The 72,089-nt window shown below is 46.9% G+C and overlaps 1 protein-coding gene across 1 annotated transcript; it reads left to right on the top strand.

Annotated features, from left to right (window-relative positions):
* The first annotated feature begins 46,330 nt into the window (after positions 1 to 46,330).
* LOC119397530 (uncharacterized) lies at positions 46,331 to 47,383 on the top strand. Its single transcript, XM_037664955.1, has one exon. It carries the CDS (start codon positions 46,331 to 46,333, stop codon positions 47,381 to 47,383), a length of 1,053 nt encoding a protein of 350 aa, XP_037520883.1.
* Positions 47,384 to 72,089: the final 24,706 nt, after the last annotated feature.

Here is a 72,089-nt window from a genome sequence, read left to right as displayed (position 1 = left end):
CGCGTAGGTTCGTGTAACCAAAACCTGATGGCACAACCGTCATCGAGGAAGGAGAGACGAGGCACAAACGCTGGTCTCACCAAGGTCCTTGATGGTGGACAAGCCTTCCGAGTGGAGCGCGAAGACCACTGGTCGAAACAGCCTTCCAAGGCTGCTGGTCGAAGAGGAGGCACCGACGCCGTGGCCGCGTCCCGGCCGGACACCTACGCCAGAGCTCGCGCCCGATGCCCGACAGCTCCGCGTGTCCATGGGCACAGGACGCCTCGCAGCAACAGCACGTCAGAGACGCGCCGCCATGGCCGGCTCGTACGTGGCAGCTCCCTCCGGGCTCAGCTGGTCACCAAGGTTCGGGTCCGGAACCCGACTGCCGAGAGCATGGCCCGTCTTCTTCGCTGCACCTCTCGGCCGCCCCCTCTCGCCACCAACGCTTCGCTCTTTCTTCCTCGCGCATCCCGTGGCCTTTCACTATTGGAGATTTCCTGTCTTCAGGTATTCTTATTTTTGCTTTCCACGGTCTCTGTGGCTGGTTGGTTGGTTGGTTGATCCTAGAGGAATGGCACAACCCACCACGGGGGATCGGCCACGAATCGTGCGGCAGTAGGATGTGTGAGTGAAAAAAAAAAGGGGGGGGGGGGAGAAAAAAAAAATAAAGGATAATTCTCAAGAGATAATTTTAGGTAAGCGAAAATGTTATTTGTGTTCGCGGTTTCCCAATTGAATGCTAAAGAGATAGAAAAAAAAATGGAAGAGAAAGAGTTAGTTAAATAAAAGCATTAAATAAATAATGAACGATAAATGAAATAAATAAATCACCGGTGTGTACTAGAAATATTAGCATGGCAGTCTTTTTGATTCGTTTATATAGTTAATTACTGCCTCACATATGTCCCTGTTGCAGTGACCCAGTGCCGACGCCCCCAGGGAGAGTAATGCCGTTACGGAAAGCTCAAGCCCAAGTTTTCGGAAAGGAGGTTCAAGAAATTGGGTCTTTCTCTTCTTTGTCATTTTATTTTCCAGCGCTCGTGCCGTTTTCGTCGTCCTCTACTTCTACTCGACCCTGTGACGGCGCGCACTTTGAACACCCGCGCACGTCACTCATCACAGTCACCTAATAAAACATACAGTATACGCTCGCTATCAGTGCAGAGACGGCCAGGCTAGAGGGAAGACACGACGCGCGTAGCGTTCCTCTTCGCGTTCCACGACGCGAGGTCGGTGGCATGCCCAACGAACGCCAACGGAACACGCTCGTGCAAGTGCTCCGGCTTCGCATCGCCTCATTGTTTCCTTTAGCGGGAGATGGTGTAATTTTTTATGCTTATCCGTGAAGGCACTGCCGCAATCGCGCGGAAGTCGTAATCGTCGATTGACCGGTCTCTGCCGTAACCGGAAAGACGGAAGACCTTTTGCAGCCCATTTCGTGGCGTCGACGAGTTGAGGGCCGCAGTGAACTTTCACGCGACGAAACGTTTTCCTGGTTATCGCTTGTTGCATTTATGGCATTTTGCGTTCCACGGCATTGTTTGTTTTATCGTAGGTGGTCGTAGCTGCAGAGAACGACGTCAGGAAAGGTTGCTGTGCGCAAGCTGACCTGAAGGCTTCATGCTGCCTTTTATTTCGTTTGATTGCGATAGCAATTATATGGACACTATCGGCTGATTTTTGCCGTCGCAGTTGCCATCATGCCCCGGATATGTATATGTATGTATATATAAATAAAACCAACAAACAAAAATACATCCGAAGAGAAAACTTTCCGCTGGTTGTGCGGAATAATAACGGTGACCTTGCAGATCTCGGAGGTGCTTCCGCGTAAGCAGTATCGCCCGCGAGATTGTACGCAGGGTGCGCTTTATAGCAATGACAGATTTTGCGCGTTTGAAAACTGCCCTTGAGACGCGCACTAAAAAGTGGCCCATTTCTGTACCCACACTATAGTGCCCACACGCGATGTGGCACGCCGGGTAAACAACGCGTAGAACGCCACCGCGCTGCAGGAGACGCGGAGGGCCCACTCCACGCGCCTCACTTTTCACGAAAACAAAAAATATCTATAAGAGCGTTGGGTTGTACCGCGCCGCTCAAACACGAATAAGTAACTGGGACAGTTGTTAGTTCGCGCTCGTCCTGCGTATACCTTTGCGTTCTTTTCGAGAGACCTTCGTTGTGTTTGAGCAGCGCAGCGCGCTGCAAGTGTCGAGCTGTTACCGTTATTAGTTCGTGGTCATCCTGTGCGTGTTCTTTTCGTGGGTTGTTTGCGGTTGATAGGCGTGCTACAAGTATCGAGCTGCTTGGTGTTCTTCTTGCGACTTTGTAATTTGTTGCTATCGCACTCATTGCTTCGGCTTTACGGCCAGACTGACTTTTTTCCTCAATACCACACTGGCACCGAAGAAACACCCGGAAAGTGAGCGACCTCGCTCGGAGCATCCGAAATCTGCGTGCAATGCTCGCCGATTCAGGATATCTTGGTCGCGAGTAAGCCGGAGCGGGGCACGCACGCGCGAGCGTGTGCCTCTCTCATGCTTTAGAAAGCCTGTATTAACTTTTATTTCGCTTCGTATGTGCCATATTTTTACGGTGACCGTGTCTGAAGTGTTCAATGTAAAAGTAGGAGGCTCTGAAAAATGTTCGCTATATGTGGACACAATTTCAATGAGTAGCATAAGAAAATCGTAAGTGCACTGAAATTTGGTCTTTACTATAACCGATAGATTCTTATTTCTGGGATCGTTATAAGCGGGCTCGACTCACTTGTAATAGAGGATGTTGCCAACATACATTTTGCGCGAAGTAGTCAGGGTAAGTAAAGTGACACTGTGTGTAGCACTAGCTTGGAGCTGTATTACAGAGCAGCATTATATAGGGTAACTATTCGACCGTATGGTGTCCACATGCTTAACCTGTCGGGGCGAAGAAGAAACATCCAAGCACGAAACGCAAGCACCTCTGCGTCTATATTTGTTGGTTACTTGCCAAATGACGGCGAGAAAATAAACAATAAAACTTGGTTGATCCCTCCGTCATATAGGAATCGACAACCGGTAGTCCGCGTGAACGAAACTTTTTCTTCTAGGTTTGCTTTGTAATCTATTCGTGTGCACTTTACCTACGTCATGTTTGTGACGGAAATGACGTCAGTGAAGTCTTGGTGGACCCCGACATAAAACGCTTTCGTGTTAGAATACGTATAACGAAACGCACATGGAGTACAACACTATACAATTAGCTCGATTATATAGTGCCATTGATCGATATTGCACTTGCTAGTTTATGGTCACGGATGCCTGTCGGCACGTGGAAGTCGTAACCAGTTATTTAGCGCTGCCAGAGTAGACTCTGCCGCCTGTCTTCCCTAATGATACACAGGCAGACGATTGGAGTGGCTACACAACGCTTCGTTATGTGCATTCTATCGTGTGGGGCGAGCTTCGATATATGTGCTTGTGAAATACGCACATGATCCAACTTGGCTAATGGAGCCCAAACGGTAGTCCCCCCCCCCCCCTTTCTTTTTTGCGTCGGCGTTCCTGTGCAGTAACAGTGAGCAGATATTTCTTGTGGTGGAACAAATACGCTTCGTCATCTCAAGGCTAAAACGTGTCCAGTTCTGTGGACATGGCGCCACAGTTACTGGTGTACTTTATAACATCAGAAAAGTATCGTTATACTGAATTATAACTAATTCACATTAAAAAAAGTAAATTCACTTACTGGAGCTCTAGTCTGCCAGGCGGGCAGCTGGCCATAAGCTGCACAGAAAATCATACAACACAGTCAATGAAATCTGAGTGGAGTTTCCACCGGAAAGCAACTGACTTTTGAGGAATCACGCACTTTCGGATGGAGTGAGATGGGACAATCAGCGATTTGCTGGATCATTTACCACAAATTAAGGGCACATCTCCACGCCACGGCTCTGGTGTCGTAACATGATCGTAAAACTACATTGCGTTTGAATGTAACTGTATGGAGAACTGGATAAACTATGGTTGCAGCTAGGTGATTATGAGATAACGGATCATTCCAGGAGAAACGCGAAGCGTTTCAAGGCAGCGACATGAGCCCACGCTAGAGTCTTCTAGATAGCAATGATACTTTCTCCATAAACAAACAATTACAGGTTCACTTTTAAAGAATACGCTAGATCTTGTCTTAGAGGTCTGTTTGCACCACCAAAACTACTGTAAAAAGTACAAGCCCCTCTGAAAGAGCTTCTAAGGATGAGAGAGTTGAGTTTAGTCAGGTAATGGCAAAGCGTTGTTCTCTGTACTATGAGATATCAAATCAAATCAAACTGTATTTCATCTCATCAAGGGGAAAGGGGGTGGCGGGAAAAGGCTGCATTACTGCAGCTTGACTAAGCCCGGTCCCCTGTGTTACAGATCGACAGTGGGCAGCGTTGACTATAGGTACATGACATGTTAACGTAAGTCAAGGCCCTTTGCAAAAGTATGGAAATAAAGGAAAGTGTGTAGTACAGTCCGTCGGCAAAATAAGTCGGGACGCGCGAGCGACTACCGCAATCAGAAAAAACTAGTTACTGTATATGCAGGAACATTACGACATCCCGTATCGTTTTGACACTTCATCGCAAGCCTGTCGAGGCATCGAAGAATGCCTGGGTGCTGCGCTTTTGGATGCAGCAACCGGCGGGAAACGGGCAAAGCCCTCTTTGCTATTCCCAGCGAGAAAAAGGATGCCAAGCGACAGGCTGTGTGGCTTCACAGAATACGGCGGAAAAAATTTGTTCCCAGGGCTGATACCCGCCTTTGTGAGGCAAGCGTTTCATTGAGAACTCGCATATGTTGTTTCGGGAAATGTTTGCGTCTCCCCTGCACTAGTGCAGCTTGTTTCGCGTGGTTGCCGCAGAAGGTTCATGCAGAATAACATTGCCGGGCAGCTCTTAATTATGTTTGGTGCAAAATTGATGCCTTTGAACTCACATATAACGATCAGTGCCCCATGAAAACTGACTGCTACAGATTGGTATTGCGTGATGTAACTGTATGCCACGCCCACTTCTTGTTTTATTTTGGTGTATTCGGGTTTGACCAGCAAAGACGGTTATCAACGATCGACACTGTCCGCGAAGCAGTGTTCGAGAAGCTTCGCGATTGTAGTAAATGGTTTTGCTAAGATTGCGCGCCCCACGCGAAGGTTCCAGCTTCGTCTAGAGATAACGCCGCCACCAGCGATATCGCTGGAAAGTTCGATAGCGCCTGTATAAAAGCCGACGCGCTTGACCGCTTGTCAGTTGATCGACGGTCGACGCTCTGTTCGCCATTATCAGTGTATTACTGTAGTTTGAATTTCAGTTTCCCGGCCACAAGTTCGGCCAAATAAACAGTTTCATCTCGGACGTGCTGACTGCTGTCTTCGTCGACGTCACGACCACGTGACAGTATGATCAGTATGATGAACATAAATAAGAGGTGGTACCATGAAAATAACGGTACGCATGTCATGTAAGGCATGATTTACATGCCATGGTCATGGTGCACTCGCGGCAGTACGTTGGCTTGATATACACCAAGATTGGTAGCGCGTGACGTGATTGTGTAATTGCGCCTTTTGTGTCAATCCGGCAGATCCCACGCGTTGTGGGAATCAATCTAATGCGAAGCAGCCAGCAAAGAGATGCATATATTGCCTTGTTCATCTTTGAAGCAGATTAGGTCATTCAGGTCATGACATCTAGTTCACTATATATCGCATGTTTGTCATGCATGTAGAATCTGGTATATACAACGCATGACCCGTAATTTATGTTCGTCACGCGCCCATGTCATGCCATACCAAATTTGGCATACATCCAGTTAACAAAACGGCCGGAAGCGCACCAAGACAGTGTAATGTAAATCATGCCGTACTTGTCATGCATGTCATGATTTTCACGTTACCACCTGTCATTCATGTTCGTCATACAATCACCTCGCGCTATATCAATTTTGGTGTATATCAGTGTAGCGAGCCGGTCGCGAGCGCACCATGAATGCTGTACATGACATAAGTCATGATTTCCATGTTACCTCCTGTCACTAACGTTCCTCATCCAGAAATATCTCGTCACATAAATTTTGGTATACATGCATTTCATTAAACGACCGCGAGCGCCCCGAGACCATGTCATGTAAGTCATGTTTACCTGACATGGCTGCCATGATTTGCACGTCATGACTAGTAACTTATGTTCGTAATACACTCTTGTCACGCCATTTGGTGTGTATCAACCTAGCGAAGCGGCCGCGAGCGCACCATCAACGTGGCACATAAATCGTGCGTTACATGGCGTACATGTCATTATTTTCATGTTACCACCTGTAATTTATATTTGTCATACAATCGTGTTATTCCATACCAAATGTGGTATACATCCCGTTAACAAGACTGCCAATAGAAAGATAGATACGCTCAAAATCGCAGAAGTTCGCTAAGAAATGCTTCGCACTTAAAATATCTTGTGCGAGTCATATCTTTCCGTTAAAATGTCCTTACTGAATGGGAACCACTGGTAACTCGTATATGAAGATACGAGATCAAACGGTGCCAAGCAGAGCACCGATTACGCGAGATATTGGTGTTAAATAGCATTGACACCATGGTCGAAAAAGCTAATTATACGCTAACGGACTCATGAGTCGACTCACTCAGAGATCGAGCCGTGAGTCTGAGTGAGTAATATTTTAGCGAGTTTCAGTCCGAGTGAGTCCAATGGTGAAAAATTTTAGTGAGTGAGTCCGAGTGAGTACGGTTGCGAAAAATTTTGGTGAGTCTTTAGTCTGAGTGAGTCCGATGGGCAAAATACATTTCATGAGTGAGTCCGAGTGAGCTCAACATTTTTTGCCGACCTATGCTTGCAGTAGCAAAACAGTAACCCTGCAATTTTTTATGTGCAACCAGGAAATGCTGCTCAAATGTAAACATGAAGACCAGCAGGGGCGTCGACAGAGATTTTTTTGCGGGGTGGGGCAAGGGGGGGGGGGGGAATGTTCAACCATGCGTTTGTATGTATGTGCATGCAAAATTCCAACTGGGGGGGGGGGGTGCCAAGAGTCATGACCAAGAGTCAATGCCAAGAGTCAATGGCCAAGAGTCAATGGGCAAGAGTCATAGAGAGCAGCCATCAATCAGGCTTTGCGCACGAAATTTCACAGTTGAGTAAAGGAGAGCGAATTGGCTCTCCTGGACCAAGCTCAGCGGGCCGCAAGACAGCGGAGCCTTGTCCTGACGACCGCGCCAAGGCCTGCCGTAACATAATTAACTGTTGAACAAATTTATTCCTACTACTCCTCCTCATACATGACTCGGACCCCGGCATTTCTCCGCGTGCGTGAACATAAAACTTGGGCCGACTCCTAAGGTCGCGCCGTCTGGCAGTGCATCATACGTGTAGCGCAAGTATGTGGATTCCGCGATTTCTTCATCCCCGTCGATAGAAAGTGGTGGCCGATACCGAAAGCAGTGCAGCTGCTTACTGGATTTACTAGTATACTACCAGCACATATTAGCATTTACCAGTGTTAGCGATTGGATACCTGCCGTTATTACACATTGTCTTCACTAAATATCAATCGGATTATTCGATTTTCCACCAAATGAAAAAAAAAAGACAAGTATCAAAGCAACACGACAGATGTTAAGGCGCTTTCGAACAATGCTGGGAAGCGGCAACTAACATAAGGTGCAGGGAGTGTCATCACGACACCTTCACATGTAAAAGAACTCACCTAGCGATACGCTACAGATGTATCGTCACATAGCAGCAACGCGTGTTTTTCCAGATTTTTGCTACCTAAAGTCGACCCTCGCGTTACAACCGAATACCGAAATTCTATTTTAGATGGGAAGCATTTCGTAGCGAACCTTGGGCACTTTGAGCGTGTCTGTCTGTCTGTCTGTCTATCTATCTATCTATCTATCTATCTATCTATCTATCTATCTATCTATCTATCTATCTATCTATCTATCTATCTATCTATCTATCTATCCGCCTACGTCTGTGAGCTCTCGTGATCGCCTCCTTAACTTGGTGTAGACCAAAACTGGCATGTGACGGTAAGAGGATTTGACGAATATGACTGTCTGCTCATGACATTAATAACGTTAAATTCCTGTCGCGTATGTCGTCAAACCCTTTCCACTAGACACGTGTGGCACATACCCGTTTACCACGGGCCACGGTGTACGGGTATGCGCCACAGGTGATTGACAGTTTAATATCTACACAGGAACGGCGAGAACTGACATTGGTAAATAAATTCGAGAGCGTAATGACAAACTGACATCGGCACCCTTGACTCAACGAATGCAAAGATTAAGAATTAGGTTTCCAGCAGGAACCGAATCCAAGCATTATGCGTGATAGTCAGCCATTCTACCACAGAGCCACGCCAGGTCATTACACTGCATTGGAAAAACACCCTATGCAGGCGTAATGTCGACGTAATGTCGTGGTGCTGGCTATCTAATTTTATAACAAAGCAATAAACACTGCACATGTACTCCTGTGATACAGGCGTCATGTCAGGTTAACGTCTGTGGTTACAGTGTTGGCTCAACTTTTGCAGCAGTCTAACAAACATTACATTTGTATTCCTGTGAATCAGCAAGTTAACTTCAAGCGTCGCTCGACCCCGGGTGAATACGCTAACGAAAGTTACGTATGATATTCACATCATCGCACCATAAAGTGCACTTCGTTTCGATAATACTGACTTATGTGCTCTAACGTGAGTGCTGGCGTTACGTCAGACCATAAGTTATTCTTTAAACGCCGGTGTTGTCGGCGTGCCTGGTAAACCAAAAACACGTCGATCCACCTCGTAACGCTTGGCTCAAAGCAAAATAATGCATCATAAAATTACTCGCTAACTGCTTCGCATGCTACCGATTCCCACAAGGCGTGGGATCTGCCGACTTTTTTTCTTCCTGGACACAATCAAAAGTCACCCCTCGCATTACAATCGAGTAAATACGGTAATTGTGTTGCTGTCAATCACTGCTCAATACTTCAAGGCTACGTCACATTGTTCTGTTTGGTCAGGCGATACCACAGCTTCGCTGGCCAACCACACCTAAACATCTAGGATTGGAGACACCTCACCTTCATTTTCTTTTTATTACTCTGAGTACTCTACTTCCACTTAAGCAATTTCGCTGCCTGAATCCTACCATAACAAACGCGCCCTGCATTCTGCTGTCCGGAGCCGATTTTTACATGCTATGACCGCAAATTGTGTGAAAATTAACCCCTCCTTTCGAACTCTTTCTGAAGTAATGACGCGTAGACGCGTCTGAAATACCATGCGCGAAATACAAGGTCGCCTTTTCTGATGCTGACACGATTTCTTCGCCTCATCATTGGTCATAGATGCGGTGAGCCCACGTCATTAACACAATCAGACAACCATGAATGGCGCATGACAACGCTAGCATAGAATCCGGAATAAGGCATTGCTGCGAAATAGCGGCAGAGGCGATAATTGTCGAAGAAGGTGCGGAACATTCGACTTACCCTTTCGGTGCCTGCGGCTGGATTGATATCACGAGACTAGGCACGCGGTCAGGCGGTCAAGCTTTGGCGCCTGACCGCCTGACCCCTTTGGCGCGAAATTAAAAAAAAAAAACCCTAACCAGCCATAAAAACGCATACTTCAGACTCATATACAAAATTTTGCTAATTTTCAACATCAGTAGCTTCGAAATGTTAGCATTAGGTTCTGTCATTTTCACTGCGGCTGTTAGGCAGCGGAGCTTTCGCGGTGTTCTGCTGCTTACGTGGGAAGAACAATACAGCTCGGCTACACTCTAGCTCGGCTGCTGGGTACGAAAGTGTTGTCAAACAACTTTTAAAAAATACCCTACGTCGTAGTCAAAATTGCCCTACATTTTACTCTATGCCTAAAATAGCACAGTGTCATAATAATCAGGTATAGTAATTCAGAGTACGGCGTGACGTGCAGTGGCGCTAAAGTTGGTAGCAACAGTCATCGAAATAACTAGCCAAAAATTAAGGCGATCGCACTAGTGGTGCCAAGCCTGAAAAGAAGCAGCAAAGTTGGGCGGCCTTCCTTTTATTGCGATGACAATTATATGGACACTCTCGGCGGGTTTTTGCCGTCGCCGTCATGTTCCGGATATATATAAAAGCCACAAAGAATAAATAAATCAGGAAATTCTGAAGCGCGCGCGCCACCGGCATTCGAACATGCGACCCCGCGCTCCGCTTTAAACAACTCGGCTACACGTCAGCGGTTGTTTAGAATAAGAACGGCGAGCTATTTACATACACCATTTAAAGGAAGTGACATAAAATTTCAAGCTCGAGATGTGGCCTTCACTGGATAGCTTGGTATGCGTAAGCTTTTTGACCTAAGTATGAATTGTGTCCGTGACGTAGAAGTTATTTTATTTCGAGGGAAAACAGCGTGCGAAGGCTGGACGGAGCATTCAGCACCCTGCAACATCGACAGTACTATGACGTGTCAGCGGGCCCCCAGGCCACGCCTAGATGTTCTCTGGCCACTCCTCAGGTGCTGAGTAACGATGGACGATGCCCTCGACGATCTCAGTGTTGTCATCGTGATGCCGACTGGCGGCCTGGCAGCGACGCCTGGCAGCGGCTTCAGTTCGATTGTCTGTGTTGGTTCGTCTCAAATCCTGCGTCACCGCCGCGCCGCTTCGAATGGTTTGTCGTGTGCTCGTCGGCATTCGATAATTCGGAGCGACGGTCTCAACAGCATTATGTGCCAGCATGTCGTGAAAACTTTGAGTATGCTTACATCAGTGGCATTTTAAGTACCACAAGAAGGAACGTCTTCGTCACTGAGAGCTTTAACAGTCGTTTATAAAAGCTTCCAGGTAGGACTGCGCAAGCGATTTACATCTCTCGACGCGTCTCTGCAATGCATTGAACGTTGGCCTTACACCTAGAGAATGTGCCGTTCTTGGGAGTTTCCAGCGCTGCAAAGTGGCGCGGACTTAGCATCCGTTTCGAACCGCACTCGTTACTAGTCATACTAATCAATATCGCACCGTAGAAAGCCTTTCTACGATACTACTCTTGAATGCGAAGCTCAAGCGTCCTCCAAGTATTTTGTCCACTCTTGGGGAAACTACTACAAGTACGCTTGTACCCACTATGCAAAAAAATAATTTTTGTCAAGTAGGGAAGCACCCACTATGCCATTATTCGTTATTCTGCAGAGAAGCGAGGCACCCGCTACACATCTGTAAGGCATTATGTGCACTTTGTTTATGCGGTGTCTGACGACAATGAATTGTAGCTGAACCTTTCGTACTTAGTTGGAAGCATTCAACGACACACTCGTTACACAGTTCGCATTTTGTGACACCCGGTCGTTATTTTACTCTCCCACTACGCTATATTACAGCTAATGTTAACGTGATTCCTGGCGAGGTACAGAGCACTGCACGGGCCGCGATTCTCGGTCCGGGCCCGGCACTCGTTCAAGTTTACCCGCCCGGGCCCGGGCCTCGCTTTGAGTCACCGGGCCGGGTGGGTAAACTTGAAAGAGTGCCGGGCCCGGCCCGCGACTCGAAGCGAGGTCCGGGCCCGAACCCGAGAAAAAAATTCACCTACCCGGCCCGGCTCGACCGTAGATCGGGCCCGAGCCAATAATCTAGGTGGTGTTGCCCGAACATGGAATCGACAACCAGACGTTTTAAGTAGCAAATATCTGGGCTTTGTTGGCAGATGCTTGGCTAACAGTTATTCTTTAACCTACGGTAATTCCTTGTACAAAAGGGCCTCACAGTAGACATGGTGGAGCGGACATACTGGGTATATGATGAACACTTCTTCGGCCGTGGTATACTGTAGCTGTTTTTTCTGCGAATACAATGGGAATCACCAAGAGAGTTTTGTAGCAAAGAAAGTGATTTGCAGCATGAGTTCAGTCTCAGTAGGGAGCGCGATATAAACATAGAAAACAGTCGCTTCACTTTTTTATTGCGCTCACTATTGAAACTTAAAGCATGCTCTACCAACAACGCCAATCGTGCACCCTCCCGATATGTAGCGCCGGTCTTCAGCGTAGGAGCACCTTGCCACAGCAAGTGAAATAGAGGGGGGAAATCCAATTATATTACCTTTGTTGATCCAACTTACCTTATGCAACTTTATTAGCTAGATAAAAAATTAGAACGAAGCACGCGCAACACGTGCACTTTTCCAAATACATATAAACAGCCGAAAGGAAGAAAAAGAAAAACTATTTGTCATAGCATTCTGTTCATATATCACACCACTGCTAGATATACAATCCATAAGTTTTTTTGTGGCATAATTTAGTTGTTTTTTTTTTATTTCGCGCGATAGCGGTTACGGACACCGGCGGCGGACAACTACGGCGCCAAAATGTTGTGATCTCGTAACAGCGTTCGCTGTAGAAAATTTCTTGTGTGTGTGGGGGGGGGGGCATGGGCCCGGCGTGTCACCCTGGCGCCGCGATTGTCCAGATTTTTAGCGGCGTCAGCGTACGTTCCGTTGCTGCTGCGCGATGAAGACGCGCGCAAAACTAGTGCCGCTCGATCGCGCTTCGGTCGAAAAGCGCACGCTTCGGCTTTCTTGTGCTCGCTGCTCCCTTTTTCATTCGTGCGAATGCAGTCGAAAGCCTCAGAATCAATGGAGACGAGCAAGAACAGGACGTCAGCTTATTTTATCTGACAATGGCAGTGCGAGCAGACGTGAGTTCTGTGTGGCGATGGTTAGGCAATAGTACTTAGAATTTTACGTGCCAAAATGGCCATATGACTATGAGGCACACCGTAGCGGAGGGCTCCGGAAATTTCGACAATCTGGTGTTTTTTTACACCGTACACGGGCCTCTATACCATTTCACCTTCACCGAAATACGACCGCCGCGGCCGGGAGCGAACCCGCGACCTTCGGGTCAGCAGCCGAGCACCGTAAGTGAAGTGTGGGATTGGGCTTGTTGGTATTTTATTATTAAACTGCTCAACGCAAAAATTTGACACGGCACACATAGAAAAGACGAGGACCAGCGCAGGCTTCCAAATGATTTTTATTACAAGGACGCCCAAATATATAAGCTACAGACAAAGATAAGATCACATGCTCATCCAAGAACTCAAAAACAAAAACAAAAAATATCGTCCTCGTCTTTTCTACGTGTACCGTGTCAAATTTTTGCGCTGAGCAGTTTAATAAGAGCACCGTAAGCACTGATCCACAGCGACGGACGTGAACATCGGTAGTGAATCGCTCCTACGTCGCCGGTCGCGCGACCATGTGGTCGCAAAGTCTATAGTCGCGAGCAAGTTACCTCTTAAAGGCACACTAAAGCGAAACAATGAATCAGTTTAGATCGACAAATTTTACTTCGAAAACTCCAATGTCTTTAATCTCATCATTTAATAGAGGGGAAACTCAAGGTCGAAGTCGATTTTTAAAATTTCCTGCCGACAACTCCGAACGTGATGTCACGGATTTCAAAGCGTATTTTTCATATGTTGGCGACATTGGCTAAAGGAAATTTGCTGAAACTTGGCATGTCAATATACGGCCCCCCTGAGAAGGCAATGTACTTCACTTTAACGTGATAGCGTTAAAGAGCTCGTTTCGCAGAAATTCCGCTGTCGGCGCTGTTGGATGAGCGAAAAATCTTGTCCGTGACCGAAAGATCCAGAAAGCTGCAAATAAAATAAATAAAAATCTCGGTCTGACTGAAAATCTAACCCAGGCCGTCTGCGTGGCAAGCAGGTGTTCTACCACATAGCCACGCCCCTGCTTGGAACTGCACTGAAACTAACTTTCATGCTTCACAAACATACGCGTCCTGAATACAGGTGTCACAGTACGAGATGTAATATCGCAGTAATATTGCGTGGGTACAAGCGTACATTGTCACTGCGGGCGTCACGCCATGTGAATATCACAACGACTTGGTGGTTTAAAGCAATTAAGCCACCCATTAGAAAAGGCTCACGCATTACGGCGCGTATTCGCTTAAGACCCCGTAGTGGGTGCATCACAACTTCGAAAAAGTTTCTCGCGCATAACTGCTCCTGGTTTAAAGCATACTACCCATTACATAAGGCACACACCTTAGTGCGCACATTCTGTTACACACACGTAGTGGTCGAAGTACGCAGCAGGATATCGCTAGCGCGTCCAACTCTTAAAGGCGAAGCTTAAGCGTCCACAAATTTTTTACCGATTAGGAACGACGAAGATCCTAGTAGACGCCGTCAGAATCTATGACGTCATGGCGATGGTGCGGGAACGTCAAGGTGGCGTCGCCACACGTATTTTCTTTTTGCACGTTTTCTCGCTTACTAAGAGTTTTTTCGCGGCAAGATTGGCGATTTTGGCATTATGAAAGAGTAATATCAAATGCGAAAGAAATGTTTTCTCTTCCGTGTCCCTTTAAAGGGCATACCGGCTAAACGCAGTTGGCAAGCGCAAGTGAAGAGGACCGCTCAAGCGGTACCTCTGGCAATTCGACAAGTCATATCAGTACATTGCAAGTAATCTGAATACACATGGATTCGGTGTTGCAGCTCATAATAACTCACGATAATACATGCGTGAGCGTCCAGGGCTCAATCGGACTCTGCGTTTTTGTAAATCCCAACTGCTCCAACCGTGGGGCCCGACCAATATTCATTTTTGTAATATGCATATTGCATAATTTATTCCCGAAATATTATGAGCGAAAAAAAAAAAGCAGGCTCTCAGGACAGTTAATAAAGTTTGACCAACCAACCAACCAACCAACCAACCAACCAACCAACCAACCAACCAAACCAACCAACCAACCAGGAGAATTTGTTTCTGGGCCTGTTGGTACATACTTGAAGAAACGAAAAACCAGCTTACGGACGCGTACACAAGAGAAGACGGAGTTCCAGCGTGTGTCTGTCGTCTTGTGTACGCGTCCGTAAGCTGGTATTTCGTTTCTTCAACCAACCAACTTGGGGGCGATTTGATTTACTTGAAACGTGTTTGTTTCATTTATGTGGTTAAACGTCCCAAAGAGAACGTGCACTAACATGGCACATTTCACGAACGGGTGCCTAGGATTTCACCTCCGTCGAAATGAGACTTGCGCGGCCGTGATCGAAACCGCGTCTTTCGGGTTCCCAGCCTAACACCACTGGGCCGCCGACGTGGCTGTAATTTTCTCGAAAACTATGTGCAAAAACGAAAATTCGGCAGATCCCACACCTTGTGGGAATCGGTTTCATGCGAAGCAGTCAGCGAGTATTTCTATGCTGTATTTTATTTCTTTGAGCCAAGCGTTACGAGGTCGATCGACGTGCTTTTGTAAGTGCAGTAGCTGTGTGCACATCGTGGGGTTACGAGGCACGTCGACTACACTGGCGTTTAAAGGGTAACTATGGTGCGACTTAACGTCAGCCCATGCAATCATGTGAATATCATATGTAACTTTCGTCAATGTATTCCTCCGGGGTCGGGCAATGCTTCAATATAGCTTTCTGAATCATGGAAATACAAATGTAATCTTTGTTAGACTTATATGAAAGCGGAGCCAACACTGGAACCACAGACGTTAATCTGATATGACGCCTGTATCGCAGGAGTATGTATGTACAAATGGACATTTTTTTTTCCTAAAAAGTTAGATTTTATTTGAGAACAGGGCCAGAAAAAAATGTACTTTTATTCAATGACATAGCTTTAGACGGAGGCTCGAAATGGTGAAAACATCCTTGTGGAATATCGCTGGAGCAAATGCTTCGACAAGTGGACTTTACGTCAGGGCAGCAAGCCTTCCGTGGGGTTGAGGTTGAAGGCCAGGAAAAGACGCTACTTCTGCAGCCCCAGGTGAGCGCCGTTCAGCGTCTGTAGGGAGATGGGAGGGAGACGGAGAAGTATGAGACGTGGGAATCAAGAGAAGAGTGGCGTTGAGGCCTTTACAGCCAGATGTGGGGATGAATTCAACACTCCTGCGGAATACGTACGCATCACGTAAGTGCTTTGCATATGCGGCGTCGCGTGCCCCCGCCTTCTAGGGCCGCCGTCAGAACCGGGCGCACGGTTGTGGTTTTTATTTACTTTGTGCGGTAAACTTGGGAGGCTACGCCGGTCGTGGTGCTGCGTTCACGCCGGTGCGCGGCGCGACTTTGGCGGCATTCGGTCAAAGCAGGTGCGACCGGATGGGCCCTGACCGCAGGCTCCGAAGTAACTGCGCGTCGCCCCGCGAAGTCCTTGGGCGCCGGAGATGGCGGAGCGCATCTGGTTTCTTGTTGCGCCCAGAACAAAGGAACCCGCCCCCACGCTGGCGACCGTAGGAAGGGATGGGAACGGCGTCGTGATGACCCCCCTGATTGCCAAGCGGTGCCTCCCGCGTGCGCATGAATGGGCCTCTTCCAGGCCCCGGCGCGGCGAGATTTCGCATCGGTTCGGCCCCGCTGTTAGCTGTTTGCGCGCTTCGCGGTCGCCACCCAAGGAGAAATAAGGCAAGGCGACCTGCTTTTAAGGACGATAGTCTTTCTTGGGGAACTTAAACGCAGAAATTTTGGTCTGTCTGTCTGTCACCCGATCCAGCCACCCGGCGGAAGTTTAACCACTTTATGAACGCCCAGCCATCTTGAACTGGTGCGGCCGTTCATACTTATGAACGCTGTCGATCAAAAAGCAAATATTACGCATACCTGCCAAGTTTGGAGAAACGGAATCCGGGAGATCTACTCAACGGGGGGGGGGGGGGGGGGTACAGCGATAGCAATTATATGTACACTGTCAGCGGGATTTGTCGCCGCTGATCTGTATAGAGTGCAAACCGATAACATTGCTTACGCATCGTCTATTTCACGTGCGAGTAAAAGCGCGCTAGTGCTAGGGACGAACGCGGTTGAAGCAGAGATGAAACGACCCGACCATCACCGTCGCGCGACGGGCACATGCGATAACATCGCTCCGCGTGCGAGGCCTGTCGTCGCTTGCTTACCAGTTATTTCGTCGGGCAAGGGACCATAAGGGGCGCCATTGAGACGGGGACGGTCGTGAGCGCTGGCGAACGCGCTATCTCGACAGACATCGGTAACGGCTACCCTATTAAGTGCTGGGCTCTCCACTTAAAGCAGTAGCGACACAAAATTTTGAAGGCGAGATAACTTGTAGGATAGATTTGTGTGTACACAAACGCATCATCTGTGTGTGCGTGTATACAAACGCATCATCGATGCCGGCGACAGTCCGGCATCAGTGTGCCGGACTGTCGCCAAGCTAACCGGAGTGAGCGAGTGAACAGTTAAGCGTATCAAGGCTGAAGCTCTGCGGGCCCCACTTGCCGCCCCGAAGCGCAAGAAATTCAATTCCTCGGGCCAAACTGAGAAGCGCATCACCGCCAAGACGCGGCTGCAGCGCTATGACACGTTTGTGTTGGCAGCACTGCGGCGCAAAGTGCACAGCTACTTCATGCGCAATGAAACTGAGTTGAACCTTTCTACCATCGTTAAAAAAAAAAAAGAATCCCTTCTACTACGTGGCCAGACAACTTTGCTCATGTGGCCAGACGCGCGGGGCAAAACTGGATTTCCGGGAGATTTTCCTATGACCCGTACAACCGGGAGAAACGTTCAAAATCCGGGAGTCTCCCGGGTAATCCGGGAAACTTGGCAGGTATGATTACGCATATCTGAGGCATATCAATACATCAGTATTAGGTGCATGGTGTGTTCCTTTGCTAGAAAGTACATAGATAAGTAATTCTAAAGACCCTAATGTTTCTTTTCTTAGGCTGCGCTGAAAATGCGCCGCTATGAGCCAGATGCGGCGGTTGAACATAGAGGAGGAGGGCTCGTGTAGTACGGCCGACATAATACCATCGTCTTTCGACGACATTAGAGGATTTTAGCCTGTCCGGTATTCCGGTAACGCCCTAATACCGGATAGCGTGTGCCGTAGCTGCCGCCACGTCAAGTGGCGCCAGCTATGGAGGATAAAAACAACTAACAAACACATAATGTATGTCCTTCGAGATTATGGGATTGTCACTCGCTAAGCCTACACATTGATTATTTGAGTATGGCTCTCCAAAACGGTGCCGTATCGGCGCGAATACTTTGCTGTCGAAGCTTACAAACGTGAATATAAAGCAAATAAAAGCATCAGTTCGGAAATAACGAGCGACAGAGCGCGCGACGGCTCCTTGATAGATTCGAAGTGGACGGCAATCGCTTTCGGCGGCGCGGCCATGTTTGCCGGGCGTGCGCATGCGCTGTTCACACCCGGTATTCCGGTACACGCAAAGCATTTTGCGTATAGCGGTGTGCCGGACAGACTAAAATCCTCTACTTACAGCGAAGCACGCAGATATTTGGCACCGTGCGGTCGCCGGAGGCGTTCGTCACTGTGGCGTGCATCAGGTGGCTCAGACGGCGGGCGGGCCCTTGACACTAGAATGCTTGGACGACGAGGAGCGGGCCCTCGTCGCGGGGCAACGGGCGCCCGGTCGGCACCGCTTTCGAGCTGGCATTCTTGCAGCGTGGTAACCATTTCCACGCTTTTCTTTCCAGTCAGATTCGGCGCAATCGCTACAGCGGCGACGGCGCATTCGGCATAACTTGCAGAGATGAAGCGCAAAGAACGCCGCCACAACGCCGCTCGCGTCTCGGGGGCTCGGGCTGGTTCGATCACGTCATGCGCTCGTGACATTGTGTGCGCATGACGTGTTCATGCGTATGCGTCAGGTGATACTTCCACTCGCGGGCCGATGAGGGCAGGGAAGGTATTTGGCTTGCGAAGGCTACACGGGGCGAGCGGCAAGGGTTTCAAGCTCGCCTCCTCGCATCATGGTTTCGCGCCGCCTCAAAATATTGGTTTTCTCAGCTTCTAATGGAACGATTAGAAAAATTCTTGTGGCATAATGCTCTTTATTGGGCTCGCAACAACTTCCAGTGTCTAACTAAAATTCGTTATGTCACCTGGTGAGGGGCCGTTTAACACTTTCGTGACCGCACCTATTCCCATCGATAGTATGTTATCGATGACTTCAAGATCAAGTTTTGGCACTCTCTGAGCGGTTCTGGACAGCTAACGCATAGAAAGCATAAAATAACATGTTTTTTTATCAGTTTTGTTTGCGAGTTTGTTTTTTCCACCGCGGGGAGATTTTTAAAGCTCGTTCGCAGTCGGGTAGGTGAGCGCTCGTTGTTTCAGGCTTCGCGTCGACGCCGCTCGCAGATGCTCCACAGAAACGGCGAATTTCGACAAATTCCGATTAATATGATTATTATGATTAATATGATTAATATGAGCGGAAAAGGTTCAAGGCTTCTTGAGTGTCTCTGATCTGAAGACGACGACCGTCGCATCCCACGAAAATCTTCGCCACGTGTCTTCTCTATTGCAACACATGAACGATTTTTCTACGCTATCTTTTAACCCCGTCGGAACCTTTCAGTGGATGAGAAAATGGTGAAATATGAAGGTCGGTATGGTATTCGGCAGTATATGAGCGAGAAAGAGGTCAAATGAGGGTACAATTATGGATTTTTGGAGATTTGGAACAGGCTGCACTGTTCATTTCAACAAATACGCAGGAAAATTGAAAAATACCAGAACTGCAAAATATGCTAGGCAAGTTGAACAGAAAAAAAATTTTTTTTCCCGAAACATGCGCAGCCAGCCTTTGTTTCACCGCGTCGAGAACCTGCATCGCGTGGTGGCATAATAGGCACTAGTGCCTATATTCTTGTATTTATGTAAATAATCTTTGTACTTACAGAGCTTATATTTCCACTATTATTCTACGAGGGCTTTGCGTTCAAAACGTATATTTCGATTTTTTTTTAATGTTTGAAGGGGTCATGAAGCACCCCTTGGGCTTGTTGAAAAAACACATCCTGCGGAAAGCTGACACGGCTATGAACTGCTCTGCCAAATATTACAGTCGTGCGCGCCGCGTAATGGCCACAAGCGGAGCGCGAAGTTGCCGTTTCCCCAGGCACCCTCTTTTCAAACAGAGGCCGGTTCTCACTCTCGCCGGTGGGCGGGGCGTCTGTCCGTTTACGTCGCGGATCTGTCAGTTTACGTCGCAAGAGACATAGCATGCTTATTGGCCGATAGCCGACGTAAATCGAGAGCGGCGTTCGGATCAGATGCGCTTCTTGCCGCGGGGTGCCGCCACTTGCCGGCGCCGCACTCCTCAGTACACGGTAGCCGCACTCGCGCAAGCGAATCACAGCGGGAGAGCGATCGCGTTTCATGACACGCGCTGACGTAACTTCTTTCCCCCATGCCATCCCTCCCTGTCTAGCTTCCAGTGCGCTCGTCGGCTCAAAAAAAGAGAAAGCGCTGGGAGCGTGCGCCAAACCCCCGTAACTCCGCTGATTCTTGACGGATTCGAGAAATTTTTGCGGCAATCGATTCGGGAGGCAGTACACTCCGATACTGAGGTCATTAGATCATTACTTGGAAAAGTGGTTCATGACCCCTTTAACATTCGCAGAGTAGCATTGATGTTTTTATGAATCTTTCTTTCTTTTTGATGCATTTTTCTTTGTTTGATAATTTTTTTATTATATTCAAAATAAATTCGTTGCTTGAAATTAAAACTGTTAGAAGGACCAATTCTTCCTCTATCGTTTGATACCCTACACTTTAGCATCAAGTATATTCTGTGGCAGGAATATTTCCAGTGGACCATTAGGGTCGAAGATTCGCGAAAGCCAAGGCCATCCTTCAAAAGATCAATCAACAGAAACTAGAGGCCCTCTTTGTCGATGCTGCCAGATATGACGGTGGAGATAAGTTTGCTATTTCGGTCGTTGACGCGGGAGGCAATATGCTTAATGGTGCATGTGCCAGGCTCGTAACGAGGTCGACATCCATAATGATACACTATGTACGTTTCACGAAATTATTTCCCACTACCGCCTGGCCAGGAAAAAATTTCCACTACCCCACCCAAAACTGAACAAGCCTCAGGCTACCACATTCAGACTTCTGCAAACCCGTACGTATCCCACTCCTCGGTCCCTTAATAGGATAGACCCCGACCACTTACAGTCGAGCCCCAAATGCGGCCATGACTCATGCTCTTTCGACCACATGCTCTGGCTGTGCCCAACCCTTACTGCCTCTCCACCCTTCTCGAAGGATCAATGGGAGGAATCCATGAAGAGTAGTGATCTCCACACCCAACTCCAGGCCGTCCAGAGGGCCCACGACATCGCGACGGAACTTGGACTTCCAGTCCCATCGTGGGCGGAGCCACCAACTTGATCTGGGGGCCTCCGGCTCCCCAGATTCGAGTTCCTCAGGTCTCCAATAAAGTTCTTGTCATGTCCTGGACTAGCCAAAAACAACCGATTTTTCCGCGGTCACGAAAGTGTTAAGAAGCGGCCCCAGTGTTCCGTCTCGTGTTCTGAACTAGGCTTAATACGTCAGGCACCGTCGGCTCCGCCGAACCCCGTAGGGTCGCCCTACAGACGGTTCATTTTCGAAGTGTTTGTTTTCTTTTTCTTTTTTATAACATTTATGCCTGTAATTCTGCTGCAGAAGTCGGTAAATACAAGTTGTCTCAATGTTACTCTAAATTTCTCCAGCGTCTATTACTCTTCAGGCGACCAGCGAATCCGTCGCCGCTATTCGCATAGCGGCAGTTCTCACTTAGTTCCTCCTACTTCGTTTATATCACCGTGGGTGGTGCGTCTCGGGCGCCGAGTGTGTTTTCTACCATCAAAAGAATCTGCATTTTACTAGCCCTAACCACACGTACGCGTTACGTGTCAGCGCGTGGCGTGTAGACTCGGCGCCGAGTCTACACGCCACGAGCTGAAGCGTTTTAACACGTACGTGTGGTTAGGGCTTTAGTGCAGGCGAGTGCCCACGTACGAACTTTACGGACGCTATGTACCAGTAACAAAGGCAGAATTTTTTTTCGGGGGAGGAGGAGGGAGGGTTCTACCATACTTTTGTATGTTCGTGCGTGCAAATGCGGAATCGAAAATTTCACCCTCCCCCCCCGAACCTCCACGGGGGGGGGGGTTAGGTTGAACTCCCAACCCCCCTCCCCTTCGCCTGGCTACGCCCCTGCTACGTACTAACGAGTTTTAGTATCGCGTAAAACGCTTACGTTAGCGTCAGCGTGCGTCTCAGCGCTAGTGCCGAGACAAGGTGCACTGGGCAACACAAACTGGTCTTCTGCACAGCATAAATGAGTAAAACGCCCGAGAAGATGGGATTAGGATAAACTATTCAAGTGATTTAATCATTTGTGGCGACTACACAAGGTTGTATATATATGCAAGGTTTTGTCATTTTCCTATCTTTGAACTCTTGCGTTATCTCTTTCAAAATTTCGACCAGTTAGTCTTACTGCTTGATTGTTCCGTCGTTTTATTATTCGATATTTGATCTTAATTTAAATTTCCTGTCCCGCTTAACTTAAACAAGCCCTGAATATGACTCCAGTCATAAGACTGTTGGCCCTTAGGCACCGTGCGGTGGAGTTTTCCAACGCATTTGCAGCGCAGAAACGCGCGGCCTAGGGTACAAGAACGCGACGCGCGTCCACGCAATGAGCGGGTGGACCGTGGCTGGTCTCAAACGTTCGGACGCGTGCGCGCGTTTATTTTCTTCAAACCCCTAGCGGCCAAAGGAAGCGACAATGGACATCCATCTTTAAGTTAGTGGAGTGGACGGCATGGATGGTGGACGGTGTCTATCCGCCTTGGAGGTCAGCAGCCGCGCGTTCGGGCGTAACCGTGACGCCTGACCGTGTGCTACCACGGCTACGCTCGGACGTAAGGTTCACAAGGTGAAATCTGTGAAGGCTCAAATGGTAAGTCGGACGTTCTGCACCTTCTTTCAATATTGTCGCCGGGGCTGCTGTTTTCAGCGATGCCTTCTTCTCGACTCTTACGCTACAGCTCAGTCATCCATTGATTACGGACGCGTGTGATCGCGTCGATAAAATAGGGCGACAGTCTCGTTGACCGCTTACGAAGCGAAGGCGTTAACATAAGAAAAGACAATTTTCCACCATGACGTGTAGAATAACCGTATGCATATATATATATATATATATATATATATATATATATATATATATATATATATATATATATATATATATATAACCAGATTTCTTCGAAGGCCTAATTATTATTGCATTTGCCTCCAAGCTTGTGGAGATAGGCGTTGAACAGCAGCGTCGAGGGTGCGTTCATATATTTCGTTGAGACACGCGTAGCTTGATTGTTTTGATGCGAAGATAATATGTACTGTAAATATGTAAATATGCCCAGGGGTTGCGTGCAATCGCGGCGAGGTCGAGGACGCGATCGTGCGTGGCCGTTCTTTTCGAACGCGAACACCGTCATTTTGCGTCCGCATGGAAACTGATGCTGGTGCAACCGTTCAGTGTTTGTTCTCGTAATTCATGCGAGGATTTCATGGAATAGACGTCTTGCATGTACCTGGATACAATAAGTAGTTGCATGCGCCCGCGGCGATGTGGACGACGCTGTCTAGCGTTTCGTTCCTCGCAGTTCGAACGCGAGCACTGTGACGCTGCACTGCGTCCGCTGCGTTACTCGTGCGATGCCACTTCAGTAACTTTTTTCGCGTTATTTATGGGGCCCTGCAACACCAATTAAGCGTGTCGTTTTCAACGCTTGTTCTGGTACTGTGGAATGCGCCGACGTCGTTGCGCAAGTGGCATCGCCGAAGCCGTTATAATTTTATTTCACCGGATAAGCTACGTTGATTTCGGACCACAGCGACACACATCGGCCATTTTGTTATGAGATGCGACGTTTCGTCATGTGGCAGTGACGACAAATGCCGTGCGTTTTGATTGGCTTGATGCGGCAAGTACCATGTAACGTTCATATGGTGGTAGCTAGGCCATGTAACTGAGCCTTAAACAGAATAAAAACCCTTTTTTTAGGCTTTCTCAGAAACAAATCACTTCTGTTCTAACTGATGTATTTTCAAAACAACGTACACCCGACGCTAGGCTGGTGGAAATGGTAATCAAACGATACTCTTCCGCGTTTTGCTTTCTGCGGCAGCGGACCACATCGGCCACAATGGCAGCTGCGAAACACGCAACGCTCAGTTCAGCACAATGCTGTCAACGAAAACAGAAAAATTCTAAACGCTTACCAACCGACGCATTCCGCGTCATAAGGCGGTAACGTTTTGTCGAGGAGCTCGGAGCCATCCTCGCGTTGCGCGGGGCTCAGCGACGCACACACACTCTCCGGATACTGCACTTTAATGCAGGGCATTGCTACGTCGCAAGATCTAGCGCTCAAGGTTTGTTAGATCATCCAGACTCATTGTGTGCGCCACACGACAAACCATGGGACCGTCTGTTCGGCGACGCACGTGGTTCATCGTAGCGATGGTTGCAACGCCGTTAAAAAGAGCGGTGGCAGTGCACTTTGTGAAGGCCACCATATGGCGAGAGGCGCGCGATGCGACGAGCCTGCGTTTCGTGAGGAAGAAGCGAGAGCGTCACCGCGAATGTATCGATGCCCTCTTCGAATGAGACTTCCCGATCGGATAAGCTCGCCGATAAAAAAGAAAATGCGGCGACACAAACGAGATCGGCTCGCTTCGCTTTTTTTTTCTTCCTCGGTGTCGAGGAGGCTAATGCATATCTCGTCAATTGCCACGAAGGATCATGTACCTTCGTGGCAATTGACGAGATATGCATTTGACGAGATAATCATATGCATTTGACGAGATATGCATATGTCAGAAAAAAGAAATTAAGCTGCAGCTTAATTTCTTTTTTCCGGTCGATCGTAATGGGCACGTGACTTGAGAGATTACAGCGCGGCCGTTGGCCGAATGACTGCGCTAACGTTTCTGCAGAGACGGTCCCCTAGGATGCCCTTATACATTTTTGTATCACACATTTGTAGACATAGTGTCGCGCTGTGATGTTTGAAAGCTTGTTTCCTCGCTATGCGTCGCAGGATTTTGTACTCTTTAATACAAAAACCATCCTTCGATGTTTATGGTGTTTTATGTGAGGTACTACTTCGGCATTACTAACACTAGGCGCATAGCAGCGTCACGGGTATTGACTGTTAACCAGCTACTGCCGAATAAATACTACCTGTAACAGTATTTAAACGGCAGGAGCAGCGAGACAAAAGGACGACAAGTTTGACCCAACCAATAGACATATTTAGAACGAGACCTGGAAACGCCTGTGAAGGTGAACATGGCAACACCTGTAGAGAGGAAATGTCTCACCTTTTTCATTTTTCAAGAGTAAAGAAAGCTAATGAAGGCACAAGGACTGCTATTAGGCGAGAAAATATATGCGGGTACGTATGAGAAATACGATACGCTGGATCAAACCGCGATGCATTCACTTTTCTTTGTCAATTTCAGCACTATATATATACACCCTCAGAAATAGTTATCTCTCGTTCATTCTCAGTTCAATCAAAAAAAATTTTAGCGCTTTCTACAACCATGAGAAGAAGGACAAACAAGGCGCTTGTCCGTCCTTTTCATTGTCCTCGTCTCAGTAGTTGCCCTGTGGTTCATCATGCATCCCCAACTAGCCCAAGTTTTCACGTTGCTATTTACAATTTCACAGTATAACTTCTGATCCCACGTAATGCATATTAATGCGACGATTTTTAAGGACTTATACACGAACGGCGATTTTTTTTTTTATTCGGAAGGGGTTCAACTGCACTTTATGCATGTTTGCGTGCCCGTTTGTATGTGTGCGTGTATGTATGTATGTATGTATGTGTGTGTATATATATATATACATATATATATATATATATATATATATATATATATATATATACACACACACACACAGATACACACACACAAACTGAAAAATAGGGGTATTTACACCACCATCCTCTCCCCTCCAGGCTACGCCAGTGCAAGCCAGCACTGTATGCATGCAGGTGATGACCTCACCATGGGACCTCACTCACCTTACAATCGCCTTGGCTCTGTACATCGCAGAGAAAGAGGGCACCTACGTGTCGAGACCGAGCCGTCCGCAATCTTCATGCTGCCATTGGACTTCACGGGCAAGTGCCTCGTGAAGCTTTGTGTGGTCTGTGGCGAGTTACTGACTGAATGATTAGTACAACACACCCACCTCCCTCCTCCGACACACACACAAACACGACTGCTATATCGTGGTCAGCGTAATGTATGTTGACTGCTTGCTTACCCAGGTGAAAATGTGTAAATGGGAATCCAACTGGTTTCAACTGGTGTTAACTGGGATCAAATGGTCCCAGTTGCAGGCCAACTGGCCCCAGTTGGAAACCAACTGGTCCCAGTTGATTCCAGTTGCAACTGGTTCCAGTTAGCAGCTGGTCCCAGTTACAACTCAACTGGTTCCAGTTGATTCCAATTGCAACTGGTTCCGTTAGCAGCTGGTCCCAGTTACAACTCAACTGGCCACCAACGGGAACCATGACCAGTTGAACTGGAGGCAGCTGGTCCCAGTTGGAAACTATATCCAGTTATATTGGAAGCAAATGGTCCCAATTGTACGCTAACTCGAAGTGCTACCAGTTACTCTGGTTGTACGATTCTTCACAGTGAACGAAAAAAAAAAAATGAACTCGAATGTATACGACGTAGCATTGCTGGACTTAAGCGAATGAGTTTTATCCAAGAGTTTTTGTGTCATACTCACAGAAGGGTACCTGATCACTGGCCTAGTATTGCAAGGGGTCGTTATGAACACAGATGATAGGACGATGAGAGAATAAGAAAATAGCGTCTCATGGTTTGCGAATGAATTATCTTTTCTTGTTTAGACGCCATCCTCCTCTTCGCGTTGTTTTAACACGATTACAATAATATAAACAATCTTACCTGACCTGATATGTATTTTTTAAAATCGTGTATTATCGTCGATTATTCCGTTGCGCAAATGCGCAACACAGTGCACTCAAACGTACGCTTGCTTTAGCATCAGTACTGCTGTCATCAGCTGTTGTCAATCTTTTTACGTCCATCGCGGATACCCGCAGGCGAAGCGGGCCCGATTGACGTCGGGGTGTTAATACTGCCGTTGTCTCACTGAGAGCATGCCTGCTCGATTGGCTTGTGTGCAGCACAGCGATTACTTCCGTACGTACGACAAAGAAAAATCGAGCAGAGCCGAGAGCTATCACTTGCGAACATGGAGGCGAGACTGCCGCCGACATGCTGCCGACACAAACGCACGCGCGCGCCACACTCTCTCTGCTCTCTCCCCAACAGCCTCGACAGCCGTCACATCAGTTTCGTATCTCATACGCTCAAACAAATGAAGCAGTAAAGTAATGAAACATAAAGATTACACATAAAATAATCTGAAAAGAATTATTTCATGCCAATTCCGCACTATTTATTGGAAGAAAGAAGCTCTATAATAAAGGCAGAAAATTTAGAAACACAGCCATACTAGTTTCGTACACCACATGTGTACGAGGGCTAGCTGCCGAGTGGTGGAAGTGTTCTGTGGTGGTGTTCCGTGGAAGCGTGCTTAGTTGTGCTGTTTTTCAAAAGGAACGTGCAGTCATGGCGTGCGTAATTTAGATTTTGTCGAATTAGTGTCCGACAGTTTCATCTCTGGAAGTCTTTATGGGTGAACGCCGAACAAGTGTTTTTTCCTGTGACAACACGGATATGTGGATCCATTGTGTGCGGAATGCTGTGCAAGCCTGCGCCTTGTCGGCGATGCAGCCGTTTGGAGGTAACTATATATCACTTATACTTCGAGTGCTAGTTGTTGAATATCCTAGAGAACATCTTGATATAATGCAATGCAAAGTGTTTTGAGTGTTCAGACGATGGAACGCCGCATTGTAAACAAGTTCTTTCGGCACTGCTCTGTAATATTACAGAGCAGTTTGCTTAGAGGTTTGTGCGGAATGCTTGCTAATTTTCTGCCATTTGTTTTAGCATCACAAAAAACGAGTGTCGTGCAATAGTATTTTTAACGGCATGCTAAATAACTATAAAGTATACTCGTGCAAATTTGTAGCTCCGTCCGCGACTTTTAAAGAAGGTAGTGTCTATATTGCCGGCTGCCGGTCAATTATATCGGTCGACGGGTTACCGGCAGTTCTTTCCTATTGGCCACCCGCGACCACGTGACCTCTGCGGGACGGCCCCTTTCGAGCTTTTGTTCGTGTGTCTGATCGTACGCCATCGGCTGTCCGCACGTGTAGTCGGTAACGGCGCTCCGCGTGAACGTGGCTCTTTTTCTGGTCGCTGCCACTTGGTAACACAAGAAGTGCACGTTTGCTGCAGTCACAGTCAAATTGACGATGGATTGGCGGCCTCGCGATACCGGAGATGCCAGCCTCGGGCGTCCATTGACCCCTCTAGTTGACCAGCCCGTACGCCTGCCCCGAAGGGGCAGGCGCGCGGGCTAAACAGCGCGTGGCCGCGACAGCGGCCAGTAGCGCGTGACCGTGACCCTGCCAACCGGCCATTGAGCGTCAGCGAAATGGCCGCACTCGCGAAGCGAGGGCGAAGCCACGATTAGTTTTCCGCGCCCGAAGGGCGCAGAGGGCCTTCACTGAGCAACAGGAAAATAATGTACTCTCGTTTGTGGAAAACCATCGATGTCTATAGCGTTGAAACGTCTCTCGAAGCCAGGCAAAGTGCCGCAGTGACACAGGCATCATGCACAATCATGCACATGTATTGCCGGCACGACAGGCTCACCGGAAATGTGCCGGCAGATAAGTCACATGGTAATGGGCATCCAATAGGGAAAAACTGCCGGCAACTTTTTTTCCGGGATAATATGCCGGCTGCCGGCACTATAGGCGCGGCCTTTAAAGAAAGCGCAAAGGGGCCCGTATTTTGCACTGCAAATGGATATTCCCGAACCTGTTGCATCTGTAGGTACATACATTCGAGTGGAAACAAAGATGCTTTCGATCGCCTTACTGCCCGTAGTTCTTATGTTTTTGGCGCTGAGGTAAGCGACTTAAAAAAAATCGGATTACATCCGGCATGATCTCTGGAATAGTGTTCGTAGTGTGATATTTTAGAAGGCTGGTCTGCTGTGTATAATAAATTGATATGGCTATTCTGAGACATGCATGTAAATATGTTACCTCTTATTTTGCAGCAACGCTCTCCCATTGGTCACGGGCACGTGAATTTCACGGAAAAAATTCAGGATTGCCGCCAAACACACACAAAAAAAAATTTGAGTGCTGTGTGATGTTTGTAAAATAAACATTTGATGAGTATCCAAGGTTGTTTTTTTTTTATCTTGCACTGGAGCCCCAGGAATTAAATAGCCACATCAGGTTTAATTTTTAATGGGACCAGCTTCAGACAGTAGTTCCTAATGGGACACCATTTGCAACGGGCAACTGGCTCTTATTGAGATCTCAGTAAGAGCCACTGGCCTTCGCTGGGACCCACTGCCAACTGGAAATAACTGGGACCAGATCAAGTGGTTTATGGCAGGATTCCCAGTGGGGACCAGTTCTCAGTGGGTGCCAACTGGGACCGGGTCAAGTGGTTTATGGTCAAATTCCCAGTTGGGACCAGTTGCCAGTGGGTCCCAGTTGGGAATTCGACCATAAACCAGTTGAACTGGTCCGAGTTGGGGCCAGTTGTTTCCAGTTGCAATATTTTCACCTGGGTAGTGAAAATCCGAGCCATCAATCATCACTAAAAGCTTGTTACCTAGCTGGCCTCTCCTCCTCCTCCTCGCTTACCTCTCCCATCCTCTTGCTAAACTATACACAAGGCTATGCCATGCTTTACCCTTTCCCCTCCTCCTTAACTTCACATCACTCTTCACAATCACTTCCCTTTCCCACCTCCATGCTATGCTATACTGTACATGACTATGCTATGCTAGGAGCTGCTTGGCACATATCCACTGTCACTGTGGCACAAACTTTACTATACAAGGCTATGCCATGCTTTACTCTCTCCTCTCCCTTTCCTTCTTCCTCAAACCCATTTCCCTTTCCCAACCCCATGCTATAGTACACTATAGCATGACTATTCTGTGCAAGGAGCTGCTTGACACATACCCGCTTTCTGTGGCACATAGCTGACGAGTTTTCTGTCCACAACACTGGCCTAACCACCGAGATTAATCAGCTCCGCTGTTTAAGAATTACAGGAGTCGGAGTCACAACTCCATTCAGTGGGACAAAAGACACCAATCTACCTGGCTGGTCAGATATTTTCGTCAACTGAATACAGACCTCCTATGCTAACTTTCCCCTTGGCACCCCGTTCTCACTTTAATACTAATTTTTTTGCTATGAGCATTAAATGACGAAAGTCTCGAGCACATGGAATAAATTACAGGTGCTGGAGTTGCACACTCCACTCAGTTGCACAAGTTTACGGCAGCCCTTTATCCAACTAGCCAGCCAGATATTTTCGTTTGTAGCCACGTTGCGCTAACTTTCTCTTTGGCACCCAACTCTTACTTCAATACCGTTCATTTGCTACGGGAATTAAATGACTGAATTCTGGAGCACACCAAACAAGCAGGCATCGAAGAAAATAAACTTGTCGGACCTCCCATAAATAATTATGTACACATTATTAGAAAAAGTCATCATTAAACATGAAATAATAACTTGGCCATAACGTACAACATGACCCTTATTAATATATAAAATTCATTACGAGTCAGTGCTGCAGTGCACCCCATATTTTTCTGGCATCCATTTCATCAATGCGCTGTGTTCAAGATGTTCAAGTTCTTTTACTCTTGTTGCAATTATCAAAACTGTCTCTGCTCCGACACTGATATCTCATTGTGCTGTAGAGGCTGTATGAACATGAATAAAGTGCCTCAAAATGGCTGGTCGAGGTTCGATATGTCAGCCAGCCCCTCGGTGACACTTTACTCTTGTTCACACAGCCTCTATAGCACATTAGACAAAACTTTAATGAAAACCAACAAACAATGAGGCCAAGGAAGGTATAGGGGCCGCCCCCCCCCCCACACCTTCCTTGGCTTCATTGTTTGTTACTATTCATTGAGGTTGTGTTTAACAAAGAAAAACGAGCCCTTGAATCCTACCTTCTGCCATGGCAACACTTCAAACGCTGCAACAAGATGTCGCATCAACATCTTCCTACTGCAAAACAAACAAGCTGAAATCTGCAGTATTGCTGGACGCGATATGTGCACAAATTGAGTTTCCTGGAATGCTTGCCTCACATTAATGATGTTCAGCTGCGTGTTTAAAAATGAGAACACGGTTAGGCATCTCTCTTAACGAGGAGTACAACAGGCGATGACGTGCAGTGAACTGCAGATGGTTTACTTTTGAGCACTTGCAATTTCTGGGTACGAAACGCTGACCTACACAGGAGGCCATTGTGCATCTTCGATGGCACTGTAAGTAATGCCATTGTTAATGCTGTCATGCATCACTGTCATTATGTCAGATGTGTGGATGCTAATGAGGAACATTAAAGGACCCCTGACAGCGAAATTTTTGTTGGTGACTTTTTTGCTGTAATTTGTAGCTTTGTGTTTGGTAATCTCTAAATTAAATCGTAAATGCTCTAGCGTATCGTACAACTAATTCTAGCGTAGTTAATTGTGACCATTTTAGCATCACTTCAAAACGCCCGCCTAAAAACCACAAGAAACTGGCGCCCCATGCGGGGGAGCGTCAAAGACCACGTGCACTCAAGCTGTGGTGACGTTGACAGCGCTGTTTTCAAATCAGGGCCCCGCGCGCGGTAGAGATTGAAAGTATGTGGGTGCCTCTGTATGGGTTAAACCTGTTAAGCGCGTGTCCCCTCACGAAAACTACCTCGAGAGCAGCCCGACAACAGAGCCAGAGGGGTGAGGAACAATAGGCCTCGCCGTATTGTGCACGTGACGTCCACAATACTTGCTTTACTCGTGGAGCGTCACACGGGGCCTCTATCTACGTCATACCAGGATGTCGCAAGGTGAAGCCAACTCAAGTGAGCACTCACGCTTACTTTTAAAACCAAATTAAGATATCTTAAAGGCAACGTTCGTCACTAATAATCGGTCAGATGTGCCCCCGTATACAGGAAAGTAAAACAACACAAAGATCTCGAGGTTTCAATTTTGGTGTCAGGGGTCCTTTAAGAGCTTATGTGGCAGAATGCCGACCAAGGAAAAGGTCGGGCTAAAAAAAAACATTAGTGCAGCTTGGACTAATTAATTAAGTCATGCGAGGCTGCGTTACAGCAGAGCTGGTAGGCACCAAGCTGGTTCCTAGTTGGCGAGGCTTTTACCTCTTTCTTTCCTACCCCTTGTTGTACTGTAATATAACATGGCTATGCTTGCCATCTTTTTTTTTGGTCTGTTTATTTCGATGTATTTCTTCCCTTTCTTTCTCTCTTTCTCCACTTTCTACTTTTCTTTTTCTTTCTAGTCAATGCAATACTTTCTCCCCTCCTCCTTTCCATCCTCCACACCCTCACTTCCCTTTCCCACTTCCTTGCTGTACTATAATAAACAAGGCTATGCTCTGCTAAAGTGCATGGATAGTCGAATGGTTATGACACTCGCCTTGGGATCGTGGGTACGCGGACGAAGATGAAAAAGAGGCTGAAGACAGCGCTACGCCGCTTCAGGAGCGTAGGCAGAAAATTTTTTTCGGGGGGGGGGGGGGCACCTTCTTGATCTGAAGTGGGAGCCGGGCAGGTCAAGTGTCATTTTTGTGCTCTATATGTTATGGCAAAAAAAAAATCGAGAGGGAGGGGGGGGCATGGGCAGACATCAAGCATAAAAGCTCTCCTATAAAAGAGACAACACAATATCCTCATCGTAATGTTTTGCGTGGTACTACTGAGCATGCAATGTCCTTGCCTGAATTAAACCGATTCTTGAAAGGAGTGAGAATGAGGATCAACGGCCAATACTTTAACAGCACTGGAAGCAACTCTCAACGAAATGTGAAGGACTATGCACAATATGTAATGGTACTGTAAAGAGAACAAGAACTTCTCATTGACAGTGAGCCTCTAGAATCCGAGCAAAAGAGATCATGAAAAAGCCGGTTTAGGAAAATAGAATTGATCCTTGGCTTTTAGTAAATAATAGCACAACCAGGTTGGAAACTAACGAAAACCTAACCTAAGCTGAAACTTTTAGCTTTCTAAGGTTCATACTAATTACAGTAAATCATCTTCAAACATCTGTGCAATCTTATTATGTAGTAATTTATCCACATCACTAAAATGTAAAGTTTCCTTAATATCATTCAAGAATTCATTAAGAGAGTGTTAAATTTCTGATCTGCCTCTTTCTTCAGTTGTACTAAATTTATGTTTCTATGTACTGTATTTACTTATCAGATTATTTGTTTTTGGTTTCATGCATTTTTGTTTTTTATTCTCATCTGTGTATTACTTTGTGTCTACGTTTTCCTGTTTAAACTGCTGCTAATCCTTGTAATATTTATATGTAACGTTCACCGAGTGTCCTGTTGCAGTGTGTTACTTTGGGACCCCAGTCTGTATACTTTTGACATTGTGGTTATCCCATATATATAATAATAATAAAATTGATTGATTGATTATTAATTAATGCACCGTACTGGCAATAAAATGCAAAGTAAAACCTGGAAGGGCAAGTTGATTTGATGAGGTGTCAATGGCAACAGGAATTTTATGCCATTAAAGAAAAATGTCTCTCAGTCAGAGAAAGGACGCGTCGTGGTTAAATCCATTATCTGCCCGGTATGTGTGTGTGTCTAGCGCGCGATTACGTCATTACATGCACCCATCCTCAGCCTAAGCTCTTTTTTTTGTTTTGTTTACTCTGCAGGGCACATCAACGACTTCACAGTAATATGTGGCGCACCTGTAAAAGTCCTCAAATTCCAATTTGAGGGCCTGGACGTCGACATAACGGTTGGTGCCGTGCATGCACTGCACGCAGCCCGACTGCTGCGCCTGTACACCGCTACGACGGAGAAGTTCAGAGTCATCTGTAGTGCCATCAAGACATGGGCTGCAAGGGCCGTGATTAAGGGCGCTGCCAACGGCGGCATCTCCAGCTACGGCCTGGAGCTGATGACGGTGGCCGCGCTCCAGGGTGAGTAGCCGCGTCTCACTGTGACATGCGCATGCATATTTTTTAAATAAATGCTAATGAGCTAGGGTTTCCATTTGGTGGTCGAAAGTATATTCAAAATAGTGTTTTAAGCGCAGAAACCACGATTTGATTACGAGGCACGCCGCGCGATGGTGGCTTCGGAATTATTTTTGCTCACCTTTGACGATCGTGTAATTAGAAGAGTGATTTTTCTGCACTGTGCCTACGTCGTAATTCGATGGCCAATGTAGAAAATAGAACCCACATCCTTGAGCTGAGCACCTTATATATATATATATTGATTAATAATTAATGCATCGTACTGGCAATAAAATGCAAAGTAAAACCTGGAAGGGCAAGTTGATTTGATGAGGTGTCAATGGCGACAGCAATTTTATGCCATTAAACAATGTCTCTCAGTCAGAGAAAGGACGCGTCGAGGTTAAATCCATTATCTGCCCGGTACGTGTGTGTGCCTATTGTGCGCCATTACATCATTACATGCACCCGTCCTCAGCCTAAGCTCTCTTTTTGTTTTATTTACTCTGCAGGCGTAACAAATGCGTTCACTCTGATCTGCGGGGCACCAGTCAAGGTGCTCAAGTTCAAGGTCGACACTTTAGATGTCGACGTGACTCTGGGCGCTGTGCACGCACTGCACAGTGCCAGACTACTACGTTTGTACACACGTACAAGCGAGAAGTTCGGCTTGCTGTGCAGCGCAATGAAGTGCTGGGCAGCAGGCGCAGGGATCAAGGGCGCTGCCGCTGGGGATCTCCAGCTACGCCCTGGAGCTGATGACAGTGGCAGCACTCCAGGGTGAGTAGCCGCTTCTCACTGTGACATGCGCATGCATATTTTTTAAATAAATGCTAATGAGCTAGGGTTTCCATTTGGTGGTAGAAAGTATATTCAAAATAGTGTTTTAAGCGCAGAAACCACGGTTTGATTACGAGGCACGCTGCGCAGTGGTGGCTTAGGAATTATTTTTCATCACCTTTGACTATCGTGTAATTAGAAGAGTTCTTTTACTGCACTACCTTAAGCTGTCACTTCGGCTTTCATGATTTATTGCTTAAAATGTTGGAAGGCATTATTGGGGGAATTGTGGGACCTAAGTCAATGGCATTTTGATATTTTTACCTCTGTTTGTTGTAACCTTGATGTTTAATAAACAATATAAAGTACTAACAAAAGGAACTGAACACAATGTGCTATGAATAAACTACCTCTTTTTTATGCAGCAAATTCATTTGGTTTGTATTGCCCCCACAGCAAAAAAATGCAATGGTGGGACAGCAAATTCATTTGGTTTGTATTGCCCCCACAGCAAAAAAATGCAATGGTGGGACTAAACTTCAAAAATGTTTTTCTCAACCAAAACAAAAAGTACTTTGATTAACCTTTGTCCGGACGAAGTTCTTATGATTCTCAATGGTATGCGCTTTTCAGCTTATTTTTTCTTGGATCACCTACGGGTGCTACAGACGCTTCAGCATAGGCCAATGTAGCATTTTGCCAAGTTTAGAATTTTATTATAGAACCTATGCGCCGTACACAGGCAAAACAAAATTTTAGGTGATAGTAAGTTTTATGGAGAGTTTTATAAAAATAATTTCTGGATTTGATCGATAATTGTCTTTTGTAAAAAAATTCCTGAAAACACGACAACTTACTAAACTTCACCTATGCGCTAAAGAGTAAAAAATATAAAGCTACGATGAGGAGCTGTCCTATAGTGAAATCACGATGCTCTAAAACGCAAAAAAGCAAGTGTTGCAAGAATGCCTGGAATGAATGAATGAATGAAAAAAAATCACAGCATATCCACGGGGTGAATGATGATGAGTGGGGCGAAGCTACGGAGGGAATCATCTGTAAACCGTGAAACTCTTCCGTGAAATGCGCCCAGTACATAATATAAAGAGTGTGAAACATCGTGTATATATTAAACATCAAACTTTTATTGTACTGTTGGTTTACGTGGTCCCTTCATTATCACTTGTGATCGGTGAAATGCAAGGAAGAAGTCCGCTCCCGAGCGAAAGAGCGCCAAGAGCGACCGCATTCCCCGCTCGCCCTGTGCGAATTAAAGGCAAGGCTAGAGGGAAGACAGGACGCGCGTTCCATGACGCGAGGTCGGTAGCATGCCCAACGAAAGCCAACGGAACGCGATCGTGCAAGTGCTCCGGCTTCGCATCGCCTCATGGTTCCATTTAGCGTCCCAAAACCAAACATATTGCTCAAGGTGTGCCTTGCGTTTTTCGTAGAAATAATTTCTTTATCATGTACATTAAGACGAAAAGTTGAAAGCTCACTAGAGTGTATCGCCCGCAAAGTATGTCTTTTAGTGTGATTTAACTCTCGTACGGCAGGGTCCTCGCGCCGTTGCCGGTCCACCTCGCCCGTTGACGTTCGGGCGAGGTGGCTAAATACAACTACTACTACTACACTTTAAGGGGGGACGTGGGTCCAGAGGCTACCCTCATCTATTTTTTAACCAAATTTGATAAAAGTTGGCATGCTTGCTTAGTTTGTTCTCCTGATTCTAAAAATGCAGTTATTTTTTTTGCAGCTTCATTAGTTCATTATATAATTAGGAGAACATTCTCTATTGTTCTTCCTACAATAGAAAAATAACCACCACCCAAAAATTTACAAATGACATATGGATCAATAGAAGAAAGCACAAGACACACAACAAAGGAAGCACTTTTATGATTGGGTCATTATTTTTTATTTTACAGTACACTAAACTCCATAGTTCTGAATGTGGCCATGGAGTGGTCACACCTAAGACAAATTTTCAAAACTTAGAACAAAACAAAACTAAGATCTACTTGCTATGTTGTCTGCTCCAAACATCTAGCTACATGCTGCAACAAGAATTATTCTTCTATCTTTAATAGTTTCTGATATATTGCAGGAAATGTCATGCTGGGTGTACAAAATTGGCATTTTGAGAAAATCGAGAAAACAAACAAATGTAACATTTGACTGCACAGAATCACAAATTTTACACACATACACTCATAAAACATTAGTAGGCTCCTGGGGCATAGTCAGTTTGGGCACTGGCACCTTTGTGGCGCTTTCTTAGCACGCACTGCACATTTTCTGCTGATGTACGCTTGCGCTCAGATGCAGCTGCACGGCGCTTGTCTTTCTCCTCCATGCGCTGCATGCACTTTTCGCCGGCGTTCATGCAAAGTTCATGCAAGATGCTTGCCGAGGTTCTCTTGCAGCCAGCATTGAACTTCATCACTGCTTCTGCAACAGCAGCCTCAATACTAAAAAGTGATGCGTGCCGCTCCTTTGGCGCGAGTGCCCATATCAGCGAGTGCAAGCTCTCGTTGTTGTTCTGCGTTTTTCCTCGCTGGCACCGTTCAAGCAGCTGCTTGTCAGAGAGCCGTTCGTAAATTGGCAGCAATGCCTTGCTTACATGAGGAGGCAAATTATAATGGTGCTTTGGCACGGGCTGGCCCTTGGCCTTTGCGGCATTTTGCCGGCACCAAGAGTCAGGACCGTCTGGACATAGGCTGTGGTTCGACTCATCATCATTTGATGTTATGTGGTAGTAACTTGCCATCACAGCCTTTTCCATAGCTTCTGTGTCACCAACGTGGGACTTCAAAGCCCAGCCATAATAAGAGCTGAGTTTGGTTACTAAGTCTCCTGTCAGCCTCCCTCGTCCACCAAGAGGCTCCAAGCCAGGCCCTTTGTGCTTTGACAGCACATTACGAAGTGCTGTCCCCATCCTTTTGTGGACGTGATTGATGCAGTCCTCTTTCTCAACCTCGATGAACCCATATACTTTGGCCTCTTTTAGGGCCAAGAAAGTACGGCTGTCACCATCTGACAGCACAGTGGTGTATCGAAGGCTGTGTTTTACGAGAGACCTCTTGAATAAAATGAGGCCAGCCTCCACCTCCATTTCACCTGCCTTCTTATCGGTATTCTTCTGGCACTCGTGGTTGGCTTTCCATTCCTCGTATGATGCGTCATCCACTTTCGGTCCCCGCTCACATCCAGCACAAAAGTTGCTGAGCACAACGTAGTCCAGCACTAGTCCCGTGAAAAGTTCGATGACTGTGCCGACACCGATGTGGGAACTGTGCCCGCGAGTCATCCAAGACCCGTCGTAGGAAACAGCGATGTTTCCCGGGTTGCTGAAGTTTAATTTGCTGTACAGCTGCCGGACCGAATTCGCGCACTCAGTAGCGAGCGTCTCAGCTGCCCGAGTCGCGGCAGGTGTCAACTTCGTTTTGAGGTATGTCTGCCACGTTTTAGTATGCAGCGCGCGGTGCGAGATATTCATAGCTGCAAAAATATCATTGAACGCCGCTTGTCGATTGCCGGTGCTTTGCATCGCTCGCGTAGCCAGAACGTTTATTGCAAACGGATTCTGCTTCCCAGTCCCAACCACACGCGGTGAGCTCCATGCAGACGCTTTGTCACCGCAGTTCGAGCATGTGAGCACCAGACCTACTGCAAGGCCGTACTCTCGCTTCTGCCGGCTTATTTTCCCGCTGCCACCGCAAGTCTTACACTTCATGTGCTCCAGAAGAAGCGCGTTCACCGAATCCAGGCACAAGACGGTGAAAACCGTATCGTCAAGCGGGCCGTTGACGACATCGCTAGCGGGCAGGATGTTCGACTTACGAGTCACTGCTGCGGTTGACGCGAGCTCTTGTAGTTGCTCGTCGGCTCGTTTCTTCATTAGCTCCAAATCTGAAGGCGTCCGCATAACTGTGTCATGACGGATGCGGCTGGCGTTTTGGTCGCACCCACTCGTTGGTTCTCCGCCTAGGCCTAACCCTCGCTCGTAGTCGTCCGCTCCATCAGTGCCGTCGCTTGACGCTGTTGGTGGCTCATCCTCGACGACTTGCGACGCGGCGGGGCGTTTTTTGAAGTTGTCGAGCATTGACTTCTTCCTCTTCTTTCCATATTTGTGCTTGGACGCGAACTTTCGGAGCGGAGGAGGCATCGTTGCGCGTTCTCACAAAGTAACCGTATCCAACATGGCGCCTCGCTCTGCGTCTCTACTGCGGCTAGCAGACCGCTCAGCGTGAAAACAGCCAATCACATGGCGTTATCTCGTCACGTGCTTGTGACAGCGAATCAGAACGCGCGTTTCATCTATTTTTGGCGCCGTTTTTCTATTGAACCAGCAAGCCTAACGAAGCGGCAGCGCGCGATATTTGAAGCCGAAAACTTCCTCTTTCCAACGCGACTAAGATGGCCGCCCTCGGGGCAGCGGAATGCGAGCGCGGCGTCATTGAACATGAGTCATTTTAGCGTTGACACAGGTGAAAACTCGGCTGCCCTGCATGTTTTAAATTGATATTACGGCTGAAATATGGTCTTTCGAGATAGGAAATTTGGCAGATAAGGAGAATAATGGATGAAGATTTCAAAAATGCTACTTTTCAAAAACCGACTTTTTGATGATTTTTCGCGTCTCAGGACCCGTGTCCCCCCTTAAGAAAAACATCTGGCGTTCTTTCGTTCTGCTTTTACAAAACATCTGGCGTCTTTCGTTGGTTTATTTCATCAATCAACGGCGTTTTGAACAAAATTTTTATTGTTTAATCACGCACAGGAGAAATCTCACCAGGCACTACCTTGGAGGTAAACAATGGCTGCTAATGGCAATGAGAGACAGAAGAAGTCGGCTTTTAGCTAACACTTACACTTCTACTTCTACTAACGTTTCCTACTGGAACATGCCAATGGCTGCTAATGGGGAATGAGAGACAGAAGAATTCGACTTTTAGTTAACGCGCACGCTGCGAATTTTTTATTGTTCAACAACGCACAGGAGAAATCTCCCACCGGCACCACCTTGGAGGTCAAAGCGTAAGACTTGTTACTCACTACTACGACCACGACGACTACGAGGGACGAACGGGTGCCGCCTTAAGGAGCTTCGCCCCTAAAACTTTATTGGTGCAAAGAAATTCTCCCGGCGAAGGTGGAGCCCTCAGTCCAGGGCCCCTGTGGCCTTTGCCATCTTGCGCGCTCTGTCGATCAGCTTGAGCTGATCGTCAGGCTTCGAGCAGGACAGCGCAGCCTCCCACTGCTCCGGTGTTGGTGTGTTGTTTATTGGCACATCCTTTGAGTGTTGGCAGGCCCATGTAACATGATAAAGTGTTGCATGTTCCCCGCATAGCGGGCATTTGTTGTCGTATGTAGTCGGATAGATTTTGTTAAGTAGACTGAGATTTGGGTATGTATTAGTCTGCAGCTGTCTCCAGGCAACCGACTGCTCTTTACTGAGGTCTTTGTGGGGAGGAGGGTAAATCTTCCTCAGGGCTCTTTGATGTTCTAGAATTGCCCCATAGCGTCTAGTGACTGTGTTTGGTTCCCCGTCGTTGTGCGCCCCCCGGTTGGCGTATGCTCGGGCGTTGGCGTCAGCACGCTGGTTCCCAGTCACAGATTCATAGCGATTTTTTTTTCGGACCTGGTTTTCCAACATTTCGTTTAGTTTAAATGGCGCTCACGTGCCCAAAAAAATTTGGCCGCTCAAATTATTTTGGGAAAATACTGTAGAACTAGTGTCTATATGTGCGTAATTTTCTCAGTTTTTAGATGAATTGATTTTTGTCAAGCGCCCCGATTGGGTCAGTTGGCGTGGAATGACCTTACATATATATATATATATATATATAGAGAGAGAGAGATAAGGAACAAGAGAGAGTACGACGCACGTTGATTTTTTACGGCATATTTACTGACGTGTCGTGGTTAAATCCATTATCTGCCCGGTATGTGTGTGTGCCTATTGTGCGCGATTACGTCATTACATGCTACCGCCCTCAGCCTAAGCTTTATCGTTTTATTTACTCTGCAGGCCACATCAACTCCTTTAGTTTGATCTGTGGAGCACCCATAAAGGTTCTGAAGTTCTGCTTAGACAACCTGGACGTAGATGTCGCGGTCGGAGCTGTGAACGCCACCAGACTTTTCCGACTGTACTACAGAACGTCCGAAAAGGTCGGCGCATTGTGCAACGCGGTGAAGTTCTGGGCGAAGAAGAGCACCATCAAGGGCACTGCCAGCGGGGGTCTCTCCAGCTATGCCCTGGAGCTGATGACCGTCGCGTCACTCCAGGGTGAGTAGCCGCTTCTCACTGTGACATGCGCATTCAGATTTTCTAAAATAAATGCTAATGAGCTAGGGTTTCCATTTCGTGGTCTAAAGGATATTCAAGATACAGTGTTTTAAGTGCAGAAACCACGATTTGATTACGAGGCATGCCACACAGTGGTGGTTTCGGAATTATTTTTTATCACCTTTGACGATCATCTAATTAGAAGGGCGCTTTTAGTGCACTGTGCCTACGCCGTAATTCGACGGCTAATGTAGAAAATAGAACCCGCATCCTTGAGTTCAGCACCTTAGCAGCTTAAGCTGCCACTGTTGCTTTCATGGTCTACTCTCCCTAAAAGACCCAATGCAGATAATGAATATTCATGGCGGGCAATATTACCGGCTCCTTCACATCTTGCACCCACACTGACACATAAAGCATGCTCCGAAAGCCCTACCCCACCAACTCCTCTTTCATCCGGTTTAACACGGTAAACAGCGAAGATGGATGTTAAAAAAAAGCCAGCCGTGGCCTTGCACCGATGGGGCAAGACTGTATGCGCGGAGGTCATTACACTGTCCATATTTGGGGGGTAGTGGTGTGGAGCCTGTATTGTCTGTATTGTTGTCAATATGGCACGGCTTCCTAAACTAACACCATGTGCCATTTAAGCAAAGCCGTTGTTACTGACCCTCCTGACATCCTATTTTCTTTTCCTCTTTCTTCTTACATTCCTCTTTCCCTTCCTTTTTGTCCTCTGCCCTCTTCTCTTAACATGGTATAAGAGGATACACAGGTTGTAAATATTGTTACCTTTTTGTTATATTGTTACCTTTTTTGTGTTACCTATTAAAAAGGAAAAAGGAACCTCACCGCCACTGTGTTTTCTGGGATGTTTTCAGCTTTTCACGGAAATTAGCAGTTAGCTCTTGCGTTAGGGTGGCTACTTGAGTTGTTTCACGTTATCACATTGTGACTACGTTCAACACGTTAGCAGCATGTCCGCGCTGTCGCGGACACGACCTCTTCGTACCTGGGCGGTAGCGTACGTTCGTATCAAACGTCGTTGGGTGAAAATCGGTTCGCAACAACCATACTCCATTACATTGCAGGCCAATGAGCCTTGGCCGGGACCAACGAAAAAATCGTATCACCCCGAAATTCATATGAGCGGTGATCGTATCACCGAGGTTTCACTGTATACAGATTTCTTAAGCATGTTGAAAGCTTTAAAAACCCTCAAAACATACAAAAATCCCATCATTGTCTCGCGGTACTCACTCCTGTGCACCACGTGTTACGAGATAAAGAAAATGAATGTGCGTGGGGCATGAGCAACTGGTGAGTAACCAAGCTGCTTCCCGGTCGCGACGACATCCCGTGAGCATGCTGCCTGCGAGCATGCTGTCAGGCTCGATAAGTAGGCGTCTCGTCCAGAAAGTTTACCTCTTTGAAGCAGGCAGCACATAAGTTTGTCGGCCGCAGGAGTGTTACGAAATTAAAAAAACGAAGGGGCCTGGGGCAAAAGCAACTGCCACGGGCGCCAGCATGTTCAGTTGTTTCAATCCTTCGATATAGCCAGATGGCCAGATCTCATTTCCTTCTTCGTCTCTTCGCGACACCATATACTTAATCAAACAGCATTGTAATATGCTGGGTGCCTGGGCATTGTGATATCGAGGGCAACATACTGGCTAATGAGCTTGCCACATCAGCCCATTCAAATGCTGCCGCATCATCCATAGCTGTCCCTGTAATGGACTTAAAGCCCCTGTTAAGGAAAAAAATCTCAGGGCTCATGGGACCAACAAGTACAAAATAAGTTGCACGTGATCAAGCCACAGGTCGGTAATTGGCCACTCACATCAAGCATACGTCGTACGGATGTCACGCTCTGTCGACTTCGAATAGGGCACATATACAGCACACACGCACACCTCTTGTCAGGCGCTGACACACCCAGCTGTGATAGATGTGGTGAGGCACTTACAGTTCTTCACATCCTGTTACAATGCTCAGAACTCAAACACAGTAGGAAACAGTATTTCCTATTACCCTACCGGCAGCAGCTTCCATTGCATCCCTCAGTGTTCTTAGGCAGGGAACCACTTTTTAAACACGCAACACTTTTTGCATTTTTAAAAGACCATGTTTTGTTCCCAGGCGATCTGTAGCACGGCCTCTGAATAGAGGCCGGTGCTGCGGTTTTTGTATTCGAAAGCACTTGCCTCCCGCCTTTTGGAGTCAAAAGCTTTGAGGAGGCATTCGTACTCTTTCCAATAATAATATTTTAATAGCATTTCACGCCTATTTCAACACTCACAGACCGCTTCAGATATCACTGTCATTGTTTTATACCATGTATATCTTTTACGCTTCTATATACTGTGTGTTTAGGCCACTTTACAGCCCCATTACATCCCCTGGTAGTAAATCATTGGTCACTCTTAACACCCCATTATTTGTCATGGCACACTTTGGCCAAATGTGGCCCTTGCACCGTTCAAACCCACCTCACAACATGGTATACAATCTGTCGGTGATACCTACACTGACTGCGTTATTCCTTGTTTCGTGCATACAGATACATGAAGATCCGTTCGGATATGTGTCCTATTTACGCGGCGATGTGTTCGTTTTGTGCTCCTACGGCGCCAATGAGCAGCGGGCGAGTGAACAGCCGGTACGCACGACGTACACACTTTTCCCATACTTCTCCGCGTGCCCGCGGGGCAATGCTGTCATGACGTAGTATTGTGAACGATATGAGGTGGAATTCACGCTTATTCAACGATTACTTGTAATGTACTGATATGAATGTGATGTATGGAGTGGCAAAAAGAGATACTTTTCCGTTTCATGAACGCTCTTGCACTTGCCAACTGTGTTTAATGGTTATGGACCTTAAAAGGTAATTTCAGTGTTCCATCTCGTATTGCTCACAACTATGCATATCTACGGTATGGTCACCTGTGAGCCAACACACAAAAATAACCAGCATTTCTAAAATCAAACACCTTTAGTTAGTGTCAACGAAGGTTGAGAGAAGCTTATCGTTTGCTGGTGTGAGCGACGCGCACAACGTCTAATCAATGTAAACCTTATTTTACTAAATGCTGATTATACTCTCTAGCGTAATCCTTAAATATTCGAACCTCACTAACAGTGTCCGTGGGCGCCAATTCCAAATGCATCCACGAATCGCATAGACCACTTTTGGCTAGGTAACCGAGTTGTATCTTTTTTTTTTCTTTAATTTATGCCAGAGGGCACATTCGCCAAAGAGCTTAAATAAAAAAACTGACACTTCGGATTCGCTCAGCCGGTTCAGGAGTAGCATGCGGAAACCCTAGACAGATGTAAATCGCAGAGAAGCTGCTGCAGCAACATACAGAAGTTCATTTAATTATGCAGTAATGTGTTGCGCCTTGCAAACTTGAAATAATGACCCGTGTTTAATTGATCGCATGATGGTCCTTTCGTTGCATGGATGTTTCGTTGGGTCGTTCTAGAGGCTGACGAGTGCTGGAAAGATTATGCAAGACGCCATGCCGATTCAGCCCAAAAATAACGTTCTAGGGAGGGCCACTACCTAAAAATGATAAATAAATAAACAAAAGCAGAATGTTGGGCTTGCCAGAGCCAAGCTTCGCTTGCACCAATTTCCCCGATAGGGTAATAGCTCTTCAACTTTATTTGTTTACCGTATAAACGCGTGTAAGGGCCACACCCGTGTAAGGGCCGCACCCCGTTTTTTTGAAGTGCATATTCTAAAAAAAAAAAAAAAAAATCCGCGTAAGAGCCGCACCCACACTTTCCTCAACCAATACATATTCAAAACGCGCGCGCGCGTAAGCTTCTAGGCGTAGTCGATAGATGGCAACATCATCGTCACCGGAGTATATAGATATATATTTTTGGATTTTATTCGTGTTAAGATGTTCGTGAATTGGGCTAAAAATTTTAACTTTTTATTAGTATTCATAGACCCGCCAACTAAAGGTTAAAGCAGGATTTTATCTTTAGCTTCTCACATCTCTATACAAACGCGCTATTGGCGCCATTCATATCGGCATTAGCATCACCAACTTTGGCATGGCGTTCGCGTCATAGAGTTAATGTTCGCGTTGTTCGGTTTTTGCAGCTCAGCCAGCCGTTTGCTGTAGTTTTCTGCACTGTTCGATGACCTTCGTGCTAGCTTGTTTTCTACTCGGCGTTCACGTTTTGGCAAGATGGGCAAGTACCTGAATAGCTACACGGCTATAAGTTGAAGGTGATCGAGTATGCTCTCGAGCATGGGAAACGTGCCGCCGGCAGAAAATTCGACGTTGACGACGTTGACGAGAAGTGTGTTCGACGTTGGTGTGCTCAAAAAGAAGCCTTGCGAAACACCAACAGCACTAAGCGCGCTTTCCGAGGAGAGCAGTGCAAGTTTCCCGATTTGGAAGAAGACTTGCTCCGCTATGTGACTGAAATGCGGAATGATGGTCTTGCACTCACAACGGACATGCTGCGTGTGAAGGGACTAGCCTTGGCGACTGTACTTGAGTGGATCCCATCTGCGTGGAGCTCGGTGTCGACGGACATTGTGTCCCGAAGTTTTAAAGTCGCCGGGATATCTAACAGCTTGGATGGCACGGAAGATGACTGCATGTGGGGCGACGGCGCTTCGCAGCACACCATCTCATCTCGGACTCCAAGTCTGAGGACTCGCCGAGTGACGACGATTGAGCACGTATGTCGCAAGAAATGTCGTATACTGCAATAAACGCTCTTCGTTCGCCAACTGGTGCGTTTTTACTTAAAAAAAAAAAAAAAATGTCGCGTGTATGGGCCGCACCCTGAAAATTGGCCCTCATTTCTTGAAAAAAAAAGTGCGGCCCTTACACGCGTTTATACGGTATTTATTTATTTGTTTATTTATCAGGCTCCAGAGCCTGATGTGAAAAAGGTAGTGTGCGCTGTGGAAGGTGCGGTCATGTGTGTGGATCCATCTCGCCGCAATGAAGCACGTACCCGTGTCGTCGGTGTGCTTTCGAAGCTACGCCGGAATCAAGAGTTTGATCCTTTGTCGCCCGAGGAACACAAGGCACTAAAAAGACTGCGTGACAATAAGGATATCGTTATACTCCCCACCGATAAGGGAAACGCCACTGTCGTGTTGGACACACAAGACTACGAAAACAAGATGCGACTCATGCTCGAGGACGATCGAACGTACGTTCCCTTGAATCGTGATCCCACTGCAAAAGTGCAAAGGGACTTGCAGAAGCTACTGGCTGACGGATTTCGGCTTGTGCCTCCTCAGCAAAAGTCGCTGTATTTTTCTCTTCTGTGTAACAATGGCTCCGCTCCCGCTCTGTACGGATTACCCAAGATACACAAGGAGGGCGTCCCTATGCGCCCAATTGTTGACTTCACCCGCTTGCCTCTCCACAAGTTATCGAATTACCTTCACAGGATTATCTCCCCTTTGGTCGGCAAAACTGGAACGCACGTACGAAACTCGTACGACTTTATTGAAAAAGTTCGCAACACGGTCCTACATGACGACGAGATCATGGTGTCCTTCGATGTGAAGTCACTTTACACAAGCGTGCCCATTGACTTCGCCGTCAAGGTCTGCACTGACGCTCTCGAATCGGACCCAAGTCTTCCAGAAAGGACACCGCTCGAGGCTCCAGATCTCAGCAGACTTCTAGAGTTTTGTCTGAGCAACACATACCTCATGTTCCAGAAAAAGTTCTTCAAACAAGTCCATGGAACTGCAATGGGAGCCTCGATCTCAGTCACCGCAGCGAACTCGGCAATGGAGTCACTGGAGTCCCGTGCCCTGTCTAGTTTCAACCCACGTCCAAGGGTATTCCTATGCTACGTGGACGACTGTTTCTCAGTGGTTAAGAAGTCTGCTTTCAGCGCTTTTCTTCTGCACCTTAATAGCATGGATCCAGCCATACAGTTCACGACAGAGGAAGAAGTTAATAGTCGTCTGCCATTTTTGGACGTGCTCGTGAAACGCAATGGCAGTAGATTGTCGTTCAGTGTCTTCAGGAAGGAAACTCACACTGGCAAGTACCTAAGTTTCAGCTCTGTGCACCCGATGTGCCAGAAGAAGTCGGTGGTTGCTTCACTTGTACGTAGGGCGGAGAAACTTTCCACAACTCCGGAGAACCAAGCGGCCGAGCTAGCCACGATACGCCGTGACCTCTCATCTTCGGGCTACCCCAGTTCGCTCATTTAAGCTGTCAAAAAGAGCCTAGCTCATCATACGCCAAATGACTCTCAACAACACAATGACAAGGGGAAGAGAAAAAAGAATTCCTGTGCCGTACGTCCCCAGCATAAGCGAAAGTTTGTCCCGAATCCTTCGGGGGTATGAAGTCGACGTCGCTCACGTGCCTACGCGCAAGCTCAGACAAGCTGTGGGGACGGTGAAAGACAAACTCGATAAGGAGAAGTTCCCGGGCGTCGTGTAAAGAATTCCTTGCGCCGATTGTAATCAAGTCTACATCGGTGAAACAGGCGACTTTGGAAAAAGAATTAAACAGCACAGCTATGACGTGAAAACCAAGCACGTGGCAACTAACGCGCTAGCTGAGCACGCAGTGTTCACGAGCCATGACATCGACTGGGATAGCGTGAAGATAATAGGAAAAGAAAAGAACAAAACAGCTAGGCTTCATCTTGAATCCCTTCACATTCAGACGACCGAAAACACGCTCAACCGCAACTCAGGCAATCTGCCCCCGATATACACTCGATGCTTACGTCACATCATCGAGCCCATATAACCCATGCCCTTAAAACTTTCTTCCCTTCTGAACAAGGCCCCCGTAGCGGGGCCGAAACGTCAATTTGTGTGTTTGTTTCAACGATTGGTCGGTGCTTGCCATTCCCACCAAGTGCAGTAGTTGTGTACACATCGCGGTATTACCAGGTACGTCAACAACACTGGCGTTCAAAGGGTAACTTCTGATGTGATGTAACGTCAGCACTCAGGTTACAGCACACACGTCAGTATTATCGCAGCAATGTGCACTTTACGGTGCAATGATGTGAACATCATACACAACTTTCATTAGCGTATTCGTCCAGGGTCGAGCAACGCTTCAATATAGATTGCTGAACCATATAGGAATACTGTACTGGAAATAATGGGTAGTGGGGATATAGCTTGGAAGGAGAAGACGACGAGTTTTATTCATAAAAGCTATGTTTCAGTGTTGTCCCGGGTGTCATCTCTCGCTGCTCGGCTCTACCGTCTGAGGACTTGGTCACCCAGAACGCCTTGTGACATTTGGTGGAGGTGCTGGGTACTTCCAGACTGGAACTCCGAAACCAGACGATCCCTCCCATGCCAACCATGCCTGACGATGCTGGGCAGAGCAATGTTCCCCCGGCGTCACCTGCAGTCGTCTGTTCAGGTACGCCTTGCCAACGAGATCCTCCCATCTTCAATGGAGCTGAAGATCAGGACGTGGACAACTGGTTGTCACTGTATAACAAAGTGAGCGTCTCTAATAAATGGAATGACGCAGATAAACACAGCTTCGTCAGCTTCTACTGTACCTCTCCGGAGTCGCCAACGTTTGGTTCCACAACCATGAATCAGAGTTTCCTACTTGGACAGCATTCAAAGCTAGACTTCAAGAAGTATTTGGTCACCCTCCCGTCCACAAGCTTTGGGCCGAGCAACAGCTGCACAGTCATGCTCAACAAAAAGGTGAAAACTTCACGAGCTACATTGAAGATGTAGTTGACATTTGCCGGCGCATTAACCCGTCCATGACCGAAGACAAGAAGATAAGGAACATCATGAAAGGCATAGAGGACGACGCCTTCCAAATGCTTCCGGCATTGCTGGTTGTGCTTCTGGCGCTCCTGGTCCTCTGATGTCAACATGCGAGAGAGCTTTCGACACCTTTCTGCGTGTGCAGCAGCCTGGGACAGGGTAGTAGATTCCGAGGCATCATGGCGATACGGAAGAATGGTATCCATGGTGGAGGATGGTTCGTGCCCATAAAGTAGGAAGAAGGGGGAAAATCCTGTGGTGGCCTGTGTGGCGGTATTGTAAGCATATGTGACAAATGGGAGAACATGGTCCCGATTGCTATGGTCAGATGCGACATACATGGTCATCATGTCACCAAGAGTGCAATTGAAGCGCTAAGTCATCCCATTAGTCTGCGGGTAATACGCAGTTGTTGTGTTGCGAATGATATGACATTCTTTGAGGAGAGCTACTATGACGTCGGAGAGAAATACACGGCCTCTATTGCTGAGTAATTCTCTTGGGGCTCCATGGCGAAGTATGATGTGGCGCAGAAGAAACGAGGCAACATCACGCGCAGAGGAGCTGGGCAAAGGTGAAGTTTCCGCATAACGCATAAGATGGTCGATGGCCACAATCAATACATATGTAATGTCTATTCATCATCATCATCATCAGCCTGTCTACGCCCACTGCAGGGCAAAGGCCTCTCCCATGTTCCGCCAATCAACCCGGTCCTGTGCTTTCTGCTGCCACGTTATACCTACAAACTTCTTAATCTCATCTACCCACCTAATTTTCTGTCTCCCCCTCACGTGTTCGCCATCTCTTGGAATCCAGTCAGTTACCCTTAATGACCACCGGTTATCCTGCCGACGTGCTACGTGCCCGGCCCAAATCCATTTCTTCTTCTTGATTTCAACTATGATGTCCTTAACCCCCGTTTGTCCCCTGACCCACTCTGCTCTCTCCCTGTCTCTTAAGGTTACACCTATCATTTTCCTTTCCATCGCTCGCTGCGTCTATTACACTGCTATAAAAGCAGAGCCAACACTGGAACCACAGATGTTAACCTGACATGATGCCTGTACCATATGAGTACGTATGTAGTGTCTATAACTTTGTTATAAAACTAGATTGCCAGCACCAACGTTGCACCGATATTAATTATGCTTGCATAGGATGTTGCCTGCATAGAAAGGTGGTCTAGTGTTGACAGACCCTCCCTGAAGCCACACTGAAGTGGGTCTAGTAGATCGTTGCTTTCGAGAAAATGAATTAATCGCCGGTTTATAATTTTTTCAGAGTTTACACAAGCAGCTTGTCAATGCTATCGGCCTATAGCTACTGGCCATGGCCGGATCTTTCCCTTGCTTATGTATTGGAATTATAATGGCTTCTTTCCAGGATATTGGAATGTATCCAGCTGCCTACATGGTGTTGTAAAGAGACAGAAGTGCATTTAGTGCTTCGGGGTGCAAGTTTTTGATCATCTTATACATAAGATCGCCAGTGGTGCTGAGTTGTTGCAGGAACACACAGCGGCCTTGAGTTCGGCTACATTAAGTGGACGGTTGTAAGGTTGACCTTTTGTACACTTTTGTCCAAGGCGTTGCCGCTCTGCGTGTTCCTTGAACTTCAGGAAGGTCGGATTATAATGGGATGCACTAGAAATATGTTCAAAGCGTTCACCCAGAAAGTCTGCTTTGTCTTCCATGCTATTGCCTTCGGTATTTACTAGTGTAGTGGTTGTCTTTCCCAGCTATTTAATTTGTTTAGGGAACCATTGTCTTGTTTTGTTAAACTTATTGCTATATGGTAGTGATCACTTCCGTATGGGTTCTTAATAACCCGCCACTGAAGATACGGAACTAGAGTACTGGATGTCATGCTTATAAGTCGATAGATGAGTATGTTTGGTGCGTGGCATTGGAGTATGTGTGTTCGTTTTTGTTCAGGACACATGCACCAGTAGAGAATAGAAAATTTTCTGTCAGTCGTCCTCTCGCATCACAACGAGAACCTCCCCAAAGTGTGCCATGTGCACTGAAATCTCCAACTAGTAAATAAGGTTCACGAAGCTCATCAATTAGGTTCTGGAATTCATTTCTAGTAAGTTCATAGCCTGAGGGATGCATAATGAAATGACAGTGATTAGCTTGTTAAAAAGGACCGCTTGAAAAGCGACAAACTTCTAGATGCGTTCTCAAAGGGAGTTGCCTGCAGCTAATGCTACTATCAACTATGATCACCACCCACCAGACAAAGTGACTGTGTTATCACGGTCCCTGCGATGGCATATTTTCTGAGTAAGTTTGTGTGTGTGGGTTTAAGATGTGTTTCTTGGACACACAGTCTTTTGGACTGAATTTACGCAGGAGCTCAGTAACGTCGTCTACATTATGCAGAAGATTATGTGAAATAGAGCAAATGCAATGGGGAAAACACACTCGGATCCATAGATGCTGCACCACACCATTCGGTTCAAGCGTTCGCTGCTCCCAGTTTCTTCAGACTCCGTGGGCCGGAAGTTCATCCCTATCACGGCCAACGCTTTCAGGACACTTCAAGGCTTGGGCAGCAGTTTCGATGACGTAAAAACCAGCAATGTGAGCAGATACAATTGTTGTGGCTCAGTGTACGTCTAAGATTCCGGTAAAAATATTTATCAGGTTTAGAAGGTTAGGATATTATCGCAGCGTTGCAGACTGACCAGGCAAAGAAAGTCCAGTGGTGGGAATGCCTTCCAGCATTTTGGAGCAGAAATTGGAGCAGGCAAAATCTGCTTTTGGAGCAGCTACCCCTACGTTTGGAGCAGGCACGGGCTTTTCATTAAATAATCAGGAGATGAAAACCTAGCTTTAATCATGAATGAAAATAGCGTGAAAAAACGTAGGACGATCATGAATCAGAATGCAGGACCATCATGAATTACAAATTAATGATGAATCATGAATTCATCATGAATATGTGTGTGTATGTTACGTTCCAAGAACTGTTTACCTCCCATCTTTACTCCCAGAAAGCCAGGGACCAAAGGCAGGCCATTGTGAGAGACACGTCATCGCTTCATTTTCATTTTTCATCCATTGTGGAACATCTCTTTTGGACTCGACCAAAGAGCTGAAGGGGGGGGGGGGCGCTGCCATGAAACCTCTCTCCCCTCCCTAATGAGGAACCCTGCGCACGCTTATGGTACCACGTATACCTTTCCGCCATAAAAGTTTACTGCACCGCTGAACTTGCTGGTGCCACAATTTTTTCTGTCTTTTCGAGAAGTGCGGAAATCGGTCGATAAATGATTTTTACTTCCGCGCGATTGCGGCGATGCACTGCGGTTAAGCATAGTGAAAGGACGAATGCGAGGTGGTGGGCACCGACGACCGCGCCAGTGTGACTCGCTGACAACCTTATCGCAATGAGCACGGCCGCTGCATAAAAGTTTTATGTAGTGGCCGTGCAAGAAGTATCTTCAGCTACATTCTGGGGCACGCGTGTCGCGTAGCGCTACTTTAAGCCTACTGCACGCTTTTAGCCATCGATCGCTGCTGCTCGTTGTGCGGGATCGCGTTCAAGCGCACACCGCTTTGTAGAAACGAAAGCATCTCGATGTTGCGGAGTTGAGCGTTGCGAGCCGTGCATCTGGAAACCACGCTGCGTTGGCGCTATTACGATCAACGCATGCGTATGGCACAGCAAGCGTAGCGCTGTGGTAACCATACTGCGTGCTTTTATTAGGCAGTATACCCAAACGCGTCTCCATCCACTGCCAGGACCGCTAGAGCACTGCGGAGTTCGCATCAGTGCGCATCGCTTGCAAAAAGTTGACGTTGCGGCGTTGCAGTACACTGGAGTTACAGCGTTGCCACTGATATTGAGTGGGACTGCATCGGCTGTCACAACGGCTGGGGCGCAAATGCAGCAGCGCAAGCGTACAAGATGGCGACCATGACGTACTACCGCTCACGAAACGCGCTGTCCGCGAAACATTAGTTTCGACTGCAAAACCACGTGGTAGCGCAGCAATGGCGCAAATTAGGCAAAAAAGACCCTTTTGGAGCAGTATGGAGCAGCAATCTCCAGTTGGCGCAGATTGGCGCAATTTGCGCAGGTTTCCCACCACTGAAAGTCTAGCGCACCATCTATTTTTTTTAACGAGAAGTGTCTTTTTGTGGAAACTATCGCCTCTACCGTGGAGGCATTAGCGTGGGCTTGTCGCTACCTTTATACACTTCATGATTCTCTCTCAGCAATCCATTCACTCTTTGTATAAAAGAGGCTTTTGTCTATAAATGGCTACAATGGCCATAGTTTATTCGATACTCTTGGTTTCAAATATTATGCACATTTTATTATAGTTACAAATCAGAGCGGCGGAGGGGTCCGAATGACATTTCTCAATTGGTGGTTCATGAGCCAGAAAATCGCTGATAGTTTAATCTGAATTCATACGTATGTGCATATGTCCTCAGAAGTTCGTTGCTTTCTGGTGGAACTCTTCACACAATTTCAGCGACTGTGTTACATGAATTTCTGTGCAGGCGAGGGAGCTCTGCCCCACTGGCAGGAGGACCAGCCAGTAAGTAAACTCCTGTTTAAAGTGAAATAATTGTACTTCAATTTAGCAGCTTTCAATATTTCCGTTATTAAGTACTTCAGCAACCATAACTTCGCGTCCATTGAGCGCACTGTATTTTAGCCTTGATATAGCGAAGCGTATTTGTTTGACTTCAAAGAATTAGGTTCAATGTTTCTCCTCAGTAACACTGACACAAAGAAACCTAAACTACTCCGGGGTTGTGGAACAGGATCATAGACGGGTTTCACAAACACATCAAATCTCGCGCGACGCGAAGGAAAAAGAAAGCAGAAAATGAAGCTAAGTGCAGCCTTTGCAATCGTCGCAGGAACAAGTAGGGGGCAGCGTCTATTCTGGCAGTGCCAAAGCTAGCTGACCATGACTTAGAATATGTACCACGAGGTGTCAGTGGCCATAACCTAAGGAGTGCAAAGTCGATCAGAGGCGCTATTATCAGGGTGCACACTGCACAGAGCGTAGCCCTCTATTCTATACATGATTTGCGCTAGCGCCTTTCTGTTTTGTTGACTTCGCTTTGTCAGTGATCAGCCCTGCATAACTTCTAATTGAAGATTCAGAGTGGCTAATGTTAGTGTGCCTTAACACACAGGCGCTCTTCGCCACGCCCGCCGACCAGCCGCCTGAGTCACCAAACGTGGCGGCACCGAACTGGTCGGCGGGGCCCAATCCGCCCAAGACGTCCGCCCTGTTTGCGGCCGTCATCAAGAAATATGCCGCCCACAACTTCAACACAGAGGCAGTGACTATCAAGGCACAGCCACGATTCAAGAGCGCCGAGGAGCAGCAGATGCCGGTGATCGTTGATGGTGAGTTTTAAGGGCGAAGCAGTCCGTGCGCACGGCACAGCACCGTGTAAAATCGGAACATCAGGTTTAGCAATAGACTCAATCATAATCTCAATCATAATTGTGCCAGAACATATAAAACACCAACAAGCACAAACCCTTTATACTAGTCAGTGACTTCAACCCACACAATACCCAGAGCTTCGCCCACTCGTCATGATTTACAATGTTTAGTATTGTGCAGTTATATTAGCTATGCAGAGAAGGTACACGTAAGTACAAACAACAAAACAATTGTGTATTTCTTCTCACGCAGAAATCTTTAGGGTCTCTGAAATTTGTTCTATTTAAAGGGAACGCTCGAACGTAGACAGCACATCTGACAGATTGTATTGTACTGTAATGAGCCATGGCATGGGATGCTAGTGGGCTGCAGCTAAGACGTCAAGTAGCAGTCGCGGTAATAACCCATCATGCTTCAGTATCAGATGACCTTGTCTATTCGAAGACGTAGTGATGCATTTAAATAAACTCTACTATTAGCAATCTAGCATAACTAAGCCGCACATAATTAAAAAATCCTTCAGAAAAAACTCCAGCAGATCCCACCCACCATGGGAACCGACGTTATGCAAGGCAGGTGCTTACGGCTTACGGCTCATTGTTTAACTTGGGGCCGAGTATTACGAAGCAGACGCACGCCTTTGTGTAAATCGAGAAGTTCTCAGCGTCATGCGCACTTACAAGTCACGTCGGTTACACTGTGATAAGTTACAAGGGTGGTTTATAGTGAAAATCACAGTCCTGATTAATACGTTTTCCTCACGAAACTCCACCGTCACGGTATCAGAGAGCTTCAGACAGTGCTTAAGGCTGCCGCTACGTTGTGCCACTGGGCTACAGAGGGCACGTTTTGCTTTCCGAAACCCTTGTGCTGTGTGAGACGAACTGATGAATTCAATGTGTTCTGTGCAAGTTCCACGCTATTTTTGGAGATAGCTGTAGTGTTCAAGTGGGGCGACGATTCCGAACATGTGTTGCATACCGGGGTGGCTTCCCCGCTGCAAAGGAACGACCAAAAACCTGCTGCTGTTTGTTTTTACCAAGTAACAAGGAGCAGTGCAAGAAATAAAAGCCGCCCACACAGCGGCAGGACGGTGGCGATTTCAACTCGCAATTGAAGAATAAGCACATGTGCACTAACCACTTCGATGCCACGGACAATACTTACATAGCTCACGTAGTCAGATTTGTTTAAGTAAACACCCCGCTGTGTCCCGCGACTCACGCCTCACTCAGCGCTCTTTGAAAGCGAAACTATGATTGGGCCCTATGAAAACGACTCCAAATTATAATCATCGCGCTAGAGCAAACAAGGTTTCCAGCCGCGATAGTCCACTTATCACGGCTGGAAACTTCGTTGCAGAAGCTACAAGTAGGGGACGGCAGTGTTGTGGCGGGACCCGCCGTGGATATTCCAAAGTTAAGATAAGAGCAGTAGCGCCGCTACACGTTGCTTTGGAAGCCTATAACTTGCTGACAGACATTGCGACGACACCCGATGCGCGCCTTAACGGGTTACTGCGTGCTGCTCACGCGAACAGCGCAAGGCGAAGTAGACGCACAGCTCGCGTACTCGTGCATTTATTTTTTAACTCATGCGACGTCGCAAGGACGACGTGGACGAAGTACACACTCTTTCGTCACCTTGGTTGAGCTTGATCGGTCAAAGGCATTCAGCCAGCCGTTTCCTGGGTTTCTACCTGGAGACGTAGAGCTATCGCTTTAACATTCAAAGCAGTCTCAGGGAGAATGCAGACATTGCCATAACTCTGCAATGGACTGACACTACCTTCCACATTTCATATAATTGTACATCCATACTAAATCTGCCTTACATGTAAAAAGAAAACACCTTATTAGTATTTCGTTTTAGGTGTGAACGACTGTGACAAAAGTCGCAGGATAGTGGAATTTACAAGCATGCACCAAGCGCCACCGCTAGTTTCTCCCCTATAGTGAACTGTAAAGTGGTCAAAGGGGTTCAAGCGCAATACTATACCTTCCCAATGATCCCATTCTTGCGCTGTTTAGGCTAGACTGCTAATAGTTAGATCAAGCACTGCATTAGCTATATATTTGGTTGGTATAGCCTAAACAGTGATCCAAGTGCAACCCATTAAATTCCCTACAGGCTGGATGCTGAAAGAGGTGCATGACTGCACTGGCGGTGGTGGTTCGCAATTGTTACGCACTTTTCCGAAAATGCCTGTGAATGAATGCAGATTGGTTTTATGCACGGTGCCCCAAGGAAAGAATGTGCAGTAAAAGCTCGTTAATTCGATCCCCAATAATTTGGACGCGTTCTCTGGTCCCGGCCCTCATATGTATTGTTTAATGGCATCAAACTCTGCAACCCGGTTATTTCGGTCAATCCCCGGAGTGCACCTAGCATGAAGCGCCGCAGATGTGCGACGTGTTGAAGATGAAGAGCTTCAACTACGCTCTGCATGCAGGCATAAAACTCCCTTGCTACGTTCTGGATTTACGTAATCTGGATTTATGCATTCATCAGGAAAGTGAAAATACATTGACGGAGCAGACACTTGTTTAGTGTTTTCACGATACTTTCAATAATTCAGTTAATTCGGACATTTCTTCCGGTCCCGTGAAATCCAAATTAACGAGCTTTTACTGCAGTAGTAGTATATAGTGATCAATTATTTCATTACGATCTCTGAACGTTGATGTGCGTTGACGTTCTTCTTGCAGACCCGATCACCGGCAAAAACGTTGCGAGGAGTGTCAAAGACGTCGACACCATAAGGGACGCTTTTTCGCAGGCTGCTAAGCGCCTCGACGACGGCAACTACGACGAGGTGCTCAGCCAGGGCTATTAGTAAGTGACTATCACATCAAGGAATCTTAAGGAAGTGCACATTTTATCCAATACATACTTCGTGAAGTCATTTGCTATCTGGTGACGTTGCCTGAAGTCACTGAAAAAAAGAATTCACCGACGATTACTGTACTGCCTGAGGCGAATTCTGAGCTCATATAGCTGTTTAGGTGTTTTGACTTTGCGATAAGTTGAGGTAAACGCTTTTGCTTCGGCGTTGCGCACCTCTGGATTCTGGCGTTAGTGGAGTTGAGCCTTTGTTCAGGCAGCTTATTTAGCAGCAGTGGCAGATGACGCCCTTCCACCAGTTGCATCTCACATTGTTCAGAAAGAGCTGGCTGAGACTATTTTGTATATACCGTATTTACTCGAATCTAACGCGCACCTTTTTTCCGGAAAAACGAGTCCAAAAATCGCATGCGCGTTAGAATCGAGTACCGAAAGAAGAAAAAAAACTCTGTTATCGTATTGCCATCGACATTTCAAAATGGCCGCCTCCTACGCGCCTTGGCCATTTCTGCCATTTTTTCAGTTCGTACGTGTGCTGAGGAGATTGTCATCCCGTTCGGCGTTCGCATCGACGGCATGGAAGTGCCGACACCAAATACTCGACGAGTGTACCACGATGCCGCATTTAAAAGTATAGTTATTACATGTGCAGAGAGACGGACGGAAATCGGGCCGCATCGCGGTCGTTCGGATATAGTTCGGAGTTCCCGAAACGTGCGTACGAGACTGGCGCAAACAGAAGCAGAAGATTTTTTACAGCAAAGCTTCACGAAAAGGTTTCAGTGGACCAAAGCAGGGCCGGTTTCCCGAAATCGAAGAGTGTTGACAGCGACAAGGAGTTGTCCGACAGCGACGAGGACTGATCCATTACGCGACTCGTATCGCCGCCGTAGTGGTGACAGGTTTAGCGGCAAGGCCCGCTTTTTGACTTTGTGTTTTACTTTTTTGAAACTTCAGTTCTTTAAAACCCAAATACTTGTTCTTCTGAATGTGCGAGGTTTGACTCCTACGGACTTTTTTTTTGTTCTTTTCTCGCACGAAAAATGGGTGCGCGTTACAATCGATGTATTACTTTTTTTTTTTTTGGTCGCGAAAAACGGGTGCGCGTTACAATCGAGGGCGCAGTAGAATCGAGTAAATACGGTAGGTACACGGTTTACATTAAGGGAACTCCCTAATGGGGAAGCCTGTGCACGCCTATGCTTGCTTTATCAGACTCGTTTCTTTCTCTCTCTTTCTTTATTTATTTCGCTATGCGCAATGCTGCCTCCTAACAGCTCTTTCTTTATTTCGCTATGCGCAATGCTGCCTCCTAACAGTTCCATCCACGTGAATAGCAGTGCAGCACTTCTCTTGCCACGGGCAACAACGAGAGTCATGCACTCATATCCAGGCAACAATGAAATGTGGCCACGTGAAATGACGTCACCATTGTAAAAGATCAGATTGCAATATCATAAACGGCTGATTGCTGACAAGCCAGCCATCGAGAGAGCTTCAATTATTAGAAAATATGCGTGTGACTTGCACCTGCGAGGACCCCATTTCTCTACGCTCGCCAGCTCTGGGTTTTTCGCGTACGGTGCCACCTAAATCTGTGAGTTATAAAAGCTTCGCTTACAAGACCAGTCATGCCTTCATGGCATTGCTTTTGCTGATGCACTAGGGGGCAAATGCCGTCCTACTTGCCGTGTGCTATGAGCTCGACGAGAGCATTACGGTACGGAAACGAACACCGCTTGCATTTATTATTTTTTTTCAGACTGTATATATACTCTAGCGTATGTAAGGTCTCCCTGATTTGGCTGCACTTTATGCACTAGTTGACAAAAGCGTCGTTCCATTGCCGTGCAGTGCTACAGTTCCGCGCCAGTTCTTGCAGATGTAAGTGTAGCAGCGCTTTCGGTGCAGCGATCAAATTGACTGTAAAGATGCAGAAACATGCAGGTCTTCATTCATCTGCTGCGGACACTGCTGTGGTGCTGGCGTTTGTTGCGTGCGTTCACATGTGGGCTGCATTAGTACCGTAGGATCGTACTCAACACTCCATCTACGAATGTGAAAACCGTGCTCATCTATGACGAGAAATGCCACCACGCAGTAGTCTGATACAAAACACTCCAAGCATCTCGCACATGCTCGCACGAAAAGACAACTCACGGCAGACCTGGCAAGTCTTCCGGATTACCCGTACAATGTACGAATTTTGACCCCTTTGTACGGTTGTACGGTTGACGCAAAAATCTTCCGGGAAGCGTGCAAAAACGTAGTTTTGCGGAAATTTTTAGCCGTTTTTAGCAGAAAATTTACTCTTGGTCTGGCAACTTTGGTGAGACTAATCAAAACCAACTGCCATCGCCATCACTCAGTTGATCGAGCTTGCGATGTTCGCCATGTTGTGCTTTGTTAGCGGTTGAGTTGGCATGCTTCGGAGCAGTGGTGTTGGTGTCTTGGTTTGCTGTCAGCCATGGCTCTTAGTAAAGAGCGGGAGCGAAAACAGTACTTACAGGCGTTTTTGAAGCAGTACACATCCGAATTCCCCTGCATTGTGGAATCGAGGAAGGGCAAGCATTTTGCGTTCTGCGCGGTGTGTGGCTGCGACATCAGCGTTTCTCACGGAGGCAAAACCGACGTTGTCGCTCACGTTTCATCCAAGAAACACGTAAGTCACGTGCAATGCCAAGAAAAGCAGCAGCAGCTGGGACAGTTTTTTTCGAAGCGGAACTCTGATAGTGACGTGATCCGAGCGGAATGTCTCTTCACTGGGTTTCTGCTGGAACATAACCTTCCATTGACCGTCTCTGACCACGTGGGTCCCCTGCTACGAAAGATGTTCCCTACTTCGGATGTCGCAAAGCGGTACGGCTGTGCGAGAACCAAGACAAGTGCAATTGTTGGCGAGATGGCAAACCATACTCAGGAGCGCATAGTGAGTTCCTTGAAGCAAAAAGTTTTCTCGGTTGCCATCGACGGCAGTAATGATAGCCACTCGCAGTTGTACCCGATCGTGGTGACATACGTGGGGGAGTCTGGCTTAGTTGAGAGTCGACTACTTTCTTTGTGTACGTTGACGGGACAAGCAAGTGGTCGCAACATAGGCAACCTAATTCTGGAGGCTCTCGCGTCGTTTCATATACCGGTCACGAACTGTGTAGCGTTTTGTTCCGACAACGCCAACGTGATGCTTGGTAAAAAAAATGGCGTGGCAGCGGTGCTGACGGAAGTCCAAGAAAATTTGATTAAAATCGGGTGCGCATGCCACTTAATAAACTTGGCAGCTGAGAAGGGAGCAGTGTGCCTTCCAGCAAAAGTGGACGAAGTTCTTGTAGATATATTTTATTACCTGGAAAAGAGTGCTAAGAGGAAGGAGGCCTTGAGGCAGTTTCAGGAAATTCATGATGCAGACTTCAGAAAAATCTTGAAACATGTCCCAACTCGATGGCTATCTCTTGGGAAATGCTTGACCAGGCTCCTGGATCAGTGGAAGCCTCTGTTGAGCTTCTTCTTGCACGAAGTGAAGGACAAAAAAAGTCCCAGCTTTCTGGACTCATACCAGATCCCAAAGGCAGCAGCAAAGCAAGCAACAGCTCCAGCAGAAAAGCCTGATCAGTGCAAAACGAAAAGAAAGAACTTGACACAGGCTCCTTCAGTGCCAGCGAAGAAAGCCAAGGTTTCCTGCACACAGAAGACTGACCAGCACTGCCCAACACGTGAAGAACGGCTTTTTGTTTTCCTCAGCCTGGAAACCAACCGAGCATATTGTCTCTTCTTGCAGAATATTATTCCCATTTTCGAGAAAGTGAACCTCTCCTTGCAAGCACAAGCTCCCCAGATCCACGTGCTACGGTCGCTTCTCTTGGAACTTCTTCGAGACATTTTCTCAAGATTTGTAAACCCATCGTGGCTGAAACGAAGCCCAGAGCTGCTCAACTTGGACTACCATAGCAGGGAGGCACAGAAAGGGGACGAGGACCTCATCATTGGACAGGAAACTAGGACTGTGGTAGACAAGCTAAAGCCCAGTGAGCAACAGGAGTTCTTCGAGGCAGTTCGGCACTACTTTGTGACAGTGTGCGACTACATGCGACACAAGTTTCCCCTGACAGACCCTGCTCTGCTTAATGCAGAGGTAGTTCAGCTGAAAACCCTGGACACCATGTCCTTCCGAAAGGTTCGCTTTTTTGTGGACTCTTTTCCAGCGATGCTACCTCTCCAACCGGGGAGTCGAAAATGGAAGCGGTCGACGCACTGGAGGTAGAGTTTTCCAAGTTGCAGGCTCAGGATCTTCCTCCCCATATTCTACAAGAAGAACGAGTGGATGCCCAGTGGAGAATGGTGTCACAGCTGAGAACTGCAGATGGAAGGTTGAAGTTCAGCCGAATTGCTGAGGTGATGCTTGGAATTTTGTCAATTCCACACAGCAATGCCGAGTGTGAGCGTCTCTTCAGCCTTGTGAGGAAAACAAGAACTGAATTTCGGTCGTCCATGTCCGACAAAACTCTCGGACATGTTCTCCTTGCGAAGTGTGACCAGGCTGGACATTGCTACAACCAGACCTACACGGAAGACTTCTTGAGGAGGATAAGACAAGCTAAAGCCCAAGGAACAACAGGAACTCTTCGAGGCAGTTCGGCACTACTTTGTGACAGTGTGCGACTACATGCGACACAAGTTTTCCCCGACAGACCCTGCTCTGCCTAATGCAGAGGTAGTTCAGTTGAAAAGCCTGGAGACCATGTCCTTCCGAAAAAATAAAAAAAATGCCCCCCCCCCCCCCCCCCGGGCAGGGTCTTCCTAATTCTGTGTCCGAGTACTTGGCAGGTCTGACTCACGGGGAAGCTTGTGCTGAAATTCATATAAACTTTTACAGCACGACGCTAGATTGAGTGGCACTAGCTATCGAGTGCAAGAGCGCTGCTTCGGCAAGACATGTGCAGACAGAAAAATGTAGTTTTACTACTTGCTAGCAACGAATCGTAAATCAAAACAGTCACTACATGAAGCAATAGTTTAGCGCTAACTATCTCGTATATTAAATACTAGTGGGCACATACTGCGTTCACGTTACGCATGGAAAAGATAATTACTTCCTATAATGTGTCATGTACGAAAAATTCCTGTCTGCTGTTCACAGTACAATTCTGCAGAAGCAGTTTTTCAACGCAACAATTATTTCTGACTAGTGGAAAAATATAAAGAGTGGCAGATCAACATATTTCTGATGCCGTTAAAAGAGCTTCATATTTTTATTCCATACAGTTGGTAAATTTGCCGTGCACGACTGCGCGATTTGGCTGAGTTGTTCATAGTAGTATCTGCTTTCTGCAGGATGTGTTCTCTTGCCAAGCCTGAGGGGTGGTTCATGACTGCATGATGCGCAAATGCAGAGAAAACACTCGTGCGCAAGCACATTCTGCTATGCAGTTTACTAAAGATGCATGCACACCATCAGCCTTATATGCCCACATGAAAATGGGATGTGAATTCCCAGCTGGAAATCGGGTTTCCAGCCTGGTTTTCAGCTGGAAACGGCTCTTCAGGCTGGGAATTTTCCATTCCCAGCTGGAAATGGTATTTCCAGCATGGATATGGAAATAATTCCCGAGTTTCTAGTTCCAGTTGGGAAGTTATATTTCAAGCTGAAAATTTTTCCTGCTTCAGTTGGGAAATAATTTGCTCAGCATGAAATTTTCCTGTTTGAGCGAGGAAGTGGTATAGTTGACAAAAGGAATTCCAGCTGCCCAAAGATTGATGTTCATACAAGTGACAGCACATTGAATGTATAATGCAGACCGTCCATTTAGACATGACTTAGAACAGTGGTTCTCAAATGGGGGTCTGCGAGGTCATTATGGGGGGTCTGTAAAACCCAAGCTTGCAAAAAAAAAAAAAAAAAGTTTTTTTGAGGGCACACTATGTCCCATGAAAACGGCCCCTTCTGGTTTTTGGTATGCTTCACCGCATAACACGTTTGCATTGCGACGTAGCTGACTTATGTTTCTCCCTCATGAGGTGGCTGTTAGGTTTCTGTTGCAGTTTTCTGCGACATACAGTCGCCGACCGTTTATTCGGACGCCGAAAATTCGGACACGAATTTCCGAAAATTCGGAAATTCAGTGGCGGCAGCCAACAGATAGAAACACATCGGGAACTTCTGAAATAATGCGTCAACCCCCAGAGGGAGTGCGCTGCGGCCACTAAGCACACGTACCGGCAAGGTTGGACAAGAAACTGCCAATTGCCGTGATTCGCTCGGACTGTTAGTTCGTGAGCTACAACCGCTAAAAGTGAGCACATGGACAAGCTGTTCTTCGGATTAGTGCCAAAGCGAAAATGAAAGAGCTGGCAAAACAATTTGTGTGTCTGTGTGTGTAGTTTTGCTGCAAACTTGAGAAAACTTTCAAAGAGACATATTAATTGTTTAGCCAAGCATACGAGGACAACTGTATCAGTCGCACACAGTGCTATCAAGTTTTTCGAACACAGCAGAATGTCAGTCAGTGATGATTCCAAGCTTAGACAATCTTCACAAGAGATGATGACTACGTCGAGAGAATTCGTACTGAGATTCGTGGGAATCATCGTTTAGCTGTTTGAGAAGCTGCCGATGAAGTGGGTATCAGCATAGGATCACGCCATGAAATTTCCAAGTGACAAGCTTGAGATGCGTCACGTCAGTGCAAAATTCATGCAAAAAGACTCGTGTTGAAATCAGCCAGAAACTGCTCACTGCTGCCAATGACAATAAAAACTTTTTTAAGAACATCGTAACAGGCGACGAGACATGGGTTTATGGTAGGGGTGTGCGAATATTCGAACTTTCAAAGATTTTTCTAATCGTGTTTGCATATTTTTCTGATAGTGTTTGCTATTCGACTCGATTTGCACTGGAAGTTTACTATTCGAACTTCCGGAAAATAAATATAACAGTTTATAGTAACGGAAAATAAATATAACGATGGAAAATTGGCGTGCAGCGTGCTTGGTCTTGCGTTCTTGAGCACCGATGCATGGAACTGCTAGCCACTTTCACAGTTGCTCCAACCAGTTGCTGCACTTGGCCGGGGGTTCCGCTGCCGATGTGTAAAATGCCCATTCACGGTTCCGAGAGCCAGTGGGCGATGTGATTCGTTGCTTGCGATGAAGCACATTGCGGCTTCTTGGCTTTCACATGTGCGCTAGCATGATGTCCTAGCTCGCAAAGTTCTGATTCATCTAGTAAATCAGCACCGTGAGCAGAGTTAGGCCTAGCCACGACTTCGAGCAGTAAGCTCGGTCGTGGTGTGTGTGGCCACGGTGCCCAATGTTTCAAAGTACGTCATGCTCGATTGTGAGTACAAAGAGTCGTGCTGCGATGGTCTTCGTCACGAGGTGCAAAGTACTAATAAGCAGAACCTCTATCCGTGGATCCAACGAGCCAGTCGCACTGTAATCTGATGATTGAGGTTCCGCTTGCAGCTGCCAAACTAAACGGTAAATATATTCTAAATGATCACTGACCAGTGAACACAACATGAGTGCGAACGCGTCACTAGGTAGCGCGATTTTCAACAGCCGTGACCTCGTGATGCGCAAGCAGCAGGCAACACCCCTCGTGATAGTGTACTATAACGTGGCTACGCTTGCTGTCTTTTTATTTTTTGTCTGTTTATTTTTATTGCTATCTATTTCTTTCCTTTCTTTCTCTCTATCTCTCCTACTCCTCATTGCAACGTGTTGTGTTGTTCTGAGCATGCAATGCCCTTGCCTGAATTAAACTGATCCTTGAAAGGACTGAGAATGAGGATCAATGGCAAATACTTCAACAACGCTTCAAGCAACTTGCAACGAAATGTGAAGGACTATGCACAATATCTACTGGTACTGTAAAGAGAACAAGAACTTCTCATTGACAGTGGGCCTCTAGAATCTGAGCGAAACAGATAACTGAAAAGCCGGATTAGGAAAATAGAATTGATGCTGAGCTTTTAGTAAATACTAGCACAACCAGGCCTGAAGCTAACAAAAACCTAACCTACCCTGAAACTTTTAGCTTCCTAAGATTCACACTAAATACAGTAAATCATCTTCAACCTTTTAGCAATCTCATTATGTCATAATTTATCCACATCACTAAAATGTAATGTTTCCTTAATATCATTCAAGAAATCATTAAATTTTTCCTTTTTCTTCAGTTGTACTAGCTTGGTGTTTCCATGTACTGTATTTATTTACCAGATTATTTGTTTTTGGTTTCATGCTTTTTGTTTTATATTCTCGTCTATGTATTACTTTCGTTACGTTTTACTGTTTCAACTGCTGCTAATCCTTGTGATATCGATATGTAACCTTCACCGAGCATCCAGCTTCAGTGTGTTACTTTGCGACACTAGTCTGTATACCTCTGACATTGTGATTAACCTATTATATAATAATAATAAGATTGATTGATTGATTGATCATTAATGCACCGTACTGGCAATAAAACGCAAAGTAAAACCTGGAAGGGTAAGTTGATTTGATGAGGTGTCAATGGCGACAGGAATTTTATGCCATTAAACAATAATGTCTCTCAGTCAGAGAAAGGACGCGTCGAGGTTAAATCCATTATCTGCCCGGTACGTGTGCATGCCTATTGTGCGCCATTACGTCATTACATGCACCCGCCCTCAGCCTAAGCTCTTTTTTTTTGTTTTGTTTACTCTGCAGGGCGCATTAACGACTTTACAGTGATACGCGGCGCCCCAGTTAAAGTTCTGAAATTCCAGCTTGAGGGCCTGGATGTAGATATAACGGTCGGTGCAGTGCATGCACTGCACGCAACCCGACTGCTCCGGCTGTACACCTGTACGACAGAGAAGTTCGGTGTACTGTGTAGTGCCATCAAGACTTGGGCAGCAAGGGCCGGCATAAAGGGCGCTGCCAACGGGGGCATCTCCAGCTACGCCCTGGAGCTGATGACGGTGGCAGCACTCCAAGGTGAGTAGCCGCTTCTCACTGTGACATGCGCATGCATATTTTTTAAATAAATGCTAATGAGCTAGGGTTTCCACTTGGTGGTCGAAAGTATATTCAAAATACAGTGTTTTAAGCGCAGAAACCACGATTTGATTACGAGGCACGCCGCGCAGTGGTGGCTTGGGAATTTGCATGGTGCCAGCAAGCATACCGGGACTTAGTGTAGGCGACGTTAGGGAAGGACCAGCACCAGCGGGTAACACCCACCTTATGTTGGCCTTACAGTCAGGTGCAGGCCTGCCCAAGACAGTGAATTTTTGGACATCTTAGACGAAAGCTATTTATTGTGTACAACCACAGTCCTACATACATACTTCATATGTTGTGGAAATTGTCACAACAACTTATGTATGAGAAGAAGCCAGAAGTGTGTGAAAATGTGTTATGCGACTTCAAGACAATCCTGAAGGAAACCTTTCGCAGGAACATTGCCGTTCGCTGTCAGGAGTATGGATGGATTGAAGCATCCTTTGGGTTAAGACAACTGGGAATGGAAAACAAGGTTAACCGTTATGCCGGTGTGCTTGGCCGATGGCCACAAGTTGCCACCATGCATAATCTTTCGTCACAAGAGTATTCTGAAGGAAACCTTGCCCAGGAACATCACCATTCGTTGCGAGAAATTGCAATGGATGGAAGCATCCGTTGGCCTGTTAAGACAACTGGGAATGAAAAGACAAGGTTAACAGTAATTTGGTGTGGCAGATGGCCACAATTTGCAGCTCATCATGAGTAACAGCCATGAGGCGCGAGGACGACGAAGACGACTAAGCCCTCCAAGTGCTTGATGTGGCACGGGCACGTGCTTGAAAACTACTACACACTCGAGGCACGTGGACCGGGCTGCGAAGAAAGACGAGGGCAACTGAGCTGGGATTGCCTACGTGGGCTAGGTACGAGTAGGTCGTCTTGCTAGCATGTGCTCTGGCGATGGAAGCATCAGGCGTTTGGGTGGGCAGCCTGTGACACGGGCGTCCCGAGGTGTGGCCTGCGAACATTTCCTCGGTGGCGTTGAGCGAAGACTACGCTGCGATGCAGCAGCCACACCCAGAAAATACAAGCGTTTCTGTCGCAAGCCGCCGAAGGCAGTCAAGGGTGGAATGCCACGTCGGGCCAACGTTACTAGAACAGGTTCAGTTTACAAACTGCACCGCGTTGCGCGGAACCGCCACCGATTCCGCTTCGACTGGCGCTGCAGTTGCAACGGGATCCCGCGCTGCGCAGTAGTTCTCCGTGTAGTCGCCGTTCGAACTGCGTGTGGCAGTTAACCTACCGCATTCTTTCTTCTGTTGCCATGTGTTTGGAACTTTTCCGGTGCTCCGTAGCTGATGTGCTTACGTGACTGCTAATTCGATGAAGTGTTGTGTGTGCATCTAAGCCGACGTGTTGTGTGCCCGGTTGTACGAGCGGGTATCGGAACGACGCAAGCCGGTCGGATTTCTTTGCCGCTCCTAGCGATGAGAAATTACGTTTAGCGTGAAACAGGGCCATAACCCGCGCCGACAAGGACCTCACAACCAAGTCCAGAGTATGCGCTTTGCATTTTCACAAACAGGACATTCCCAAAATGTATGTGCACGTGATCAACGGAGAAACTGTCAAAATCCCGAGGGGTAAGTGGAGTCTCGTCGACAGTGTGCTGCCAAAAATCTTCCCTAACTTGCCCTCATATTTATCAAAGCCAGCGGAGAAATGACGGAAAACGAAAGCGAGAAAGCAATGGGGCCACTAACCTTGAAACAGCATCACCGCAATCCGAACAAGCTTCTTGCAGCACAATTCCTGCTAATGCCGTGAAAGACGATATGCCTGAGCCGTCCATGCCATCATTTAGCGGAATAGAATGTGTAAAGCTGCCACCACCATGGCAGAGAATCGCCGTGGAGGACAGCAGCGGTAAATTTGCAGCATTTCTCACATTGAAGTTTGAACATAAGGCGCTGCAAATCTAGAAATGCGTTGTGGCAGTGACAGAGTGGCAACCGCAAGTGGAAGAGGCCGCGAGGCGAAGGCTTTCGTGAGCGTGAAAATTGGGACTATGCATGACATTAGTGACCTCTTGAGCAATGTGCACAAGCTTCATGCATGCTCCGGATACGACGTACAAGGCAACAGCTGCACGTCACTCAGATGCCAGGCACTTTCCAAGCAGTCAATGTGCTCATTCTGCCGTACTGAAAAAAAAAACAGGCTTTTGAAAAGACCTTCTCAAAAGCAAAAAAGGCACGCCTGGTGACAAAAAAAAAGTGAAGGATCTGCAAAAGAAAGCCATCAGGGCCGCAGCTTCAAGAGTGTCATTCATGAAGAATATGGCACGACTAAAAGAGCAGCTGACAAGTGAAAGGTCTGCATCAATTAGTAAACATTTAATGTCGCTTCCACCTCTTCAACAGCTGGCATTCAAGATGTCCTTGAAACAAATGGAAGCAAAGGGTCCACAGGGAGTACGCTACACTAGGAGCTGGGTGCTGAACTGCCTTCTTCACATTTCAAGCCCGAAAGCACAGGAGAGCAAAGCAAGGCTATTTTGGCTGACCACGCCCTTGTAATTATGTTTATCCCTCTATTTCATAATTGGGTTCAGCCCATCGCAAGCTTTGCAACTACAGTAGAATCTCGATAAACGGAAATAGCTTAAACGGAATTGCCGCTTAACGGAACAGTAGCCCGTAAGTTGGTTGGTTTTGTATTGAGATAAGGTAAAAAATCTTTCGGTAATCGGAACTAAAATTTGCGCTTCACTGTGTAAACGGAACCGAAAATAGAACTTCTGGCAGACCCATTGCCATGAGCATCAGCCTTTTCCAATTCCGGCTGTTCTTTTTTTTTTCCCTAGCCTCTTGTAAGCCTCGCCTCGTTGGCATGCTCGTTGGTAGTCGGCGCAACGAATGCAACATTGCTGTTCTTGATCAAGTTGTTCGGTCTCTGTTCGAATCACCTAGGTTACAGCCGCATCGTTCCTGCCGTCGTGGTGCCTATCGTGCTTCAATGCCCCATAGGTGTCTTCCAACTTTGGTGGCTCGTAAGCGCTCGCGAAGTTGAGGCCTCGCCTCCGTTGTTTCAATGGCGGCACAGAAGCGGGCACACCATGCGCTGGCGTTGGAAAAGAAGATGGACATCATTTTCGACTTTGAAAGTGGCTCATACTCGAAGACGGCGCTCGCGATGAAGCACGGCGTCCCGAAAAGCAGCTTAACGAGGATCCTGCACGACAAGGACAAGCTAAGAGATGCCTTCGAAACTTCGCGATTCGGGCCCCCAAGGAAGCGTCTGCGTCACGGCGACCACGAAGAACTGGAGAAGTGTCTGGTTTTGTGGCTTAGGAGAGCCCGGAGTCAGAGCACTCCCATCAACGGGCCACTAATTTGTGCTAAAGCAGAAGAGTTTGTTCTTCGGCTCGGGATAAAGGACTTCTTGTGCAGTGAAGACTGGCTGACAAGGTTTAAAGAAAGAAATGGCCTCGTTTTTCACACCATTGCGGGAGAAGCCGCAGCAGCTGATGCGACTGCTTGTCGTGACTGGCGGGCAGGACGGCTGCCGGAGATAATGCGGCAGTTCAAGGACGATGACATATACAACGTGGATGAAACAGCAATTTTTTTTTAAGCTCCTGCCATCAAAATCAATCGCTTTTAAAGGTGAACTGTGCACAGGTGGCAAACTGGGTAAGGACAGACTGACTGTCCTTGTTGGAGCAAATATGTCGGGCAGCGACAAGTTGAAGCTCCTTGTGATAGGAAAATCGAAAAATCCTCGCTGTTTCAAGGGCATCTCTACTGTGCCCGTCACTTACGAGTCGAACTCGAAAGCTTGGATGACCCAAGCCCTTTTCAGCAAATGGCTGCACACAGAGGATGCGCGATTTTCGCGGCAAAATAGGAAAGTCCTTTTCCTCGTTGACAACTGCCCTGGACATGGGACTGTAACAGGACTGAAGTCAATTCAGTTGGAGTTCCTCCCAGCTAACACCACAGCACTGTTGCAGCCCATGGATCAGGGAGTTATCCAAGCCCTCAAGTCACGCTTCCGCAACGGTCTCTTGCAGAGGATGCTCTTGTGCATGAGCCAGGACAAAGAGTACAAGGTGGACGTTCTTGGCGCCGTTCACCTCATTGCCGATGCCTGGGGGCAGCCGACTCCCACTAGCATAGCAAATTGCTTCAGGCATGCACGATTTTCTTCAAGTGACCTGACATCTGACTTGGAGGACTTTGAATGCGACAGCAAAGATGCCCTTGAAAGGCAGGAGGTAATTGAGCAGTGTGCTTTAAAAGAAATCACACTGGACTTCGATGAATACGTGCAAGTTGACAGCGGCGTTGCAACTTGCCCCGACAACACTGTGCAAAGCATTGTTGACGAAGTATGCGATGAGGAGGAGGAGGAGCTGGAAGAAGACTCTGAAGAGGTAGCTGCCACAGAAGTTACCACACTTCATGGGGCAGAGTCTGCTGTGCTGTACCTAAGGAATTTTTTTCTTAAGGAGCCAGAATCTGAAGTGTTTCTCCAAAGCCTAAGTGACATGGAGAAAAAGATTCTGAAGATGAAGATGCAAGGACTCAAACAAAAGAAAATTGATGCATTTTTCAGTCCACAGTGATCAATTGCTGCCTAATAAACTTGTGAATGCTATGTAAAATCCTCATGAAGTTTCCTTGCTTGCTAAAAAACTATGAGTTACATGCACCTCATAGTGTTTAGACATCCATAAAATAGTATTAAGAGTGTGCACACATAAATTGGCACTTTTTTTACATCTCTCAGTAAACGGAACTCCGGTTAAATGGAACAAATTTTTTGGGTCCCTTGGAGTTCCGTTTACTGAGAGTCTACTGTAGAGGTGCAGCTCCTGGTGTTGTGTTGGCCGAGATTGTTGTCGAGACAGTGCTGCAGCTTGAGTGCCATGGTGCATCAGTTCTCGCTGTTGTGTGTGACGGTGCGGGAAACAACCGTTCAATGTGGATGCATCTTATCGGGAAAGTTGCATCAGCCTGTGAACAAGATTCCGCATCCTACACTTGAGCATGGACGCTTTCTTCATTTCCTGTGCGATGTGCCCCACATCACAAAGTGTGTGAGGAACCATCTCCTGACGCACACATATGCAAAGGTAATTGAAACAAGATTGCACTAATAGTTGCTGATTGAATAATTTGGAACTTAGTTTTATCTTTTATCCCATTGCTTTTTCTACCAGGCTGGTACCAAATGCATCAATTTTAAGCACTACGAGCGCCTGTACGAATAGGACAGCCACCTCAAGATGGTTCTGAAATTGACCTCCTCCCAGGTCAAGCCAAGCAAGCTGGAGAAAATGAGCGTTAGACTCTCAGCACTGGTACGTTACCAATGTCATCCCTCTAGCTTGCATTTTCTGCAGTGTTTTTTTTTCTTTTCTTTTTTTTCTTTCTTTTCTTTTCTTTTTTTTTGGTTGCTCAGCAGGAGTGTCGCCATTGGGCTCAAGTTTTACAGGGAGCAGCGTGCACCAGGCTTCAAGGACAGTGAAGGAACGGAAAATTTCATGATGCAGGTGAACGACCTGTTCAATGTTCTCAACGCCAAACTCCCCGCTGCTGGCATCCGTAAGAACTCTCCGAAAATCCAGGTAACGGGCGTTCTTATGCTTGTAGTTTGTTGTGTTATATTGTGAGCCAAATATATTCATGGAGGCAATTATTTCCCATGCTGCAGGTGATAAAAGACTTCCTCATCATGCTGAACAGGACCGAAAAGAACAGCATTCAGAGAAACACAAAGCTCTTTGCATCTCAGCTGACGACGGAATCACTCCGAGTGATATTGATGTCAGTGCTGGATATAATCACCCTCCTGCATGACAAGGACCTGAGATATGTGCCGACTGCAAAACTCAACCAGGACCCATTG

This window comes from Rhipicephalus sanguineus, chromosome 6 (genome assembly GCF_013339695.2).
Source record: "Rhipicephalus sanguineus isolate Rsan-2018 chromosome 6, BIME_Rsan_1.4, whole genome shotgun sequence".
NCBI lineage: Eukaryota > Metazoa > Arthropoda > Arachnida > Ixodida > Ixodidae > Rhipicephalus > Rhipicephalus sanguineus.
This window is presented reverse-complemented; position numbering and strand designations above follow the sequence as displayed.

Bases quoted from the DNA above. Each gene is read 5' to 3' on its own strand.
- LOC119397530 (XM_037664955.1), top strand. From the start codon at position 46,331: ATGCGACTCATGCTCGAGGACGATCGAACGTACGTTCCCTTGAATCGT.